Raw genomic sequence first — 60,948 nt, forward strand, 5'->3', positions numbered from 1 at the left:
CGTTCAAGCTCATCAAAAATTCACTTGTAAGTCGAGTTCGTAACTTTTATGGCAGCATTTAATAATTTTTTAATTAATAAGATTCAAAAGTTCACTTGGAAGTTGGATCTGGACGTTCCATTTCATCTAATTTAATAAATAAATTTATAACTAAATGTCCAGATCCACCGTTCAGACTAAAAGTTACAAGCTTGCATCGGAAGAAGAGCATTTTCAAAAAGAAAAAAAACACTGCATAGGAAGAAGAGAAACCAGAAAAAGTACAAAGCGCACAAAATCGGATGGTTTAGCAGCGTTTTTTTATAAAAACCGGTCAATTGAACCGGATTTTATTGGTTTAATTACATAAACGGTCCTTTCAGTGAACCAAACCGGATTGGTAACCGGGTCCGGTTTTTTCCGGTTGAACCATCCGGTCCGGTCCGGTTTTAATAACACTGCCTTTGTGGCTTCTTGACTCAATCAAGATGAAGCTGCTCATGACAAAATCCCAAACAAAAAAAAAAGAATAGATCCACGGAAAACTATACAATTGAGACATTCAAAATTGAAAATTATTTGCACAAAAAATCACACTAGGAGCTGAGGTGGAAGAGGAGATGCAACCAGACCCAACGAAGAGCTTGCCACTGTGCCCCTACTACGTAAAAATCCCGCGATCTCATCATAGTTAATGTAAACTGCCATTTGAAGTGGTGTTGCACCTCGTTTTGTCTGTGCATTGACATCTGCTCCCAGGCCGACAAGCAGCTCCACTGCCTCTATGCACCCGCCCTCGACGGCTAGGTGGAGCGGCGTATGTCCCTCTAAGTCCTTGCAATTGATGTGAATGCCGTGCTTGATCAGAACTGCCATGATGTCACATTGCCCCTTGATCGATGCTAAATGCAGAGCTGTTGTGCCATATTGGTCACAGCCTTGGATTGCAGCACGTTTTTTCAGAAGGGATTCTAGACGGCGGAGGTCGCCTTGTCTGGTGGCTGCCATTACGAGTTCCCACCGTTCCAAAATATCAACAACGTCTTGCTGCACAAAAAAAAAAAAAAAAAAAATCCGATTGCTGATCAAAGCAAAACAAGAGGCCCCAAATATATATTTTTTTCAATCAAGGATAGTGCATGAAAGTACAATATAATTGATGATTAAAACCAGTTAAAATGTTTACAATTTTCTTGACAGTTAACCCTTAAATAATGCCTTTTCTTAATAGGCTGTGCTTCTCAAGTTGTAAGAATAAACTGAACTCGTTTTAATTATTCTGAATTTTTTTTTATTGCTAATTATTCTGAATTAGGGAGGGGAGAAAGGAGTAGTGTGTTTAGGTACCAATGCATGGCTTCTTGCATTGATGCCAAAACACCAAGACTAAATTGTTATTGCATATATATTTTATTTTGCTTCTAAGCCCTTTAGCAAACACTGCTTTATTAATCCAATATCTGCATGTTAGCAAAGCAATAGCACCATGCTGTTGGACAGAATATCAGTTTGTCGGGACCATTAATATTCTTTGACGGTCCCCAGTGGAACAATTCTCATAATTTTGTCGCTGTCAGGAGTCAGGACATGGACGATTTCTATTTGATATTATTCATTCGGAAGTAAATTTACTTTACCGAGGTATATAATTGAGAGCAACTAATTTTTTTTTTTTTTTTTTTTTTGCTTTGACAGCAACGTAATAACACAAATTCCAATAAAATAACCACAAATTAATCACACACAAATTAAAAAGAAAATCCAAACTTACATATCCCTTATCCCTGGCCGCATCGACTGGCATCATCCCCCGGTCAGTTACCACCGTTGGATCAGCCCCCATCTCAACTAGCAAAGCCACCATCTCGGCATCGCCATTCGCAGCTGCAAGGTGCAATGCAGTACGTCCGTCGTGACTTCTCACATCCTTCTCAGCACCTCTCTCCACCAGCGCCTTCACACACCTAACGTGCCCTCTTGATACCGCCACGTGCAGTGCTGTACGACCATCCCTGTCCCTGGCTTGTAATCCCTTGCCCATTTCATCCATTTCAATCAACTGGACCAATTTGTTGTAATCTCCAGCCGCTGCCGATGCATGAATGGGCAGCCATGATTGCTCTAGTGGGGGATTATCGTTTTCATTAGATGGATCGAGAAGCGGTATAAGGTAGGGCTGGCGGTGAAGGATAAGGCGTGCTGAGGCAGAGTCACCAGATGACGTGGCTAGCTGTAATAGGTAGGGACCAACATAAGAAACACGGAGCCGTATTGAAGGGAAGGACGAGATGACGATCGAACGATCGAAATCGGCTGGGGAAAGTGCAGAGCGAATGAGAAACCGGTCAGTGGATGATCGGGGGAAGGTTGATGGAGGCAGCGGTTGCGGCCGAAGAATGACTTGGAGTGTTATTGCAGAGAGAGGCGGGAGGGATCCGCTCGGGGGGTTGACATGGAATTTGTCAGGAGAGGAGGTTTGGATTTTGAAGAAAATGGGGAGAGAGGGGTGGAGGGAGCGCAGGTGGAGGTCAGAACGGCACTTGGCATTCAGCTTGAAGTCGATTGAAACTTCTTGCTCGATCACTTCTAGAAGCTCTTCAATGGTGTTGGTGGTGGTTTCCATGGATTCGTACAAAGGGGACGATGAACGGAGATATTTTCTTTTGCGGCGTGGTCGGAGGGATTGAGATGCTCGGTCTATGACAAAATGAGGGACAGCACAGAACGGGAGTGAAGCGTAATAATTTTAAACGAGTTCAGAGTAGGTCCGATGCCCATCGGACCTACTTTGGTTGGATGGGTGTAGTGACCATTAGATTGCATTAAGATTCGTGCGCTCCGTATTAAAATCCGTACGAGTCTATATCAATTTCCGTGCGTACTTATCTTAATACTAATCATACGATGTTAGAGCTAATTAAATCTAAAAATAGATGCAGTGCCCATCATACCTACTCCTATCTCATTCCTATCTCATTGTAAACAAACCCAAATTGGGAATGATAGTGGTCAGCGGAGAGCGGCAACTGGAAATGGAATCTGGTAGGTGGGGTCAGGTTGGTACTATATTGGTACAGAGTACAGACTTGTGCATTGTCATCATTCTCTTGTCATCATTTTTTAGGTCCTGTTCGGCGTGTTACTGTTTATGTGAAAAAAAAAAAATTCACTCAAACTGAATTTTTTTTTCTCACCTAAATATTAATTTTCAGTTTCTATTTCTATTTCTAACAAGACGCGGAACAAGTCCTTGTAAAGCTATCAATGAGCTTAATACAAGCTTTCAAATTTTCAATGCTAATTGTAATTATGTTTCATGGTCTCATGGAAGCTTGTAATTATATTCTTAAAGGCTTATTCATTAGTGAATTTACAAAAACAAAAACAAGACGCTCAACATATTTTTAATTCTAAATACAAATAAAATAACTGCAGATGACCATAAATACATATACATTAACCATGACATCTAATGAAATACAAATCAATTGAACATACTCAAATTTTACGAAATTACCCTTTAACTAAAATACATAATTTAATTTGAGTGAGGCTGGCTGTTTTGTTAATGCTTTATATGCTTTTGTGAGACAACGCAACCAGAGAGTTGGTACTCTAGTTGCAAACTGGTACCTGTAATTAACTGTTTCAGAAATAAAATGCGTTTTCAGCGTCTTTTAAAAAAAAATATTTGAGTGAGACTATAGTAATATCAATATGTATAATATGTATATTACAAATCGACATGTGATATATATTCATATCATTTTTTCAAAGTTTAAATAAACAATTCGAAACTTTAAAAATGATATCTGAGAATGTACTTGAGTCTTGGAGACCAAATTTTATATATTTTATAATTTTTTTTCTTAGATTAGTAGAAAACCACTTAATTTAGAAATTCTGGACCCATCCGAAGCTGGTGATTTTTACCTATTTAAAAAATAATAAAAAATTTACTACATATGATTTTTTTTTTTTTAAGAAATGAGGGTCATGTCCACATTAATTTTAATTGAAGATAGATTTCATTACACACGAGTGGTAACCATCAAATAAAATGGAAAACATTGTTCAAAATAGTTGAGCTTAAATTTTGACAAAAATTGGAAAATAGAATAGAAGTCAAACGAAAAATAAAGAAAGAAAATGAAAGGAAAGAAATAGCAAAATCTGAGCATAATCCAAGTAGGAATCCTACTGGTACCATGCTGGTACGCATTCCAGTATGTTGCCTTCTCACTATTGGTGCACTGGTACCGAGCATGTCCTTGCTTCATAAAATTGTATTTGCCAAAGCACTTCATTCTTAAGTTTCTGGATGCTCTTGATGTTGTCTGTGAATGTTCTTGCACAACGCTCGTGCCATATTATGAATTGTGTGATTAATATCGTCATCTTATGTTGCGCTGGGGTTCTTGCGCTTATCAAGAGTTGTATTCTTGATGCACCAGCAGTCGCTAAAGTCATCCTCTCTGGTATCACTCTTACTATCTCTACATGCAAAGTTGTAACAATTAAAGGTGCAATGGTTGAATATATGATGCCTTGTTTCCTGATCCGACTTGCATAAGACACATCTACTAACTAATTGAAAACCTCTCTTCTTGATGTTATCAATTGTCAGCAATCTATTCCTAATTAGTAGTAACCATCTAAATACCTTCATTCGTGGTGGTGCTCTTAATTTCCAAATTCGATGTATCGAGCTTAATTTGTATTCTAGGTCCGTCTTTCAGCCTTTGATATGCGCTTCTCATCATGTATATTAATTCTTGTATCTGACCATTGCCATTCTATTTCATAATCTTGCGCTTGCATTAATGTGACATGTGCAAGCTTCTGTTTCTAATTCCTCACTTGCCTTCTCTGATAGCCGATGTGTGAAGAGTTCCATTATTGTGTTGGTTCTTGAAGCTTCTGCCGGTGTGATATTGGTTCGTATTTACTGTTGGTACATCAAATATACCCCAACTACATATATGTTCTTCAAATATACATTTTTATATATATGGAGATTATATTTAATGGTTCGTATTTACTGTTTGAACTATGAAAATAAAAATATAAAATTATAACTCAGATCAATCTCTAATATGCACATTAATTAGCCCGAATTTTTTTATTTATACCATAATCACAAAAATAAATAAATAAATCATCTCATATTCTACAAAATTTGAGAAATAACTAGGTCGTCAAATCTTTCTGCGGCTCCAAAAATTGGGGACCATCAATTAGCCCTACGGTCCCAGTCAAGAGGCCTCCAAATAAAATAGCGGCTCCAATCAAAGCTTTATGACGCACCATCGTGACAAATTTCCGGTCATTGTAATGTATTTTGAATGCATTAAAAAATGTTCCCAGCAAAATGAAATTCAGTTTTGATTGGTAAAATAATATTTTTATATCTATATGATCCCATCAAAATTATTTGCATGGATTAAACAATTATTTGAATGATTAAAAATATCCTACGCAAAATGTTATGTGCCATTTAAAAGAAAAAATTGGAGCCGCTATTTTATTTGAAAGCCCTAAGCTGGAACTGCAGGACCAATTGACGGCCTTCAGTCTTTGGGATCGCTAATAGTTTGATGGCCTGAATAAAATCTGAATTCTGACTAAATCAGAGTGTTTTGATTTTTTTTTTTTTTTTTTATGCGAACATGATAGAAATAAAATTTCGGCACATTATCATAGCATCCCTCATTTATTTATTTTTTACTTTTACATACTCTCTTTCGTATATTTAAATTGATTTCGCTGAGTAGTTCTCCGACGACGAAAGCTCATACACCGATTTCATGGATCTCTTGTGTGACCAAAAAAAAAAAAAAAAGAAGGAAGAATGCGCATATAATATCCGTCAGACCGAGAAATACCCTTCGCATAATCCAAAAAAATAAAAATAAAATAAAAAACCCGAAATCCAAGAGAATGGTTACATCAACAATATGGGGACAGCAACTGGTTAAAAAGAGGCCAAGAATTGTATAACATATTAACATCTCACCAATTTTATGTAATGGTCCAAACAGAGTGTTATTCCCGTGAACTGCAACCCGAAACTATTTGGAAATTTCTCGGATCTATACAACATATGCATTATTGTATTCCTAGGATTCCATCGAGCTCAAGTACTACGGCATAATTCAAATTTTAAGTTTGTATCAGGATAAATTGGCACGAACTCTGATAATTTATCAGAGGTAGGCAAAAAAATATTATTATTAAATTATTATTAATTTTATTATTTAATTTATTATTAATTTTTTTAATAATATTTAAATTGTCAATGCATCTTTTCTTAAAAATGAAGATCATTTTTTTATTTGTAAACAATTTATAGAAATAAGATGTAAAAAGTTAATTTGTATTAAAATAGAAATAAATTGTAGAAAGTTAATTTGTATAAAAAATAATGATAGAACTTATATTACTAAAGTTTACTACATCTACAAGTTAACCATGCATAATATGTATGATATATTTTTAACTTCAAATGTAAATGTATGAAAATATTAAATCTTAATTGAAAAAAATAATTATTAAATTTTTAACTATAATTTGTGATTTAGACAAAAAAAATTAATTTAAAAAGTAAATTGGACTCACTACATGTTAAAAACGTTCAGGTATAATTGTCTTAATTTATTGATGGAGTCCAAATAACTTCTCAATTCTCATGGTCCGAATAACTTCTCACAGTCCTGGTTCACTGTGAACCAATTACTGTTGTAAATTTTAATGCTCAATGGACCAATATACCAATTGTATTTAGAAAAAAATATTCAATTAACTTTCTTTTCCACATAACCTCTTTCTTCTCCACATACTTTTGTTCTTTTAATTTTTTTTCCCAAATCAAGGAAAGTAATAAATTCAAATTGACGCACAAAAAAAAAACTGAATCAAGCCACATTTAAAGAGAATCATAGAAGGAATATGTAATGGACCCAAATAGAGATATGTAATAATCTAATTTTATATATATTTTTTTATATAGATTTACAAGTACTTTTCAAAATCCAGAATAGATAACTGTACTAGCTCCGCCTCTGAACACAAATTTAAAGTTATTCGTTTTAAATTATTCTGCTCGGTAAATTCTTATCAAGTTCGAACTCTTCAGCTAGTCTCCTTTTAAACAAACTCAATAATAAAGATTGTATCCCTAAGAGTTGCCTTAAAAAGAGTGAAAGAAAAGGAATATTTAAAAATAAAATGATTTCTAAACTATTGCAGCAGTGACCATTGAACAAAAACTTTTTCTGTCAGTTCATGTTGTGTATTAATCAATGTTATTAGAACCGGGCCGGATAATAATCCGATAAAGCTTTAGTTCAACGGTTTACTGGTCGGACCAGTAATTCAATCGGTTCAATCGTTGATTTTTTTCAATAATTTTATTTATATTGAGTTGCTATTTTTACTTTAATTAAATATCAATTACAATAACAGCCTATACACAACTTAATTTGAGCATCATTCGTTACATAAATTATTCAAAAATTAATATTTATATATTTATTTTCAATTCAAATTGATGCACACTAATATTTTTTTATAAAAATTAATTACTTGTTCATAATTGATTTTATATTTTTGCATCAGCAATCTATAGTGGTCTCAACGACATTAAAAGAAAAATAATCACTTGAGCTAATAAATCACTGTCTTTTCTCGAGTTCAATTAAAAAAATTTAAATATTAAATGATTAATAAGTTACTGGGCAAATAAAAAGACGGCCTTCTTCGAGCCCAATTGGACCGTAAATATCACAAAGGTTAAAGTGGGTCCTGCCATCATAATCACCTTCTTATCCTTTGCCCTTTTCTCTGTCACGCTTTCGATCTATTCTTCATCCAATTTCATTGAATCTCAAATATATTTTGAACCAAACTTTTTCACGGAATGGTCCGGTGACTTTTTAATTAAAACCGGCCAAATAAACCGGTTTTCACCGGTTCAAAAGCACAAACGATCCTTTGAGTGAACCAAACCGGACAGTTGACCGGATTCGGTTTTTTCTGGTCCACTCGCCCAGTCCAGTTCAGTTCTGATAACACTAGTATTAATTCGTTCTCTATTAATATTTTGACACATCGTTCTCTCTTCTCCAAATAATGAAGTGTGCAATCAATGTGACTTCCATCGGTTTATCTCTAATCACTACTACATAATAAGAGATTGCACACGTACATTAATGAGGAGTTACACGGATTTTCTGCCGTGTATGCTGTGAGGGTGTAGAAATCATTAAATAAATATGCATGGATATTTACCCGTCTGCAATTATAAGAGAGCTACACGGATTATTACATAAACAGCCGTGTACAAACACTTGCCAGTGTCACTCCCAGTAAGACCCAGCTACACGGATTATTACATAAACAGCCGTGTATGATTACTATTTATGCATAGACGTTTATATAAATATCCATGTACGATTACTATTTATACACGGACGTTTATCTAAACAGCCGTGTATAATTCCCTACCGAGCTACACGAATATTTAGCTAAATGTCTGTGTACGATTACTCTTTCTACAAGGACATTTAGCTAAAGTCCGTGTACGATTACTATTTCTACACGGACTTTTAGCTAAAAGTCCGTGTAGCTCTCTTATATTATTATTTTATGTTTAAATATCTTTCTACACAGACTTTAGTTAAATATCTGTGTAGAATTGTCTTATTTTTTTGGCTAGCCTCCAGTTTTGCTAGCCATTTAAAATCATAATTCCAAAACAGATGTTTAATTTAAAATCAAAATTCCAAAACTATACAAATCCACATTTAGCATTACAAAATTCAAATTGAAACCACATTGCCCATGTACATCTGACATTGTCGATCTGCTCCTTGGAGTAAACCTTTTAGTTTGGTCCATACTACAATTATAATTTGGTATTAGTTAGTAACAAGAAAAGGTAGATGCAAGAATCTCGCAAATATCAATTGCTATTAATAAACTAAAAAGTATAAGCAAGCACAATATGAAAATACAATAATAAGTAATAGAAAATTAGAGAAATTAGAGAAATATATATAAGTAACAATAAGTAAGATAGAGAGGAGAAATAAGCAATAATAAGTAACATAAAATTAGAGAAAGAAAAGAGAAATGAGTATGGCTAATATAACATCAGTGTCATTTCAGTCTAGATAACACTAACTTCAAAGTTTATCAAATCGAGTTCAAATGGTGAATCCAAACCGTTCAAACCGATCTACTTCATTAGTTGTGCGTTTACATGTAAAATTTATAAGTTTTTGAGTTTATTTGATATCAAGTCAAGCGGTCAAATGTGTGAGTTTTTAAGTTAATTTTAATACATTCATTTTTCAATTTTTTTGCCACTTGATTTGATACTAAAATAACTCAAAAATATAAAAAAGTTTGCATGTAAATGCATCACTCATAAAGTAAATTGGTTTGAACAGTTTGGATTCACCATTTGAACTCGATTTGATAGATTTTGGAGTTGGTGTTATATAGACTGAAATGACACTGATGTTATATTAGCCATACTCAAGAGAAATATATATATGACTAACCTTAGTAAGATAGAGAGGAGAAATACAAATTCACTTCAAAGATCTCAAATTCGGCCTCCATGTGCGCAAAAATCAGACCAACATTCAATACAGAGAGGGAGAGAGAGTATTAATTGATCAAAACAGTGCTGGAAGAAGGCCTTTTATATAACCAAAACCCTACAATAACCTTTCTACATGGATTTGTAAGTATAAATCACTGTAGCTCTCTCAAGGCTTTCTACACTGTTATTTAAACAATGTGTAGTGTATAATTCCTACCTTTCTACACGGTCCTTTATTAAATGTCCATGTAGCTTTCTGAAGGCTTTCTACACTGTTATTTAAACAAAAATATGTGTACAATTTCTGTTGGGGTTTCGGCGGTGCTGTGACCAAAACCCGTTTAGGCTTAAGGTGCGGAATGACCGTAGAACAAAAATTTCTACAGCCAACTTAAGCTCAGGATTAAACGGGGTATGTCAGGAAACTTTCCAAGGCTGTCCACCTTCAGTATTCCTTTGGCATCAAAACCCAATTTAATCCTTTTACAGATCTACTCCATGATTGATTTCTAAAACTTTAATCTACTTACCAATTAAATAGATTAATATAACATATTTATACCTTGTTTCCAAATCACAGTTGGAATGCAGACCGAGTGAGTAGAGCCTCACCAGGGAAGGAATCGACTCGGAGTATCACACGTGTGATACCTCTATCGGTTATCCACCAGGACTAACCAGAGAGCGGTTTATTTCTTTTGCCAGAAATACTATAAACCGCGAAATTCTGCAAAAACACTATTCACGGGGAAAAAGACGAAAACCCGTAAACACGGATTTTCAGTTACTCAGTTTCATCAAATGAGCAAAACTGACATACCGCTAAATTCGGTAAAACACTATTCATCGATCCCGTAAATATTCTCCACAACAACCCGCAAGATTATACGTCAACTACGTATAACTTTCTTTTCTCAACCGAAACACTATTTGGGAGAGAAACCGAGAAAGAGATAAAATACCGATTCGATTCTGCACGAAACGATACAAGTGAATTAGTTGTTTTTCTCTCTACATGCACCCCTCTATTTATAGGCTTTTGAGGAGGTTCGCAAAAGACCGAAATACCCCTCAACATATGCCTATTTACAAGATATGCCATCGAATGGATAAGGATGATGACATGTGGATAAGATCGATGACGTGTTATCTGGATAGGATCGATGACACGTCATGCGGATAAGCACGAATCTAAAAAGACCCGAATGCCCTCGGCCCGAACACAAATAATGTTCATATAATTATTCTGAACAATTATATATATTTTTCTGCGGTTGTTTGTTTCGGTATCGATGACGTGTCATCTGGATAGGATCGATGACATGTCATGCGGATAAGGACGAATCTGAAAAGACCCGACTGCCCTCGGCCCGAATACAAATAATATTCGTATAATTATTCTGAACAATTATATATATTTTTCTTGCGGTTGTTGTTTCGGTTATTTATACAACGTGTCCTGCACATTTATAAATTAACCGGTTAACTTTTATACAACGTGTCACACACGTTTATAAATTAACCAATGTTTTTGCTTGTTATTTTTACATAACATTTATAATTTAATTATAACACGTATAATTAATTATAACCATCTTACTATTGATCATAACCAATTTATAATCAATCACAATAAGATTCTCCGATTAACTCCTATATGGTGTGACCCAATAGGATCTGTGTTATGTTGGTAAATAGAGTTAAAACTGTTTTAACTTCTATAATCATGAGCGGCATCTGGCAACACATCATGACCATCCAATTACACAGATGATGCTGTACAGTACAATATCACGATCCAGTAAACAATTTACTTGTGTCAGTTCTTTTGTCACATAGCTATCAGATTAGTTTCAAGGTAGGTGTGTGTCATCCTTGTAAACTTAATCTTTTCTTAATCTTGAGCAAATTATCAAATATGATTACTCTTGTAATCATACCGCGCGCTGATAATCTTACTCTATCAAGGGGCCCAGTGATGCTATAGCTCGTATAGAGATACGAGGGACAATAGTACTTTTGGTAAACCATCACTACCTCAGCTAAGCCATGCATACCGAAGAGCTACCGTTATAACTGCATTTTACCGACAGCGTTTGATAACAATCACACATATACATTTCTTAGTAGGAAAGATGAATACCTCATACTTTAGAACTTAACACTGAATGAAAGCATTAATGACACGAACACAATTCCGTATAATGTTTCATCCGGGGTCTGTCAGATATCATGTTCCTGGAACATATATCTATGTGATTAAAATGACAACTCCTTGTCTATGGTCTGTAAAACTTGACCATCATTTAATCCACATACTAACCTTACAGCGGTAATTAGTGTTCCTGCTAATTACCTTGGTCAGTGACCTTTTAAGAGTATATATCATCTATATTATGGAGTTTCACAATTTCAGTCATGAACTCGAAATGATCCATAAATGCAATAATACTCAAGGCAACAAAATGATATTAATCATCCAATTCATGAACAAAGCTTTATGATAAATTATCGTATTATTGACTTCTAGATTATTACACTAACAATTTCTACCTTTCTACACGGCTCTTTATTAAATGTCTGTGTAGCTCTCTCAAGCTTTCTACATTGTTATTTAAACAAACATCCGTGTACAATTCCTATTTTTCTACACGGCTCTTTATTAAATGTCCAGGTAGCTCTCTCAAGCTTTCTACACTGTTATTTAAACCAACATCCGTGTACAATTCCTACCTTTCTACACTGTTCTTTAATAAATATCCCTGTAGCCCTCTCAACGATTTCTACACTGTTATTTAAACAATAATCCGTGTACAATTCCTAATAAATGTCTGTGTAGCTCTCTCAAGGCTTTCTACACTGATTCTTTAATAAATATCTGTGTAGAAATTCCACAGATATTTCGGGCTTCCAAAAAACCTATTTTGTACACTATTTTTATATAAAATTGTCAAATCCGTATACAAATTGCAGTGTACAATGACCCTTTGTTGTCCATGAACTGCTGTATCTTCTAACTTCTCCGTGAGTGATTGAGAACCTGTGGACTGCACATAATGCACCTGTTGGGGAACTCAAAAATAAAGTTACTTCAGAAAATATTTATTTGAATTCCATCCTTCTAATTGGTTGATTTTTTAGGGTCAATGTTTTATTGACGTATTTCTTTAGTTTCAACATATATACGGTGACATTTATGTAAATGTATATGTTTATGTAAGCGTCCGAAGTAAAAAAATAGCTATGGTACTAAAAATTAGAATCGGAATCAGAATCGGTCACTTGATTGTGGAGTCAGAATCAGGATGGAATCGGTTGAATCGGAATTGAATGAATCAGTAGGAATCGGTCAAATTGGATTGAAAACTCGATTTTTTTTTGTTTTGACAAAAGCTTATTTTGTACTTAAAAAAATAAGAAAATTTGGTAAAATAAATAATTTGTTAAAAAAAAAACTATGTTATGAGAAAATATTACATTCAAATAATCCACTAATTATATAATATAATACAAAGATTACAACTAGAAAACTTATTTTATCACTTCATCATTGTTGTATGGACCCAAATAATAAAGATATTATTGTAGTGTCAAATGAAAAAATATATATAATAAAGGGACTTATGACTATTTTCGCTCCATTTCGTGGCTGTACATTAACAACTGCTAACTATCAAGTATTAACGGGTGTTAAATAAAAACATAAAATCAGCGAAGAAATCGATCTGACTCGGATCAAAAATCGACTAACTCAGCCAAATCAAACATGATACAACCGAGTGTTAATGAAAAAAAATCACTTAGAAACAATACTAAGGTGAAACTCAGATCAGACCCATCTTTAAGCAAAAGTTAAGAAAAGTATATAAACAAGAATTAGACTATGTAACAACATTTGTATTTATATCAACATATAATTAGTCTAGATTATATTAGTTTGTTTCATGAGATCTGGTGGATTTAAACTACTCAATATTCTACATATTAAATTTTTACAGGAAAGATAGACCAAAACAAAAACAAATGTTGCATGTATATCTAATAGGATCATTTTTTTTAAATAATCTGAAAAAATAGTATAAGATAGTAAAATTTTATTTCCAAAATTATTTTAAATTATACTTACATTGAATGTCTTACCGACCATTCAGATATAAATTGTATAATTTAATATATTTATATTACAATCGAAATTGTTGTACAAATAGTTTTTAATTGCCAATGTCAGGTTTGAATGCTTTTTTTTTTTAGCTCCATGGCCTTAAATGAAGACCCGGTGACTCGAGGCTGCAAATCATGGTGCTTTCCTCTATATCTAGTAAGAAAAAAAAAATTTGGATTAATAAAAACAGAGACGGAAAAAAAAAAAAAAAGCTGCAGGAGGCGGATGCAACGGAACAATATAATATACAAAAATATAAAAGAAATGCGTCTGCCGGGAGTCGAACCCGGGTCTATTGCTTGGAAGGCAATTATCCTAACCGTTGGACTACAGACGCTTCGATTAAAATTTTATAAATTTGATTCAAATACTAAACTTTACCAAGATTATATCCGCTTATCTATATAAACGCAATATTGCTCATTCCTTGTCAAACTCTCTACAAAGACCACTCTGTATTGATGAGAAAATCTAGTTTTTTTTTTTTTTAATTTATTATTGTCAGCGGGAAAGACTGCCCAATTGGCTATTGCTTCATGCTTCAATCATAGATTAATATCTTTATTTTCGATTTTAAAGTCCAAACAAAAGATCTCAATCGCTCAACATGATATTCACGTTAAAATATGTTTAGAGATCAAATTTTATATTTCTTGAAAAAAAAAAATTACTATTTCTTAAAGTTAGGTATCAAATCAATATTTTTTTTTAAATTGTCAACCATCTAAAAACAGTTATTTGATAGTAAAAAAATTCAAAAAATATAAAATTTGATCTCTAAGCACAATTTAAAGTGGATATCTTGTTGAGTTGTTTAGATCTTTTGTTTGAACTTTGAAAATGAATATAAAGATATTAGGGTATGATTGGAGCATTAAGCAATAGGGATCCCCCAAAGTAACCCAATTTTTTTCATTTTGAATCGGAACCGTCTGATTCGAATTCGTCGCTCGAGATCACCTCGGGATTCGAATCCGTCGATCGGAATGTGTGCACTCCACTTCAAGATAGATTGTCGCATATTCGAATCAGACGGTCTCGATCTAAAACCCAAAAATTGAGTAATTACTTTATTAATTGAATCTAAATTATGAAGCAATAAGACATTTGAGCCCTCAATGATGCCTTACCGTTTCACCCAGGGCTCTCCTACCCTTCCACCATATATCACAAATTGAGTCTAGGGCATAGTGAAGCTGTTGGTCTGTTGTGTAGGCATAGAGAAACAGACAGAGAGGTTAATACAAACATAGCTACACAGTCTTTAATTTTATTTGATTGTGTTTGTTTAGTGAAGCTGTTGGTCTGTTGTGTAGGTTTTTCTCTCTACCAAGTAGAGTATAGGTAGGTTAGTGAGCGGATTATGGATCTGTAATAATTGCTAAAGGCTGTGTACTCTTCTTTCATTTTCTTAATGCAAAACCGGGCAACCACTGCTTGGTATTAAAAAAAAAAGAGTCTAGGGTATAGTGACAAATTAAAAGTTCGAATTCGGTTCGGCGAGTTCAAAAATTTGTGATTTGGATATAATTCAAAAATGATTCGGTACAATAAGTAAGCAAAAGAAAAATTCCCAATAAAACCACAACAAAAAAAAAACAATTTTTTTTTCCAAAAAATAAATAAATTTGGCATTTTTTTCGCGTTTTTCTTGCGAATAATACGTGACTCGCGTTTTATTCATGAATAAAACGTATTATACGTTTTTTTTGCGTTTTAAACAGAGCTCAGTATGGAAACATCAAAAAAATAAATTAAACGCAAATAATTCGCGAATTGTTGTTACTCTGGGATTCTGACAGGTAGTCTGACATTTACAATGGTTAGTAGGCCCATCCAAAAACGAGCATACGAGCAAAGCCAGATTATTAGATGCCTGGATGTCTCGATCTCATTGTTTCCACACAGGGATGTTCCCTGTTGAACTTGGCATCCCCTCCTATGCATGATCTCTTAGGTATGTTTGGATGGTATGAGAATAATGCTATTTTTAAAATAGCAGTGTCATTCTAAATTAGAGTCATCCAAACAATATTAATTGCTATTCAGAACATGCAAAATAACGCTATTATGCGGTTCCAATAAAAAGTAAGAATAGTTTCAAATTCTCTACTTTATTCATTCCCTCCAAACTCTATTTCAAAGAGTGCATTCAAACAATTTTTTCACTATTTCGAATAGCTTTGAGTTAGCTTTATTATCTTACTATCAAAGTTTGAGAATAATAATTATTCTAGTTTATTTTAGAGTGCATCCAAACCACCAAACGTACCTAATATTATGTTAACGTGCAATTATTTTATTTGCTTGATATCTTTCTTGCAAACTCGGCAATACATGAGCTGCCATTTGGCGTTTGCATATACAGGATATATCTTACACAAAAATAGTAAAGTTTCTTGTAAATGAGCTGCCATTTGGCGTTTGCATATGCAGTGACGAACTTTTTTATTATTTTGGTCATGTGGTTTGTACGACTTAATTAAAGATCCATTAAGCACATTTGGCAACAACACAAATTAATGAGGAAATTTGCTCACATTAATTAGGATACAATAACAGATCCTGAATTTCCCAGTTATAGTATATCTCTGTATAATTAGCACTAGATGAAGCATCAGTTTAAATGTTATTTTCTTCTTCAGTTCTTCTTATTTTTTTCATCTGTTCAATCAATCAAGAATAATTTATGATGAAATATATTTTGTATAAAAATATATTTATATAACTTTATACGCTATCGTAACCTAATATTAATTTTTTACAAGCTTATCACCTTGGTAAGTAAAAGCTCATGAAACCGAAAAACACGATTTTATAATTGATAAAATATATATTATTTACCAAAAGGCAGCCACACACAAAAAGTTAAATTTGATGACATGAACTTCAAAAGTTTGATTCACTCCAATTCAGACAGGTTATATAATTCTTCTCTTTACAATAACATATTAGATAATTCTTAATTTGTGCAAAAGTAAAAAGCTGATGTGCATTCGTGGCCCGAAATTTTTAAATATAGCATGGTTCAAAAAAAGATAAACCCAAACACTCTTTTTTTGAAAAATTTTGAATTTTGACACGGCCGCATTCCGAGAGAGTGGCCATCCTGTTTTCAGTTCAAAGTCACATGAGAAAAAAACAAAGCAAAAAAAAAATTGGGCCGTTGCCCCTAGATGCGGCCCGCAGAAAAGTGGCCGCATCTAGGTGATGCGGTCATGTCAAAATTCGAAAATTTTCAAAACCGGGGTGTTTGGGTTTATCTTTTTTGGGATGATGGTATATTTAAAAATTTCGGTTTGTGGCATATATTGAATATTTTGAACTGCACAATAATCTTTACTAGCCATATTTGAACTTATAAAAACATTAAAATAGACAGATCTACTTGATAATATTGTCAAAACATGCACAGTAAACTAAATGATCACGTTCGATTTGTGCTGCATCGTATCCAGCACAGCACTGGATGTACATCAATTAAAACAAACAAACAAACAAATGTGTCAGAAATTCCAAGTAATTTAAATTTAAATTAAAAGTAATGCATATCAGATCAAAATATTTTGCAGAAGTTTTCAAATTGGCTTCACAATATAACCATGTATGCTAATATAAAATTTTCAAAATGTTTGTGCCTTAATAAAAATAAAAAGTGACAAATCCATAGATAAGCTAAAACATTTAAGTTTGTAAAAAACAATGCCTATGCTAATTTGAACGGATCAGATGATATTTAGCACAAATATATCTTTTTAGACAGTTTGCATTCCCCTTCACACATTATGAATAGAGTTTTTAACTACTTTATAGGTTAAAACATCTACAAAAGTAAGAAAAAAAGAACATCACGTGCGTTCATAAATTGTTAATAACTATTAACTAGTAAAAAACTATTCATGTCAAGTTAGATACACTGTAAATATTTCTTGAACTTCATTTTTGTTACATATGTTAGAGTGTATATCTGACATAGAAATTGAATGAGAATCAGGGCCGGTCCTGAAGATTTTGAGGCCCAGGGCGGGAGAAAAATTTGGACCCTTTATATAATTTTTTTTATTAAAACGAAAATGTCTTACAACTTTAGTTGCTATTTGACTTTTAGAATGAACACGTCTTACAACAAAAATGAAACACTTTATTTAAATCTTTTGAGTAAACAAACAATTTTCTATTAATAAGTTCTCCATTTTTTAATTTTTGATTAAAATAATATGTGGAGAACTCCATATTGTAATTATCCTTAGAAAAATTAATATCAGAATCTCTAATAGGACTATTCTCAACAAGTAAATTTCTCAGTTTTGAACCTAAGTCATCCCACACTCTAGGATCATATATATTTATAGATAACGAATAATCTAAGTACTCAGACAAATGATAAATTCCTTCATTATTTTCACTAGTTTATTTTTTAAGCACATTTGTTATTTCTTCATTTACCCCATTTTCATTTTCATACACATCTATTGTTTCTTGATTTAGCTCATTTTTATTTACCTCATTTTGGTTTTCAAATATATTTCTTGTTTCTTCGTGTACCTCACTTTCAAATTGGTTTTTCAAAGACTCATTTTGTGGTTTGATTTTCTTCCAAAGCTTTTGAATAGAACCTTTTTGAAGTTTTATTTTCTCTTCTCCCTCTCTTTTTTTGTTTCTTTTTTGCTATTTGATGCATGTTTTTTAGGAAATATTGTTTTAAATTAAAAATAAAATAAAATAATAGAATGATAAAACCTAGATAATGAGACAGATGCATCGTTGAGCCGTCGACAGTCCAATCCAGAGGCTGCAATTGCCACCATGCCTCACCCAGTCTAGATACTGTGTCGATGTATTGTTGTGTCGACCTTGCTCTAACCAAACCTCGCCTCCGCCTCACTCAGTCAAGACTTTACCTCGCACTCACTGCCGCAGAACGAGATCGTGACTCATGAAAAGAACTAAGTTTTTTAATTTCTCTCAATTCCTCGTTTGTCTTTAAATTGATTTACAAAGAATGAAGAAACGGCGGAATTCCCTGATCTAGGTTTTTTTACTTTTTTTTGTTCTTCTCGTTTGTCATTTCACATAGTTCGGCCGCCTTTTCTGTTTCTTCTAGTTTACCGTGTCACAAAGAATAAAGAAATGTCTTTTTTGTTTGGGCCAAGACAAAAAAAAAATTGTAAAGATCAACCAAGAATAGTTTTTTTGTTTGAATAAAGTTCGGCCCAGACAAATTTAACATGTACAAGCATTTTTTTTGTATTTGAGGGCCCTGTTGTATTTTGGGGCCCAGGGCCATCGCCCTGGGTACCCTGGGTCAGGGCCGGGCCTGATGAGAATATTCAGTTTAGCAGTCAAAACACAATGTATTATGTATGAGAGGTTGTAGGCAATTCTTGAGGTTAAAAATAATGTAATTATACCATTTCAGTAATATGAAATGGGCAATCTTTTAAAAAAATAAAAATAAATAAGAGGTTGTAGGGTCGGATGAGATATCTTTTAAAAATATTTAAAGATGAGAAAATTGTTTTCTATCTTTATTTTAAAAAATTAATTGGAAGACATTATACGAATCTGTCTTAAAAGCACAGGCACTTCCAAGTTCCAACCTTCCTCCAAAAAATAAAAAAAGGAATGAGAATTCTGTTGGATCTGCACATGGGCTGCAATGGGCTAAGAATTATCCTGGGCCCTTTGAACAATTACTAGTATTTGGGCTTTCAACGGGCCCCTCCAAACCCTTGGGACTTACACTTTTCTCTCCTTTTTGGGGCTCATGATAATGCCTATATTTTACCTTACAGCGTTGAGTGCCCATTCAATGGCTCTATAATCTTTGAGTGATGCTTCTGTGCATACAAGGACCTATTTGTAAAATGAACATATTTTTATTTTCAAAGTTCAAACAGTCGATCCTAACCGTTCATCTTGTTCTCCATATTAATATGTGCTTGGAGACCAAATTTTACATTTTTCTGAAATTTTTTACTATTTATTAAGATGAGTACAAAAAATATCAAATTCAGACCATTGAATTTTGTACCCATCTTAATAAATAGTAAAAAAATTCAGAAAAATGTAAAATTTGGTCTCCAAGCACATATTAATATGGAGAACAAGTTGAATGGTTCAGATCGACTGTTTGAACTTTGAAAATAAAAATATGTTCATTTTACAAATAGGTCCTTGTATGCACAGAAGCATTTGCCTCTTTATAAAGATCTCTCTCTTTTATTTTTTTTCCTCAACTATTTAAAGCATCGCTAATCGCTATTTTTGTGTTGTCGCGTGTTTTACCAATTCTGCCGATTTTCGGGCGAGATTGCGATCAATCTCATTTCATGGGCCCAGCATGTGCACCGAAATTTAGAAGTCTCCAGCTAGGAACCAAGCTTGTATTAAAAAAAATAATGTCATCGTCTATGAAAATACCACCTCTTAATTAGAGCGAAGACAATTTCAAACCTTAAAACATAGATCCAATCCAAGTACCACATGTGACATTAATATGACGACTCTGGTGTCTGGTCAGTTTATTATTGTCAATATTTTGAAATTTTGAAAAGAATAATAGACCCAAGAGTCCAAGACACGGCATCCACTTTGGGAAAGAGAGTTTTGAGTTTATATTTTTACCATCAAATGTTTGACAATTCATAAACCTTCCATGAAAATGATACACGTCAGCTTTCCAATACCAAATGCCGCGTGCATGAACTTTTTCTTTTTATTAATTTAATATATTATATTCCCCTTTTGCCCAGTCCCGCCTTTTCTGCTTCTCTTTTGGCGTTCCCACTGTTCCTTCTATTCCCTTACTTTGGTGCATGTCGTGGTTATTGTCGGTTCTTTCCATAAAGGAAGAAAAGGTGGGATTTAAATCGAAGTTATTCTTACATTTTGCTTTCTCAAGCTGGACGTATGGAGAGATGGAGATACCGGTTGATCTTTCCATTGCTATGGTTACTCGTGGTTTATCAGAATACGGAGTTATGCGCATCCGTCAATGGCGAAGGTACGATTTTGAATCTGATATGTAGTTCTTGAGGCTTAGTTACTAGATGATTTGTTTATAATTCGGATTTTTTTTTTCTGTGGCATGTGTAGAGAGTGTACTTCTTAGATTCAAGGAGATGGTAGAACTTGATCCGTCTGATTGGGATGAGGCGAGTAGAGATCCTTGCTCTTGGCCCGGAGTCGAGTGCTCTACAGATGGGAAAGTAGTTGCATTGTAAGTCGTACAAGAGATTTTGCTGTTAGTTCGATGTTTGTTCAATTAGTGCTATTGAATTTAGATTTACTTCATTTCTTCAAAAATGGGAAGTTAGATTTAGTTTCTGGTCTTGTTGATTTCTGTTCTTTCTGCCTCTATTAAGATATTATATAGGAGTATAATTTTGGCCTATATCAAGATGTTTGCGCAAAATTTTCATGCCTATAATAAGAATCTTTTGTCTGTTTATTGTCGGTTCTTTCCATAAAGATGTTTGAAGCAGTGTCCCATGCTTTGCACGCAAGGTGTATGTGAAAATGCCCACAACATTGAAACCAGGATATTGATAATCACATTGTTTTCTAAAAACTTAACATCAAATGGGAAAGGAAAACTTGTGTGAATACTTATCAAAAGATAGTTTATGGGCATGTCCAGGTGTACCACATGCATGATTTAATGCATTCTGATAAATTAAATGATTCTTGCAGAAACTAACGTCTGCTTCCTCAATATTGTGATTCTCTAAATTAGGCACTTGAAGGATCTTGGTCTCAGGGGGACAACTGACTCCGAGCTCGAGACATTTCTAACTAACCTGTAAGCTTGAGACTTTTCTCACTTCAATTTCCTCTAATTCGTAGTATAATGATTCTGTATATCATCTTTCATGAATTAAAGTGCAGCAATCTCCTAGAACACACGTTCTATTGCACTTTAATCATTTCTTACCATATCAATTTTGGTTGTGTAATTTATTTTTTAGTAGATTGAAATTTTTGTTGTCCTTGAAGAAACTTTTACCTATATATGATATTTGATGCATGTAGATAACAAAGAAAGATTTTGTTATTAGTTGTTAGTTTAACAAAATATGATTGATTTCACAAAAACGTGATTCTCTTGTAGCTTGTTCACTGGAAGTTGGCTTTCACAGGGGTTTAATACACCACCGAAAGAGTTTGAGTCTACTAAGGCTACTGTAATGTCTAACAGTGACCACTCGTTTAGGTTACTACTTTCCCTTTTTGCCTGGTTATATTAGCTTTACCATTTCCATGGTACTTTCATAAAATTTTATTTTATGATGGAATTCTTGAATTAAATAATTTCTTTTCAGGAATTCTGCTGATGGTATTATAAGAAGGCGTGTATTGCAAATTAATGAGGATCCACTGTCAGTCTCTCAAGCAAAGAGAACACATCCCAAAATCAAACCATTGCAAACCCCAATTCCATCTCCATCTCCATCTCCATCTCCTTCACAAGGAACCACTAACAATCTTTCACCAGAACTGAAAACACATAGTTCCATTAATAGTCCTACAAAATCTCCCATCTCAAAATTAGGTACATCTAAAACCCAGGGAAGAAAGCACTCACCTTCTTTGCTTCTTTATGTCCTGGTTGGTGTGGCCATTTGTGGTGTGCTTGCAGCCATTTCTGGTGGTGTTTACTTGATTTTTGTGAGATATAGAAAGTTTGGTGTGATAAATCCATGGGCTACGGGGCTTAGTGGACATCTCAAAAATGCCTTTGTGACAGGTTCAAAGTCCTTTCTTTGTTTTTTGTTTTTTTTTATATATATTTTTTTTAATTTAGTTGAAAATATGCTATCTTAACTTCAGTTAGCTATCTGGAAGATTGATATTTATTTTGTATATGCATACACTCTGTGCTTTTTCAGGTGTACCTTTACTTAATCGATCAGAACTCGAAGCTGCTTGTGAAGATTTTAGCAACATTCTTGGTACATTGCCAGGGTGTGTTCTCTACAAGGGAACTCTTTCAAGTGGATCTGAAATTACCGTCGTGTCTACTATGGTGACATCAGCTACTGAGTGGTCAGATCAGTTACAGGCCCATTTCAGGAATAAGGTAAACTGTTAGTTTAAAATAGAAAAATATATTCTATTTACTGGCTAGAATTCGTTTATGATTTTGGTGTCTATTATTTTCAGGTTTCGGTCTTATCTGAATTTAGTCACAAGAATTTCATGAATCTAGTTGGGTACTGTGAAGATGAGGAGCCATTTACCCGCATGATGGTATTTGAATACACTCCAAATGGGACTCTTTTTGAGCACTTGCATAGTAAGTTTGTTTGTATCCTTTTTCTTTTTGTTTTCATACGGAACTATAAAACTAAATGGGTTGTTTGAAGTTAATGCATGTTACATGATAAGTGTCACAAGTTCCTGACAGAAATGGCAATTAATTTGCAATGTTTACTTGTAGCTGTCTTGCACTGCATGCAACACAGTATCGTTAGGTCCTGTACCAATACATGTCAGATGGTACAGAACCAATGCTGGTACCAATTGAATATCAAATTTCCCTTCTTTTTCATTTTCATAGGATTCTTCTTGCTTTTTTTATTGTGTTTAATTAAGATTGTGCAAAATGAAAGACCGATTGTGGCAACCATGGCAAAGTCATAGCATAATTAAAGACTGGTTGTAGGACTGGTTAAAGTTTAATTTCTTGATACAGATTAATGGTACAAATCAATGCCAACATCATGTCATAATTAAAAGAAAACTTAGTTAAATTACAACATCAAAAAGCATTTTTAGAAGTTAGACCTGATACCTTTTTGTTATTTTCATTTGTTTTCATTTCAGTTAAAGAAGCCGAGCAACTGGACTGGACATCTCGTCTGAGAATAGCAGCTGGTGTAATCTATTGCCTGGATTACATGCACTGTTTTAACCCCCCTGTAACCCTAAAAACTCTGAACTCGCTCTCCATTTACCTCACTGAAGATTATGCAGCGAAGGTTGCAGACGCAAAACTTCACCTGGAGGAAAAGGATTGTGATTCTGATTCTGATTTTGATTGCTCTGATGAGGAGAGTGCTGTGTACAAATTTGGAGTTCTCTTGCTTGAGATAATCTCAGGCCGGCTTCCCTTTTCAAAAGATGACGGACTGCTTGTTCTCTGGGCATCAAGTTATCTAAATGGGAAAAGGCCTATTATGACAATGGTGGATCCCACACTGAAGGAGGTGCCTGAGACGCATGTGATGGCGTTGGTTGAGGTGATAAAGTCGTGCATAAAGCCAGAAATGAGAGAGAGGCCAGGCATTGCTGAGGTGGCTGCAAGGATGAGGAATATTACGGGAATTTCACCTGAGGCTGCTGCACCGAGAAAGTCGCCTTTATGGTGGGCTGAGATTGAGGTTAATTCGTTTGAGATTTGATCTGAAAAGAAAACTTAGTTGTCCATTCTTTCATTCTTTCATTGCTTAAAGGAAGGAAATGCTGTACAGTATAGGTATTGTTTTGCTAGTATTTCAATTGATTTTCCAGTAGAATATCTGGATATTCAACTTATCTGGAAAATCGCACAGATTTTTTTTTTTTTTTTTTTTGGCAAATACAGGAAAAGAAAAGTAGAATTTATGGGATTTTTGTGTGTGTTTGCTCCGAGTATCTTCAATATTTTTCTAATAACGCTGCAATGGTACATTGGCACTGCATTCTTTTCAATCATAACACAACCCATACTGCATTAGCAGTAGCCATTATTGACAGTAATTACACTATTCTAAATACTGGGTATAAATTTTCATTACATAGATCAAACTAAACGAGAAAAATATTAAACCAATCATTTTTAAAAATAATACTGTATTTATACAGAGTATTATACACTGCATATATACGTCTAAAATCTTAGCTTCCTTTATTCGCCAAACCCAAGGTATGAGAAAGCCAAGATTCTGCTGGCGGCTTCATCACTGGCAGACTATTGTTTCTTCCATTTTTCTTTTCTATGTTCCTCTTACTATGGTCTTCTTCAACATCTCTTTTCATCAACTTGTTTAATGTTTTCTTGCCTGGCAATCTACTTGTATCGAGAAATGGCAACCCCAAACCCTGTGAGAGGCGTTCTCTATAACTTGGCCTCTTATCAAACAATCGAAGATCGTGAACTTCTCTATGGTTATTTGGAGCCAAGAAACTAATATTTGCATGTGGCATCCGATTTTTGTAGGCTGGGTTTTTAAACCCACAAACTATTGGTTTCATTTTCCATGGGAAGAAAACCATTAAACCACAAGCCCGAGATGACATCTCTTTGTGAATTTCAATGTTTTGAGATATGGGCACCATTTGAACCATGCCGTTGTTTGTTTGCGGGATTGGTGTTTCTCTGTTAGTAATTTGTTCATTCCTTTGAGGTGTGCGTTTCGGCCTTTTAAGAACCGATGAACTGGCTATTGCATTGGCAGCTGGGAGAAACCGGTCCATGATGAAACTAGGAGACTGGTTTCTCATTGCTTCTATATCTTTCAAACCTAAACCACGAAACGAACTCAACCTGCCTGCAATGCCAAGTTGCTCAGACAAAGAAACCCTATCAAATGCATCCGAGGAAGCATCACCGTACTCACTGCTTTCTTCACTAAGATCACGATCACAGTTATTGGTGGCATCCCCGTTGGAAGGATGCCACCTACACGGCGGCGGTTTAGGTGGAAGTTGATCAAGTTCTTTATCAGAGAACATATCTCTTTGGCCCAAATCTTTTGGGACACCTGGTGAACTCTCCCAAGAGAAAGGGACCATCATGCTTAGCTTACTAGAAGAGGTGTCTCGGATCAAGTTGGGTTGGTTTGTGCTGTTGTCTATCGAGGAGCTGACAGAGCGTCTGGCGGATGGAAGCCGGGGAGAGTCTAGTTGGAGCTGGTTATGGCTCCTATCTTTTGATAGATTGTTCTCCATAGTGATGGGTTTGATTTGATGCATATTGTTATGGAGTAATGAACTAGTGGTACCATGGTGAAGTTATAACAGGGCTTCTAGGGGTTGGTTATTAGGTGGTAGAAGCTTAGTTCATGTGAGCTCCCGTGAAGTGATTTAAGAGCGTTGTTGGAAAGGGCTAGCTAAGAAGGAGATATCTGATTTTTTTTTCTTTCTTTTTTGCACTCCCCTCTTGTGTTGAGGATTATTGCCATTAAAGCCGGGAAGTTAGACGTGAAATGACTTGGCAATTCATAAATAAAGTTCAAACGCTTTTTCGTAAAATTTATTCGCAGGATTTAATTTTTAATTTTTATTTTTGCATTGCAATTAAAAAAATATGATAGTAAAAAGTCGAAACTTAGAAATATAAAATTTCAAAATTACAGGCTCTAAATAATAATTATTGACAAGTTATAATTATGCAAGTATAAAAATTGATATTAAATAAGTCATAGAGGGAGGAAAACGAAAATCATTAGTTCGAGTCTTATGAGGACATTTAGTACAGAATTTTTATTTCGTAAAAATTTTCGGCTATTTACTCTTTTTTCTGTTTTAATTTCACTGTGGCGAATGGCTGAAATGCTCATATCCGGCAGTTCTTTTTATTTGAAGCTTGAATTTCTTATATTACAATTGTGTAACAAAGAAACACCTAGTAATTTGAAATGTCCTGAATCTGTTGAGACATTAATGTCTAAGACTCAAAATCTTCTTTTCAGTATGTTCGTCAATCATTTTCATTTCCAGTTTATTAAAAAAAATCAAAGACTATTAGTAGTTAACCTGTGATCTAATTTCTTTTTAATTATTACTCTTTAAGTGTTTATTATGGTGTGGCTGCTCTGTTGCCTATTCTCTCTCACCGTTTCCATTTGTTAGGCTACCACAAAATCTTAATTAATCTCTCTCCCTCGTTATGCTTCATGGGATCCTTTTCATTAAAAGCACAACCTTTTTAGATGACCTTCATTTTTGTTAGAATAGAGTACTCGCAAGAAGGAAAATAAATTCCGCTTATATTGAAAAAACAATTCCTCATTTTTGTCAGTCCCTTCTATAACTATATATTATAAAGCATTAATTTCGAAATATTTCTGTAATAATTTTAATGTTTTGGGCGATCGATTGAGACAGATTACGCTAGTAGTAATGAATCTAATGATCCACAATCTGAATAATGATTTTTCATTTATTTTGTAACTATATGAATATTCAATTTTTTTGCTCAAATAATTTGCGGATTTCTCTAATCGGAATAGTTATTTTATAGATTATCATTATGGTTTTTTTTAATTAAATCTGGTTATCACTAAGTAGATTTAGTGTACAGTTTTTTGTATACTTGGTTGATATTTGAAGGGATACCTAATCCTACATTTACCAGCTTATATAGAAGACTAATATACCCCTTAAAGTTGGAATTTTTCTTTAGTTGGTCAAATAAAACAAAATTCTTACTGAGAATAACCTTGGAAAGAGGGGTTGGCGGAGACCGAAATTGTGTCTCTTTTGTTTCTTACTTGTTCTATGGTAAGACAACTATGGAATTGGATAGCTCAGTACAATAATGATGTGTTTACTTGTATGACTTTAGATGACTTGTGGGACATAGATACACGCATACCTATGAAGGATGAAAATTTGGCAATGATGATTATAGGTGCAGTTTTGTGGACTGTCTAGCTTGAGAGAAATAGGTTAATATTTAAGGGGTTGCTAAAGGTCCCAAAAATTAAGATATACAAATAATTGATGTTGTTAAGTTTTAGTGTACCTCATAAATATGATGCTCTAGAGCAACTAATTTGTATGTTACCTCCTGATGTAAACGATCTATCACGAGATTTACTTAACGACCCATATGGAGGCTTCTCAGGCTATAATCTCTGTGTTTGGGATAGGAAGCATTATGAAGGATGAAGAAGCTGAAGAAATATGATGTTTTGTGAATCTTTTTAGTGCAGGGCTCTTTGTGCATAAATTGTAATAGGTTCAGCTGTGATACCATACCAGTTTACTATTATGTCTTGTTGAGTGATATATGTTTGTTGTTGTGTTGGAATTGTCTTAATGTTCTTGTAATTTTTGTGAGAAAAAGAATATTGAATTTAAATACTCTAATGTAACCTTGAGTATGATCAGATTGTGATATTTCTTTTCTTTGTGATATGGTCGAGTTACTAAATATAATTGAAATTGAATAGTTGGTGTATTTCTCAAACTACACTTATGAAATTGAATTTAAATACTGTAATTTCGGTTTGATGCTGAATAAAAATTAAGTCGATTAAAGAGACAATTTGAAAGGTTGCAGATAGGATACAGATTAATTAAACTAAGTTAATTTAAAAGATCAGGGATAGTTTTCTCATCTTTTAATTGATTCAGTTTCTCAAAACAAATCAAACCGCCAGAGAAAAAAATGTTTTCATGCTGTTCTGATATTTGTACAAGATCTCCTGTAAGTGCACTCTACTAAAATTCGAAATCAATTTTATTATTTTTGGGCAGGGGAAGAACCGAAGGGAACGGAATTAGGGGAAGGTCACGGCAAGAAAGGTTTAGAACTTCACATATATTTCATGTAAGGACAAAACTGTCATTGCAGTATGTAGTTCGATTTAGAAAGAAAGTCATTATCTAAATCAACGGAAAAAAATAAGTTGTAACAGGTGTAACAGGTGTGCATCTCTTCTGGTACCTTCTGTATTAAGTAAAGTGAGTTACCTTATGTTAGATCGATATTATTTTTCTTGTTTCACTAAAAAAAATATTATTTTTCTTGTAAAAAAAATCGATATTAATTTTACAGTGATCTCAAGAATTTTAATCATATCTGAATTTTTTACTGACTCAACTAAGGATTATCTTACGGAATGAGCTATTTGAGGATAATTATTTGGTACTTGAGGAACCTATAGTGAAAAATTTCTTCGTTGTTTATTCGAAATAAAATTTTAGGTGATATACATTTGGATGGAGCAAGAATAACACTACTTTTTTGAGCTATTCGATGTTTGAATGGAGCAAGAATAACACTAATACACTATTCTTTGTTTGTCTTATATGAATTGGCTCACTATTCTACTAACCCAACTAAAAGTTGGGTTAGCTACTATTCTCAAACTTGAGATTAGCTGTATTCTTGTTATATTTCTTGTTTCATCTAAACGTAAATTAATTTAGGGTGTTTTAAGGCCACGAAGTCTTTTAGTTTGCTTAGCTCAAAATCTATTGTATTGATTTCAAATGACAAATTTAAACTGTTCAAATCGTCTACCTCATGAGTTATGCATTTATATGAAACATTTATAAATTAATTTAGTATAAAATTAAATTATAAAATAATTAATGAAAAATGGACATTAAAATTAATTTATAGATCATTTTTGTTTAACTGTTTAACTTTATAATAAATTAATTTAAAAAATTATAAGTCTGATAAATAAATACTTTACTTGTAAAGTATACTGATTTTAACAGTGTACATTCGTCATTTGAGATCAAATTCCCAAAATTTCAAAGTTAACTAATCAAAAAGCTCGATGAACTTCAGAAGAACCTAGTTCTAGTTCTACAGTATACCTGTACACCTAGAGAAGTATTGCTTATCTGTTATCAAAATAAGGCCCATATAGTCCCCGCTGTTCCTTTTACAAACACTTGTAAAGCCCTGAAACCTGGTTTGTTCCAGCCCAAAAAACCCTAGTCCCTTCTCCAGTCTCCTCGACTGCCCCACTTAAGACGCAACCCCTCCCTCTCAATCACCACCGCTTAAACCCTCCTCCTCTTCTCAATTTCTCCGCCTCGAATTCAATGGCTACCCCAACAGATTCTGGCTCCGACTCCGACTCCGACTCCGACGAAATCAATGGTGCGGATGAGATACCAGAAGAAGAAGAAGAAGAAGATACAGAGTACGAAGAAGTAGAAGAGGAAGAAGAGGAAGAACTAGATCCAGCTAAAGAGCGTGAGCGGCTGAAATCGATCTTTCGCCGCTTAAACACCGATCCAGTGTACATACGGGTGCACGATGTTGTGGTCAAAGGCAACTCCAAAACCAAGGATGCAATCATCCAGGCGGAGATTTCTGATCTGTTTAAGAAACCTGGCACTATGCAAGAACTGGTGGCAGCAGCCAGCATTGCAAATGCTAGGCTGAAACAGCTGGATGTTTTTGATTCTGTGTCCATCACACTTGATGCGGGCCCCACCGAGCTTCCGGGGACCACCAATGTGGTAATTGAGGTGGTGGAGGCATCAAATCCACTAACTGGGAATGTTGGTGTTTTCTCTAAACCTGAGGTGAGGCTTTACATTGTTGGCTAGTAATGTTGGTTTTGTATTAAGGGAGAAATGATTGAGCTTATCTTTTCCTATTATTTTTAATAACCTGATTTAAAATGTGAGATATTGCATTACCTTAGTGAGGTCGGGCATCCATTTGAACTGATATGTCGCAGTAGTAGTATGGGTATTTGTTTAATCACACACAAACACACACATTGCTACCTTTCTGTTTTGGAAGGGTTTGCTTCCTTGCTCTGCAATTGCAGAACTGAGGGCAATGCAGTAACAATAGTTGTACTGGCACCTGTTATAAACTGTAACTGGCTGAATTTTGGGCATGCAATAAATCTGGAATTGTTGGTTGTGCATATCATTATTTCCGTTATCGTTACTAGATCATGGTTTGTTAACTAATGCCGCTTTTGATTTCTTTCAGGCGCGGTCTTGGTCCTTGGAAGGATCTCTAAAGCTAAAAAACCTCTTTGGCTTTGCTGACATCTGGGACACCTCAGGTGCGTTCGGGTGGGACCAATCTTTAGAAATAAGCACTGGTGTGTGGGTCCCGAGATTCAGATCAGTACCGACTCCCCTTTCAGCTCGTGTTTTCTTGCTTTCCCAAGACTGGCTCAAATTCTCGTCTTATAAAGAGCGTCTCATGGGCCTTAGTTTTGGGCTTCTGTCGTTGAACAATCATGATCTTTCTTATAACCTGACCTGGCGCACTCTGACCGACCCAACCCAAATGTCATCTCCATCTATTCGGCGGCAGCTAGGACATAATGTTCTCTCAGCATTAAAATATTGTTACAAAATTGATAGGAGAAACTCGCACCTAAGGCCCAGGAGTGGATATGCTTTTTCTTCAAGTTCGCAAGTTAGTGGCCTTTGGGACATTAGGAGCCTCAAATTTTTTAGACAGGTACTTCATATTTCTCTGATCAGTTTTTGTCTTGTCTATGTATTTGAGAAAATTCTTACTTGGTTGGAGTTAAGAAAAAAGAAGGAACTAGATGGAAACTAAAACAGAGAAGGATATGTTATTACAAAAGAAAAAATAACAGTATCAAGGCCGGACAGGTAAACTAAATCTTCTTACAACTCAAAACTGGTTTTGTTGATTAGAAAATTGAATATCTATCAGATTATGAAGGCATATGAGGTTGTAAAATACATTACATTGCGGATGGTTTGCTGCATTAAAGAGAGTGCCTTTTAGATTAAAAGTGTCTTGAGACTGTTTGCTTGGTTTCGTGGTGCATTTGTTCTTTTCGAAAATCCTTAGTGTCATTGTGCTAGAAAAATCCTATTTCTTTTTATTTTTTTGACAGCATTCATACTTTCTGATATGATCCTCAGGAGTTTGATCTTCGTGCTGCTATGCCTCTTGGATTTTGGAATGCAGCTCTTAATGTAGGGCTATCAGCTGGTGCCATCTTGCCTCTGGGGAGGGATTTTACCAAACTATCCACATCTGTGCCCGATAGATTCTTCCTGGGCGGCCACTCCTCCCTGGTCTGCGGCCTAGGCGGCCCGTCCTCTTTGTTGGGGTTCCGGACAAGAGGTCTGGGTCCCACTGACATGAGACGGGTTATAGAGGGCAACCATTGTGACAGTCAGGATTATGTTGGGGGTGATCTGGCGGTCACGGCCTTTGCTGATGTATCCTTTGATCTACCCCTAAGGATTTTCAAGGATGCTGGCATTCATGGCCATGCCTTTGTTTGTGCTGGTAATCTTGCGAAATTGACTGAAGGTGAAATTAAAAATTTCTCCATTCAGAGGTTTATGAATACTTTTAGGAGCTCGGCTGGGGTTGGTGTTATCTTGCCAACCAAATTTTTCCGTGTTGAGGTTCGTCTCTTTAATTAAAAATTTCCTTTTTCTTATCCAAAATACTTCATTTTTGGTGGCATAGCTAATTGAAGTTGCTTTGTTTTGTGCAGATAAATTATTGCCATATTCTGAAGCAGTTTGAGCATGACCATGGGAAAAATGGGATACAGTTCAGCTTTTCCTCGCCACTTTAGAGTTTATTTTGGCTGTCATGAAAAGTTCATATTGCTCTGACATATAGAGATGCATCTAGCACCGATTGGTTGCTGCTTTCTTGCATTTTCTTGTTTGTCAAGGGAGAAACTGCGTGAATAAATGTAACTGTGATCTACAATTTTTGTTCTTTCAACCATTTTTGGATGTTCTCTGTTCTCCGTTTCCAGAAACGTTTGCCTCGTTGGTAGGTATTGTATTACTGTGATCTAATTTTTTTAGTAAAATCTTTCATTGCGTTGGATTTCATGGGCATTAACTGAACATTGCTAGGTATTGTATTACTGCTATGGACAGTTATTAGCACGGTTGGCTTTCATAATGGAAGACGTAGAGGAATGTCATATCACATGGAATCTATGGGGTTCTTCGTGATATTCTTGTGTTCAAGATAATGCTATTTCTGATAAGATCCTAGTAGATAACGTACATTAGAACGGATTTAGAAGCCTAAACTTTGCAGGGGCAAGAGTAAAAAAAAGTGTCAAGACCAAGCAGAGCCGAGACTTGAACTTCTGGTATTTGATTATCTCAACGCAAACAATAAGTCAATAACTATGCCTTGAGGCTTACTGATTGGGGTTTTGGGGCTGTATAAGAGCCTGCTTTTCATGGGTTTAGCCCATATTGAATTTCAGCCTAATTCAAGTCCATCCTGGAGATCCGAGCCCAAAACGACTTTATTTTTCTTTATTAAAAAAGGCTGGTATTATCTGATGAATTAACATCCTCTTCATTAACGCACCGTTTGAGTTGATCAGGACCGTACAATTAGAATCCGCACAAATATTAAAGGGTCTTGTGCATTACAACCTGCCGGATTGGTTCCGATTCTGATCGGACAGTCAAGAGCTAAAATCAAACAGTACATTACTGCAGAGGATGCAGACTCTTTTCAAATACCAGTGTTCGTTTTTCTAAGGAAATGGAAAAAAGGTTTCTTCGCCCTTTTTTTTTTTTTGCTTTTATTTGTGGTATCTGATGCGACAAGCTAGAATCACACTAGTTTCCCTTGACCTGGATGTTCAAATGGTTTAGTTTGTTTGGTTTAATTAAACTAATTTGTTTTGAATAAACGGTTTAGCTGTTCAGTTTCATTGGTTTCGTTCGGTTTAAAAATTATGATAATTCAGTATTCAATTTAAGATATATCTTAATAATAAAAATCAAATAAACAGAACAAACCAAATGAATCAAAATATTAATGAATATTGTGTTGGTGTTGTAATATCATACATATAAATATAAAAAATTATTAACTTAATACTTGTATCTAAACCCTAAACCCTAAAATCTTCATAATAATTTGAGTTGAATTAATAATTAATTATCATTACCAGTAACAATGGTGGAGCCACATGTGCCTGCCCTTGGTCCAAGGAATTTTCAAAATATACTTTATTGTCATTTTATTTCAGGAAAAAAAAATTACAAATTTTTCTCATGTTTAAAATAATTATATAATTATGTTCTATTCCTAATTTTTTGTTCCATACTATTTTAATTTCTAGCTCCTCTCCTGACTACTAGGAGGTGCTAAATCAAGGTTAATAGAATTGAGGCTTTCCATCTTATATACTTTCAAACATAACATCATCAAATATACTGTCTCATCACACTATATAAGACGCCTTGATTCCTTTTAAAAAAATGGAATGAAATATTAGTCAGAAAGTTAAAATTGAATCAGGAGAAAACACGACCCTTTATTTCACTTTTTTTATTCCTTTTCTGAACAAAATAGTGGGATTTTTCTGTACTATAGAAAAATTGAATCTTCACACGCGTGAATGAAGAAGATGATTCATTTGATGATCTGACTAAAAGCATTTACATAGAAAACTTTATTGATATTATAAAAGAGGCAGTGGACATTATTTTGAAAATGTAAGGATGTATTTATTACAATTTTTATTGTAGATTATTTTGATTACTCGACAAATGTAAGGAACTATTTATGTCTTTTCGAGTGAGGTTGTGGCAATATGCATATTACAGATCGATTCGTGTTATGAAACTATATTTCTATATAGTTAATCAATCAATTAATCAGAGCATTAGATATTATGTTGATATAAAAATATATCTGAAAAACAAATTTTACATTTTTTTTTAATATTATTTTAGATAGGTAAAAAAATTATTTGATCTAAAAATTTAGGACCATTCTTCCCACTCATCTTCAAAAGTAGCTTTTTTTTTAAATGTAAAATTTGATCTCAAAAATATTTTTATACGAAGATCATGTTTAACTGTTTGAGTTAGCAGTATAAACTTAAAAAATAGAAATATAAATTCATAGCATAGATCAATTCCTAATATGTATATTACCATGGTCTTAGTCTACTTTTTTTTATATATTATATTGATATTCAAGAGACATTACACACTCTGCACATTTTTTTGTAGTACAGCTTATCGATAATCCATTAATCCTATATTCTTAATTCTGTTAGTATATCATGAGCTTCTTAGGGCATCTACATTCCTGGTACTATGAGAGTTTCTAATATAATGTGATAGTTTCTAATTCAGTTTCAGAGATGTATGAGAGTTTGTTATTTAGAAACTATGCAGGAAAATTTCTGATTAAGACACTGTTTATAAACTCTATGCTGTTCAAATTAATGGCTGAAATTATTTCTCTTTTTAATTTTATTGCTGACGTGACTTAATAAAAACTCTACAACTAATTTTAAGGTTGTGAGAGTCAAAAAATTTAGAGACCTTAATTTATAAAAAATAATTAACAGTTATTTAAAAACTCATTTGAGTTGCTGGAATGTAGAAGCTCTTAGCAAAGTTCAAATATTTTATACTTAGCCGTTAATTCTCATTGCTGTGTGGCAACTGGCCCCACTAAGCTTAAAGCTTGACTGCTACCTGCTACGGTTTTTGAACCTTACGGCGAAAATATTTTAACGCAAAAGGAGATATTTATTATGCTTTAATATTTTGGAGCCTGATAATTGTACTCCAAACAAAATCACCGAACAAGTCCTCAAGTATTTAATGTCTAACTTATATTTTCAGCACTCATATTCAAACGTTTAAAGCTTTGTTTATAAACATTTACAATGCTACTCGCAAGTATTTAAAACTCTATCTACAAGCTTTTAAAACTCTATCTGCAAACATTTAAATTCTAAATTTGGATAATTTTTAACTCTCAATTACTTGTCTTCAAGACAAAAAACGAAAGATTCATTTCACCCACTCTTTTTTTTTCCCTCTGATTATTCTCGTCAATTTTTCCGACGATATATGATAAATTTTGCAAATTTAAAAATACGAACGTTTTATACTCAATTTTTTTTCTTTCAAATTAGATCCATAAAGAAATATTTTTGAATTATTTTATAAGTCGTCATTTTTTTAATGTAAAGCCCATGAACACTTTCAATTCTTAATCATTTAAACCTATAATTTTTACCATTTAATATACTATGTTGAAACATTTAAACCTCAAATATAAGTTATTTTCTTATTTTTTACATATGACAATACAAGCTATTTTTTTTTCATTGTTTATAGCTGACAGTTTTGACCATGACGACTTCGTAGAAGGTTGGTACCTCTTGAAACGCAGCTTCTCAACCATTTAAACCTCTAATGTCTACCATTTAAACTACAACGTTCAAGCGTTTAAAACTTAAATCGTAGCTTCTTTTTTTTTTACAATTGACACTTTTGACGACATCGACCTTTTGAAATGTCAATACACCTCTTGGAATGCGGCTTCTCAACCATTTAAGCATACAATTCCAAATATGAAATAAAATACTACATATAAATCTCACATATGAAATAAAACACTACATATAAATCAAAGTTATTATTTTTTCGAAACATATAAATCTCAAATAAGCATACAATTCCACTACATTACTGAAATAAAACATTGTACTGAAACAAAACTAAGTTTTATTCATCCTCATGCCTTAAATATATGTTCTAGAGGTTGTGTAGTCAGATGAAGTTTATAAAATTGAGTTGTGCAAACATTACGGTCTGCGCTATCACAAAATCGAACAGCCGCATCAGTCAAGTATTCAAAAAAAAAAAAAAAATCGAACAGCCCTTCTGCCATCTGGCACCAAAAAAAAGAAAAGAAAAAAGGAAAAAAATAATTAGAGGTCTGATAACAGTTGATGACTAAAAAAAATGTAACAACAACTCCGAATAATTTGTTATTGGATGCAACAGATGTGTAAACATAAGATATAAAGGGTGTATTTTTTTTTATGCTTAGGTCAGCACATTCAATTGTAACAGATCAAACACACTTAATCTAATTAAAACAGCCTCTCCACTTTGGAAAATTTGCACATTTGACCTTTAAAGTTGCAACTATTATTTTTATCTAGGGGAAACTCAATTCAAATGCTATCTAAATTAAATAGAAAGAGCAACTACATGGTGCATTATTTTGTCTGAAGAGGTCTTATAAAAGTCTCAAAGTTGAAGGATTCATCAGTCATCGCACATAAGTGGATGTATAGAAGCCCATAGCATGATTTCTTGATAAAATTAAAATGAACTAGAGCACAAAATTAGTAGAAAAACAGTCTCTAAAGCAAGTAAACAAAAATTAAAATGAAATAATTTGAGCGTCTTTTGCCTCTTTCATTATGATCAAGCAGGGTCCGCAGTTGCCCCATTTCTCTGCCATGGGGTCTTCGCCAAGGGAGCGGGGGTGAGGCTACGCGGGGTGAGTCTGAGCGGAGGCACGACCGAGATTGTCTGACAAGAGATTTGACAAAGGCAGGAGGGTTGAGAAGAGAGACAGCGTGCAGGGAGAGGCCGCTAAGGAGGCGGTTCGGGTGGCGGACGCTGCTGAGCAGGAAGTCGCCATTGTTACGAGCTAAGATCTCTCTCGTTCTCTCTCAAATTCTCCTCTCTCTTTTTTTAGATTCGTAGCAACTACTAATCGGTGCCTCTCTAATTCTCTCTATCAAGTGGATTGATCTCTCTAATTCTCTCTCTATCGGAATGTGGACTGAGTTACTATAAATGGAAAACTGATAAAATAACGGTCCGACAAAATTAGAATTATTTTCGGTTGAACTAGTTTGGGGAGTTTGATGGCTCGGGTACAATAATATTTTTCTAATATTTTTTAACCATATTTTTTTATTTTTACTCGTTTTAATATTTTAAAATATAAGCTAAAATAATGAATCCGAATTGTTAATTTTTTTTTCTTCCACATTTCGATCATAAAGGAGTTGCTATTTTTAAAATTGATTTGATACAAGAGTGAGGGACTGGAAAATATATAAATTCAATAAAATTTACAATTACAAACAGCTTGCTCATTTATAGATTGATAATTTTAATCTTAATATAAAGGGCCATAATTGATGGATCATTACATTCATCTTTAGAATCCTTTTTTTCTTTTCGACGAAAGAAATATATTAACACCAATATAATACAACAAAGAACAGGGAGTGCGTGTCCCCTCAGGTACTAGGAGTGTGTATGCTCTGAGATATCTCAACTTTTGCATGACCGACATGTACGGTGCCTATTCAGGAGAATTCGTATCCTCTGAGATATCTCAAACTTTGCGTGACTTTATGGAAAATCCCAACCGTTTAAATACGTACTGCACGAATCTCAAAGCACACATAATACTGGCCCCCTACATCACCCCGAATAGGCACCGGACACGTCGGTCACGCAAAAGTTGAGATATCTCAGAGGATACGCACTCTATTCAGGAACATACGGGGCATTATTATTTATGCTTTGAGACTTGTGCATGACGTATTTGAACGGTTGAGAATTTTCAGAATAACACTCAAAGTTTGAGATATCTCAGAGGATGTGAATTCAGGTATTGGAGGTGTGCAATAAATAAATGAACGGTCCAGATTAATTTCAGCAAGTTAAATTTAATCGGGTGTCTATAAAAACTACAGAGATCTGTTTTGAGATACGTGCAATGTTGGAAGAACAGTCTGAATCTGTTTATTGCACCCCATTATTCAATGGCGGATCCAAAGTGAAAGTGTCTACTCCTAGATTTGAATTTTTTAGATCCACTGATATTTATTATTTGTGTTTACTTCCAAATGAGAATAAGACCTACCCTTCGATTTAATTCATGGTCCAATAAAAGAAAAACATGCAGAAAAGAAAGAAAAAAAAAGTCCACTACTCCACTCAAAAGAATCCTTGATTCGCCGGGAGAAAAAAAAAGAGGTATTCTACTCTGCTCTGATTCGCCAAGAGAAATGTTCTAAATAGCGCACTATAGCTATACAATATCACTGCTATAGTGTTTTCGAACCTCAAACGCTAAGTTATTTGATAAAAATGCCCTAATTCAGCTAAGACTGTTATCGCGGTAATAACAATAACGCATATAGTGTGTAGCGCAAATAGCGCTATGCTACATAGGTTTTTATTTAAATGTTCAAACCTAAAATTTCTTCCAAAGACCAAAATTTTTTAAAGACTCAGATTGCTTTTACTTTTAAATAGAAAAATATAGATAGATTATTCCATGATACTTAAATTATTTTGAATAAAAAAAAAATAGTTTATGCTATGATACTTAGATTATTTTTTAATAGAAAAAGATAAATAGTTTATAATATTATCACGAATATTTTAAATGAGCAAGCTGTTTGTAATTGTAAATTTTATTGAATTTATATATTTTCCAGTCCCTCACTCTTGTATCAAATCAATTTTAAAAATAGCAACTCCTTTATGATCGAAATGTGGAAGAAAAAAAAATTAACAATTCGGATTCATTATTTTAGCTTATATTTTAAAATATTAAAATGAGTAAAAATAAAAAAATATAGTTAAAAAATATTAGAAAAATATTATTGTACCCGAGCCATCAAACTCCCCAAACTAGTTCAACCGAAAATAATTCTAATTTTGTCGGACCGTTATTTTATCAGTTTTCCATTTATAGTAACTCAGTCCACATTCCGATAGAGAGAGAATTAGAGAGATCAATCCACTTGATAGAGAGAATTAGAGAGGCACCGATTAGTAGTTGCTACGAATCTAAAAAAAGAGAGAGGAGAATTTGAGAGAGAACGAGAGAGATCTTAGCTCGTAACAATGGCGACTTCCTGCTCAGCAGCGTCCGCCACCCGAACCGCCTCCTTAGCGGCCTCTCCCTGCACGCTGTCTCTCTTCTCAACCCTCCTGCCTTTGTCAAATCTCTTGTCAAACGATCTCGGTCGTGCCTCCGCTCAGACTCACCCCGCGTAGCCTCACCCCCGCTCCCTTGGCGAAGACCCCATGGCAGAGAAATGGGGCAACTGCGGACCCTGCTTGATCATAATGAAAGAGGCAAAAGACGCTCAAATTATTTCATTTTAATTTTTGTTTACTTGCTTTAGAGACTGTTTTTCTACTAATTTTGTGCTCTAGTTCATTTTAATTTTATCAAGAAATCATGCTATGGGCTTCTATACATCCACTTATGTGCGATGACTGATGAATCCTTCAACTTTGAGACTTTTATAAGACCTCTTGAGACAAAATAATGCACCATGTAGTTGCTCTTTCTATTTAATTTAGATAGCATTTGAATTGAGTTTCCCCTAGATAAAAATAATAGTTGCAACTTTAAAGGTCAAATGTGCAAATTTTCCAAAGTGGAGAGGCTGTTTTAATTAGATTAAGTGTGTTTGATCTGTTACAATTGAATGTGCTGACCTAAGCATAAAAAAAAATACACCCTTTATATCTTATGTTTACACATCTGTTGTATCCAATAACAAATTATTCGGAGTTGTTGTTACATTTTTTTTAGTCATCAACTGTTATCAGACCTCTAATTATTTTTTTCCTTTTTTCTTTTCTTTTTTTTGGTGCCAGATGGCAGAAGGGCTGTTCGATTTTTTTTTTTTTTTTTTTGAATACTTGACTGATGTGGCTGTTCGATTTTGTGATAGCACAGACCGTAATGTTTGCACAACTCAATTTTATAAACTTCATCTGACTACACAACTTCTAGAACATATATTTAAGGCATGAGGATGAATAAAACTTAGTTTTGTTTCAGTACAATGTTTTATTTCAGTAATGTAGTGGAATTGTATGCTTATTTGAGATTTATATGTTTCGAAAAAATAATAACTTTGATTTATATGTAGTGTTTTATTTCATATGTGAGATTTATATGTAGTATTTTATTTCATATTTGGAATTGTATGCTTAAATGGTTGAGAAGCCGCATTCCAAGAGGTGTATTGACATTTCAGAAGGTCGATGTCGTCAAAAGTGTCAATTGTAAAAAAAAAAGAAGCTAAGATTTAAGTTTTAAACGCTTGAACGTTGTAGTTTAAATGGTAGACATTAGAGGTTTAAATGGTTGAGAAGCTGCGTTTCAAGAGGTACCAACCTTCTACGAAGTCGTCATGGTCAAAACTGTCAGCTATAAACAATGAAAAAAGAATAGCTTGTATTGTCATATGTAAAAAATAAGAAAATAACTTATATTTGAGGTTTAAATGTTTCAACATAGTATATTAAATGGTAAAAATTATAGGTTTAAATGATTAAGAATTGAAAGTGTTCACTGGGCTTTACATTAAAAAAATGACGACTTATAAAATAATTCAAAAATATTTCTTTATGGATCTAATTTGAAAGAAAAAAAATTGAATATAAAACGTTCGTATTTTTAAATTTGCAAAATTTATCATATATCGTTGGAAAAATTGACGAGAATAATCAGAGGGAAAAAAAAAGAGTGGGTGAAATGAATCTTTCGTTTTTTGTCTTGAAGACAAGTAATTGAGAGTTAAAAATTATCCAAATTTAGAATTTAAATGTTTGCAGATAGAGTTTTAAAAGCTTGTAGATAGAGTTTTAAATACTTGTGAGTAGCATTGTAAATGGTTATAAACAAAGCTTTAAACGTTTGAATATGAGTGCTGAAAATATAAGTTAGACATTAAATACTTGAGGACTTGTTCGGTGATTTTGTTTGGAGTACAATTATCAGGCTCTAAAATATTAAAGCATAATAAATATCTCCTTTTGCGTTAAAATATTTTCGCCGTAAGGTTCAAAAACCGTAGCAGGTAGCAGTCAAGCTTTAAGCTTAGTGGGGCCAGTTGCCGGACTATATCTCCTTTTTTTAGAAAAACTCTGATATTATCACGAATATTTTAAATAGTTTATGCGATAATCTTTATTTAGTCCTTGGTCAAAATATAGATGGAATAGATGGGACGGTTCAAACCTGAACTCAAAATTTGAGTTGCGAATTCCTCATAACAGTCGGCGGGGGATCCGGGGTGCAAGACCTCAAAGAGAATCCCCGCGCGGCATATGCCCGGATGCGCACACACGAGACACCACTAGTCCCTGGCTCCCTGCATGCTGACGTGGACTCGAAACGAAATCAAAACCCATTCTTACCGTTGGATTCAGATCAAACAGTCACTATGAGAGTGCTTATCCAAGCAATCCTACAGAGTACTCTCTCTCCTCCCTCTGACTCAATTATAAACCGTTTTCCTTTTGTATCTTCTCCAAGTCCCTTGGGGAAGGGACTTGGTACTCTATCCCTCTCTAAAATTCTCAAGTTCCCATTTCCCAAGCGCCTAAAAATGGCGACAGCTCCTCCTGCTGCAAATCTCCGAGGGTCTTTCTTCTCGTCCCGTTCTCTCTCCTCTCATTCTCTACCCTTTTTCTCCATCTCTTCTCTTCCACACACATCCCCTTTTAAAAATCTCAATTCTTCTCTCTTCTTTGTTTCCCATTCTCCCTTGTTTCCATCACAAACACATCGGGTCTCCACTGCACCAGTAGAACAAGCGCCGGCGCCAGACTTCGGTTTTGACGAAGAAATTACCAGGTTGAAGGACATTCTATCCCAACTTCGCGGGGCAAAAAGCTTGGAAAAGAAGATCAGGGTTCTGGATTCTGATTCTAAGGTTAGAGAATTCTTCGGTGATGGTAATGGCCGTATGATGTCAGAACTGGAACCTTTTGAGGCTTTCTTGCTTAAATGTTTGGTTGTAGCTGGTCAAGAGCATGTTTTGGGTTTTGAGTTTGATTGGGGGAGGAGAGTTGAAGCTAAAGATGATTTAAGAAAAGCATTCTATGCTTTAGGGAATATGATAGAAAAATGGAGCTTACATAATGGCAGTGAGGATCAAACTGAGGTTGTAGATATGGCTGAAATGGAGATGCTAAATAAGCTGCTCAAATTACTTGGTGAAATGGAGAAATTCTACAATTGCATTGGTGGAATTATCGGGTGAGTTAGCACCTATAATTCTTGATTATTTAGTAAATTTTCAACTTATTTTGAACTGTGATTTGTTTGATGAAATTGGAAGTAATTCTTATAATTTGTTTCTCTTCTGATACTAGGTATCAAATTATTGCACTAGAGCTTCTTTCACCTCCTAAAAGTAAATCCCATAATTCAACTAGTGATATTGTTGAACTTCATGTACCAAGTGGATTCAATCTGTTAGAAAACCCTGATCAAGCATCTCAAGCAGCTCTGTGGGGAATTGAGGTTAGCTGACATAACTTTGCAATTTCCTGTATAAAATGATGATGTGATTTGAATATCGATGAAACAACATATCAATGAGAGATTAGTTAAATAAGTTCAGTAAATTCTTCTTCTTTTATATGAAAAGGAGTCAAAACATATTTATATTTACAGGAAAAGAATCCTCAGTAAAAAAAAATTGTTAAAAAGAAGAAAAAAATAAGCTAGAATCAACACAATGATTTTTTTTTTTTTTTGAGCTGTATGCATCCAAAGGTGCACGGTGCGGTTCCTAGGGATATAATTTTGTCCCAACTCCTTTTAATCCTTCCAAAGCACAAACAAATGTAGAGGTAAAAATATGACAAATCTCGCTAAAATGCTCGTTTTTATCATAAGTTGTGATTTACTTTTTGCTGCAGCAAGTAAAAGAAATAACAATTTAATTGTTGGTATTAAAATTACCAGAAAAATCGTGGATTCAGTAGCGTTGGCTGGGATAAGGGCTCGGTGTCATTGTGTTAATAAGAAATGGTATCGTGGTATGTTAACAAATTGGTCTATTATGCGAAGGAGACTTCTTAATATTTTGTGGATTATTAATATGCAATTCCACAGTTGTTTTAACATTGTGTCACACTAACTTCTTTATATACTTATTCATTTATTAGTTAATAAACATTTCACCCAATAGTGGTGTAGATTGTAGCTTTGGATCAAATTTTTCAGTAATTAGCCACTTTGAACTCAAAATTTAGTCGTGACATTGTCCAATACGCTGATTAGTTTTTTTTAAAATAGCCACACTGAACGGCGTTGCAAAACTAATTTGGTTTTTTAAATGCTCAACCCGTTGGACAATGTCCAGTAGGCAGATTAGTGGTTTTTATTAGCTAGAATGAGCTCATTTTGTAATGGTACTAAAATTCTTTGGTTAGATATTGGAATGAGAATATTCTTTACCAGCAAAAAGCCTAGGCTTGTGAAATATATATGTAAACAGGACAAGTTGCAACTAAATATAATTATTCTAGTTTCTAGGGTTTGCCAGAACTGGGTGAGATCTATCCGATTGGCGGGGCTGGTGACCGCCTTGGTCTGGTCAATCCAGACACCGGTGAATGCCTTCCTGCAGCATTACTACCTTACTGTGGAAGAACTTTGTTAGAGGGCCTAATTAGAGATCTTCAGGTAAACTTCCCCTTGTGGTCTTTTGCTGTTATACATATCTTGTATAAAAGTGAAGGACTAGAATTTAAGAAATTGGACTGTGTCAGTGCAGTGCTGTCCAAGTTGATCAAAAGCCTCTCTTTGTTCTTCTTCTTAGTTGAAGGGGAAGTAAATGAAGGCTAACTTGGTTCGAGGTCAGGGAAAATTAATCTTAATTGAGGCTTTTTTTTTTCCAACTGGGAGTTAACTGAGGCTTATAGTTGCTTAGTTTAGGAGAACTGGCACCGTTATGTTCTAATCAGTTAACAGCTCTTGAATTCCTTATATAATCTTCAGCAGCATCTTGATTCTTTTCCCAGTTACATTAATCATTACTGTTGTTCCTTGAGGAATAAAAATGTATAATTTTGCAGGCTAGAGAGTTTCTCTACTATAAAATATTCGGAAAACAGTGCATGACTCCAGTAGCAATAATGACTAGTTCGGTAAAGAACAATCATAAGCATATACTTGCATTGTGTGAGCGACTTGCCTGGTTTGGTAGAGGTCGTAAGAATTTTCAGCTTTTTGAACAGGTATTATATATTGTTCAATAATTTACTTAACAACAAAGAGTAGCAGATATACCTTTTTTTTGTCTGTATACTGTTTGCAAATTTACTTCAACAAATTCTTTTAAATTGCTGTTAGTCTCAAGGAATTAAAATAGAGAAGAAGTACTTCCTGATATAAAATAGAAAAGGACCAGCAATACTCAGGCAATAAAAATGGGATAAAAAAATAGGGAAAAAGTACTTCCTAATATAAATAGAGATCCTCTGATAGCACAGCCAACTACCATGCATTAAAGAGTCGGAACAAGAAAAGTCATTTCTGGTACACTGCTGATACAATCCTGTATTCGCCTGGTGCCACTGGCCTATGTTATGAAATCCTTGGCCTTTTGAACCAATATTATTGAAAATTAAGCCATCTTTCTTAAAAGAATGGTAATGATTTCACACCAGCCTTTTCTCTTGGCTTTTAAATTACCATTTATTTTCCATAGCCTTTGGTGCCAGTTGTGGTGGCCGAAGATGGAAAGTGGTTGGTGTCAAGATCTCTTTTCCCGGTGTGCAAGCCCGGTGGTCATGGTGCTATTTGGAAACTCGCACATGATAAAGGTGTCTTCAAATGGTTCTATCAGCATGGCAGAAAAGGCGCCACAGTGAGACAAGTCAGGTATATTTCATTTTTATTACCATTTTTTCTTTCTTCTTGTTTTTTGTTTTCTGGATAAATTTTTCATCGGGTTCAATTTTTCGATGTCGAATGTAACTGAATTGAATTCAATCAACATGCTTATTTTTATTGTTTACTGTTTGGTTGAAAAGCTATAGTAGTATGTATTTGTCCAGTTTTGATAACAAAATTAAATAAGAAGAACCAATCACATAGGCCAAACCATCACCAAGTGGTTCAGTTGCAGCGGTATAAATGACGATACTAAAAAAGTGTTTTATATTTTATTGAACCATATTTTTGTAACTCAATTCAGCGAAATTTGAGATACCAAATTTTAGCTGGCATATTCTGTTTGTTTTAGTTCTACTCAGTTTGGCTCAGATTGCATTTTGCTGAAGAGAAATTTATGCTTGTTTGTGAACTGGAACTGACTGAATGATACTCCTATTTGCTTTGTTGAATTGCATATTGATGTTAAATAAACACCAAATAAATGCTAAACATCAAATTTAGTCAGAAAAATTTGGAAATTAAAATTGTTTGGTGTCCTTGAAATTTGCAGTAATGTTGTTGCAGCTACTGATTTGACGCTTTTGGCCTTGGCTGGATTAGGTCTGCGCCATAAGAAGGTACTACTTTGTCCTCTCTCTCTCTCTCTCTCTCTGTTTGTCTTCCCTCCTTCCAATTTTCTGAACTTAAAATTTTTTTTTATTTTTTTTTCTGTCTATCCCACCAATTATTCAGTTGTTGACAAAACTATCACTTGTTGAGTTATTGTTGTCTATTTATACCATGCATCAGAAATTAGGTTTCGCATCATGTGCTAGGAGCAGTGGAGCAACGGAAGGCATAAATGTTCTTATTGAAAAGAAAAGCTCTAATGGGCACTGGGAGTATGGAATATCATGTATTGAGTATACTGAATTCGAGAAATATGGCATCATTGACTCTTCCATTTCTCACAGGAGGTAGTTTTATTGTAAAATCAAACATTGTGCTTGTTATAGAAAAAAATTCTCAATAATAAAAAGGTTCCAGTCTTGTTGCTTTGAATATCTCTGAATCATATCTTATAGCTTGCAAGTGAACTACCCGGCAAATACAAACATCCTCTATGTTGACTTGCGAGCAGCTGAGGGAGTGGGGTCGAGCTGTAATGCATCTTGCTTGCCAGGAATGGTGTTAAATTTGAAAAAGAAAATATCTTATGCGGATCATCTTGGGTTCGAGTGTAGGTATATACATTCCGATTGTTAGTCCAATTCTCAAAAGCTGATCCCAATTCGTAAGGAATGTCTGTAATACAACTTATATTTGTTTCTATGTTTTTTTCAAACTTTGTAGTGCTTCAGGAGGGAGGTTAGAGTGCACAATGCAAAACATTGCTGACCACTTTATAAATAAGTATAGCTCTCGCTGCAATGCTGGAATTGAAAGTATGTTAGTTGTATCTTTTGTTAGAAGCTTGTTGTGTACTAAAAAGAGTGTGAAAACGAAAACTGAACTTTTCTAACAAATCTAATCTCCTGACTCTCTCTAAAAGGTGGACTTGATACATTTATGGTGTACAATGAAAGGAAACGGGTCACCTCATCTGCCAAGAAAAAAAGAAAACCAGAGGATAAATCCCTGCACCAGGTTAGCACTTTTAGGTTTCATTCACTAAGAACGGTTTCAGGTACTAAATTAATCCTCTTTCGTGGTTACTTCTCATAAAGTATAATCAAATTTTCTCGAGCTGCAGACACCAGAGGGTTCTCTTTTAGATGTTATGCGCAATGCCTACGACATTTTGTCTGGTTCTAATGTAAACCTTCCCAAGGTAAGAAAAAAATTATTATTACTTTAATGTCTTTTTATATCATATTTTCCTCATGGTGTTTGACTTGTGTTTTTATTTTCAGGTCAAAGAAAACAGCCACTACTTAAAATTTCGACCTCCTTTTCTTATATTTCTTCATCCTGCTTTAGGTCCGTTATGGGAAATTATTAGGCAAAAGGTGTTGTTTATTGTTTCTGTTCCCAAAAGTTGTGCATTAACTAATGTAATTATTAACAATAGGTGCATAATTTTCATATTTCTTAAATTTCAAATTGACTGTAGTTTGTGGGCGGCTCTATTACTGAGGGGTCAGAATTACAGTTGGAGATTGCAGAATTTTTCTGGAGTGATGTCGAGGTAGCTAAATAATGATTCTTATTGAATACGTATCCTCTTAAATTTTAAAATTCATCATAGGCCAGGAGCTTTTAATAACTGGTTATCGTGTAAGTCATATTATAGCAGTCTCAAATATTTCCTGAAATATAGTTGGAGGGGAGCCTGCTTGTTCATTCTGACAATGTCATGGGTTCAATTGCAAAGAGCAACAATGATGAACAAATTCTTCATTATGGCACAAGGTACTAGCTATCTTTTTATTTATCAAGAACCAAATTTATACTTCAAAATTTCTATCTTTTCAATGATGCATCATCGTTTTTCTTCTGTTTTTTTTTTGCCCAAAGATGCAGCAAATGTAAGCTGCAAAAGGTGAAGGTCAGGAACAAAGGATTGAACTGGAATTCTCCTAAAAATGTTTACTGGAAGAATGAAGTCGAGAGATTTGAATCATTAAAAATCATTCTTCATGGGAATGCTGAATTTGAAGCTTCAGACATCACATTAGAGGTCTGAATGGCTATTTCAAATTAAATTAAATATTTTTATTTAGAAATCTCTTCATTTTTATATATATTTGTATTTTATCTTTTTTTTAGGGTGACCATGTATTTGAAGTTCCAGATGGTTATAGAATGTGCCTATACAGGGATAACAAAGAATCCGGTATGCTTGATAATTAATTTCCATGCAGTTTGCAAAGAACATCTATATTATCATGAAATTTAAATCTTTTTTAATTTTTATTTCTTTTTTCCTTAGGTTTTTCCATTAGTTTGGAACCGATTCCTACTAAATTGGTGGATAGCGGGTCCTGGTACTGGAAATACAATGTGGAGGGATCACACATCAAGTTGGAAATGGTATATTTGTAGTTACATCTTGCTAATCATTAGATTCTTTATTCAATTTTGGTGCTTTATTAGCGGCTGCAAGATTGATATTTAGAGGTCCATCTTCACAACATCAACCATTTAGATTATTGTAAATTAATGTACAAACTTTATACTTATTTGCTATGCTCGACTTTATTTACTTGCGAAGAATCTGCACAAGGAAATGTTAATTCTTATGTACTATAATTAGGCTGTTATTTCTTGTTCAGTTGTACATTTCACATGCTCATCAGAGACACTTTCTTGATATATGTATTGTAATTATTTGATATTACCACTTGACCTAAAATTTTCCACATAGTAATGAACAACTAATTCCCGTGTACATTGTTACCGTAAAAATATTTAAATAAACGAGATAATACCGAGACAACACTAAAAAAAGGTTGATCTTTAAACACACTAGTATAACCTGGTTCAATGCCATAACAATTTTTTTTAAAAAAAAAAAAAAAAAAAAAAAAACAGTGTGCGCAATAACAATTTTAGAAAGGGAGTGGCTTGTCTGCTATGAGAATGCGTATGAGTTAATGAATTTCAATCGTCAGATTTTAAATGGAGTTAATCTGGTTTTTGCTTATGATATAGTGACTCTTTAATATTAGTACGGATTTAGTATGCACGAATCTTAAAACAAATCGGATGGTCATGATTTATAAACTCAAAAAAATTCTTTTTTGAGTTAATTCAGAGGATACAAATTCCTGCTATTGTGCATATGACAATATGCGCTATCGTCTCGAAAACATGGACGAACCCAGTAGTAAGGGCCAAGCTCTCATTGGATTTTGAAACTTTATGGAAATCTATAGGTTTGGAAATTGAGTTTGGGTTCTTTTTTTAAAATGGGTTTAGTTTTGAATTGCTTCCATAACTCTCTTCTACCTCTGCTCAAGCTACCTACCGAATTGCTTCACTGTCTATTAAATCAGTTGTAATTTCTATATTGCTAAAACAATTGGTATATCAATTAACAAACTAAATTGCAGATCTGCAATATAAAAAAAAAAATAGGGTTATTATATAAATAGAGCCGCAGATGCGAAGGGGAATTGGGCACATGGACACAACAGACGGAATTAAATCTGCTACGATCCTAAATGAGATTGTAGGGTCATACAACTTCTATGGAGATTCGTATAACTCAGAAAATAAAATGTTGGATTTAGAATCGTAGCAGATTTATTTCCCACAACACACACATAGATGAGAGATCTCTTTTTTTTTCTTCTGCACAGTGTATCAGCGATCAAAATCTCCTCTCCCTGATTCTCCGTTAGTGTTTTTGTTTTTTCTGGAGCGAACGTGAGCGCCAGGATAGTGTGAGATTAATTATTAACAAGTAGCAGAAAAGAAAATTGGAATTGGTTATTGGGTTTGAGCTACCTCAACAAGTTAATTTAATACAGACTGAGATTTGAATTATGCTGTTCAGGTTCAGTAGTATGTTGAATTGTGCTATAATTTACTTGTTTGTTTGATTAAATTTGTAAAATATATATTAATTGAATTTTATATTTTTTTGTCTTGAGATATTGTGCAAATTCATGACTACAGAGAATACAATACACACATCAAAGATGAATGAACAATTATTATGCTAATTCAGTACTTGCAGTCTTTATGACAATTCTTTTAGAAAATAACAATAACTGTTTCCAGTGTTTCCAGTTTTATTTGCAGTAGGTTAATTTGTAATCAGCTTCTTGAAGAATGCAGAATGCTAATAAATTAGTGTTTTCTATTTACTTTAATTTTTTATTTTTTAGACTTTTTTTTGCATAGTGCATAATGTTACTATTTTATCTTTCCTTTTTATTTTGATATAATCTAGATTTTCTTTAAGAGTATTGGATTAATTAATAAATTTGAATTCAATTAATTATTTAAATCGAATTAATACTCACTTTTACATAAATTCTGAATCCGCCCGTTGGTGATTTGTTCTCGGGTTTATGCCTTTCAAAGAGAAATATTACATTTTTATATATTGTTTCTCTATTTTGACTCCGGGACCAAAGAAAATTAGCGCGAGTCATGTGGAAATGGTTACTCATCTCGTTTACTCCTCTCTTCACCTCTCTCCTCTACGCTCCTTTCCTTTCTCCTCCCTTTCTCGCACCTCTCCCCTTCCCTCTTCCCGGTTCGCCCGAGCTGGAGTCCGCCTCCGTCTGAGACCCATCATGGCAGCCGTTTTGCCGGAGAGCACACTCTTACACGATATAGGCGTGTCGGCGCTCGCTTCAGGGGTTGCTCTTGGCCTTCTTCGTTTCTGGGAGGAGCTCGCTAAGAGAGGTGTCTTTGAACAGGTAAATAAGCGATTTTGATCCATTAGTTTGATTTATTTGAACTTTGAAGTTTAGTCCTGTGCTGAATTGGGAGATTTATTTGGAGTTATCTTTGGTAAAGAGTTGTTTCTGAACTGTTTGACCGCTTTTGTATGTGTAGAGTTTATCATGGCAAGGTTCCACTGGAGAATAAAACAAGTAATTCGCATTAATGCAAAATGTCTTTGAGTTGGTTAGATATGTTTCTTTTGAGGGATACTGTTATACTAGATCTATACAAGTAAAACAGTAATACGCAGGAGGTTTTAATGGAGAACAAAATATAATTAATATTTCCTAAATTGAGAAGTTTATCCTTCTGGGACCTTAGTGCTCAGCTGATATAAAAAATGATAGATCTAGTTGTCATTGCTACCTCACTTTCTAAATCTGGGGGCAAAGAAATCTAATTACTAAATACAAAATGGTTAAGTTGGGGACTTGTAGGAGCTCAGCTCATAATTGATACTCACTGTTTGTTAGAGTTTTGCCAGAGTTTCATAATCATACTCTTACTAAATGACAGAGAAAAGGGTGGGCCGGGCACCCAGGCCTGATGGTTGGAATTTGCTTTAAAAGTTCCACTTGGCCCTCCTGTTAGTTCAAAATAATTTAATTTTTTTATTACTTTAGCATCTAAAGTTGACAAAAATAACATCAATAACATATAACTCATTACACTGGATAGTGAAAAAGGAATTTTCTTTACAAACCATAATTAAAAAAAATGAAATTTAGGGAACCAACTTGATTTTTTTTTTTTTTTACAAAAACCACAAGTACCGAAGGCTATTCGGTATCTCCCATTTACGTCCAAAGGTATTCAGTACCTCTTAGTTCACAATTTTTTCGCAGTTAACCGTGTGGCCTTTGGTGGAAGAGCCCTGTACCGTACAGGGTTTTTTTTATTTTTTTATGTTTTCGGCTGCCACTTTTAACATCTGTGGAAGAGCCTATTTTTTGTGGCTAATTCTGATTGGGACTGAATAGCCTATTCGGTACATGTACATGGGGGATATGGATCTGTGGCCACTATCAAATAAAAAGGTAAAATTGGGTGGTACGGAATAGCATATTCAGTATCTCTTGGATGTAAATGGAAGGTACTGAATTGCCTATTCAGTACTTATGGTTTTTGTAAAAAAAAAAAGTTAATTCCCTAAAATTCGTTTTTTTAATTATAATTTATAAAACTTTTGTGAAAAAGTACATTTTTAATGATTTCCTGCAAACTGTTTGTTGATAAATTCTGCATGCACCCTATGTAAGGTTAATAGATCTTAACTCAAGCACACAACATACACACATAAATTCACCTACCATCCACTGCAAGAAAAGAAAAATAATAAATTTCCTTGAAATTTTTTGTCATATTGGAAAGGCAGTACTTATCTACTTATCATGCGCTGGTTAATACCAACTTGCTCCCATAAGAGATCATTCATTTGTCTGCTGTTTGGTTTGCATCATGTAGGTAGGGTCTTTATCTGATTATAATTATTTAAGGGTTCTAACTTACAGAACTTCATCGGAAAATTTAGCGATATATGTTAAAAAATAGTATGTCACACAGATAAGTTAATACAATTTCATAGGAATACAACAACAACAACAAAGTCTTTAGTCCCAAACAAGTTGGGGTAGGCTAGAAATGAAACCCAACCGGAGTCACAGAAAAAATGAAACCCTCACAATTTCATAGGAATAAATAAATAAAAATTATCGACAACAACAACATGATAAATTTAAACAAGAAAAAAAAAAATCATATAACATGTGAATGTCCATTCCTTTTTCTGGGTTGCAGAGTTAGTATGACTTTAACTACCTCCATTTGTGGATTTTGCAGAAACTAAATAGGAAGCTTGTGCACATAAGCGTTGGGTTGGTGTTCTTACTTTTCTGGCCTTTTTTTAGGTACATGTCTAAAATAAATTATTTGTAAAATTGCTTCTCATCTGAATTATGTCCTTATTGGATAACTTGTGTCTAATAAAAACACAGCCCATGGAGATATGCCCCATTTCTGGCTGCCTTAGCACCTGGCATAAACGCAGTACGTATGCTTCTTCTGGGCCTTGGTCTATGCAAAAATGATGCTATGGTCAAATCCATGAGTCGATTCGGCAACTATAGGTTTTTACTTTGAGCTTACCTTTCATTCGAAATTATGTTTTCTAATATCATGACCTTAGTTTTTCTTTTTTCTTTTTTTGAGATAAATCATGACCCTTAGTTTTAAATGTCAACGATAGTTGTAATCAATACTCAAGCTTGCTGCCAAGAAGATTCTTTTGCAAAATCATTTAAATAATTTCTCTATTCAGTGAAAAAGGGAAAGAAATATTGCATAATTGGCCTCTTTCAGTAAGCTCAAGGTTAACGTGGCCATAAAAATGGTGTTCTGTCATGTGATTTAAATAAAGTATTATATTTCTGTTTGTAAATTAGGGAGCTACTGAAGGGTCCCTTGTACTATGCATGCACTATAACTCTGGCAACGAGCCTACTATGGCGTACTTCTCCTATTGCCATAGCCTTAATCTGCAATCTCTGTGCTGGAGATGGTTAGCTTCCTTATATTTTATATTATTTTATTTTATTTTTTGAGTGAGGCTATGATAGTATGCATAGTGTGGATTGGTTTGTGCTATGGATCAATATCTTTGTTTTCAAAGTTCAAATAGTTTATTAAGTGATTTCCTACCTATCTAAAAAGAGGAGGGTTCCAATGTCTCATGCTTTTCATACCTCATCATACCTCACATTTAATATTTTAATTTTGAAAGTCTAAATTGTCGATCGGAACGTTCAACATGATATCCATACTAAAATATGCTTGAGGATGAAATTTTATATTTTTCGGAAATTTTTTACTATTTTTTAAGTTGGGTAGAAAATCACCGTTTTTTTAATAGTCCAAAAACAGTGATTTTGTACATATCTTAAAAAATAGTAAAAAAAATTTCATCCCCAGGTACATTTTAGTATAAATATCATATTAAGCGGTTCGGATCAACAATTTGAACTTTGAAAATGAAGATATAAAATATGAGGTGTGATGAGGTATTGGATCCCTCATCTAAAATATAGTAAAAAAAAAATGTAAAATTTGATCTACAATTAAATTTTTATATGGAGTTTATGTTAAATGATTTACATTGACTGTTTGGACTTTAAAAATGGAGATATGGAGCCATAGTACTGACCAATCTGCATTATGCATAGTGCCATAGCCTCACTTTATTTTATTTTTTTATTATACTGTGCCTCTTTATGGTAGACTTTTTTTTGGGCTTTCTCTGGGTGTCCTCATTTGAGGCCTTCTTCTCTTTCTCTTCTGGCACCATCTGTTTATTTATGAGATATTTTGCAAAGGGTTGTTTTATTATCTTATATTTTTAAATATGCATGACTGCATGATATGGGTCCAATCAGGCTTGAACAACATCTTCTTGCAAAACATTTACTTTTAGATTGTTGCTGATAAAGCTGGTATCATACTAGTTGGATCTGATGCCATGGGTTTGTGACGTTAGGTGTAACGGCTCCATGAAGTTCTTGTGGTCTCGTTTGCTTTCTGTTTAGTTTTAATTGAACTTCAGAATACATATAGCATATGGTGATTATAGTAATGCAGAAACTAGAATTCTGATAAATTATGCCCTGAACAAAAAGTTCTTCATGTGCATGTCATCAGGAGTGGCTGATATAGTGGGGAGGCGATTTGGAAACAAGAAACTGCCTTATAATTCCAGCAAGTCGTATGCCGGTACTACATCTATGGTGCTAGCAGGCTTCATTGCATCTATAGGGTAAGTCTTAGTATACTGTATGTTTAAAGTACTTTGGTTTTTGCCCATACTGACGCGTCGTGTGCTCATTAGTGTTTAAGATAGCTTTAGAGACAGAAAACTCTTATTGAAGTGAGGTGCAGCAGAAAGACATTCTCCAACAAACCATATGCTTAATTTTTTGTATCAAAATAGGTCCTAGTTGAAACTACGTAACCCTTTTTATATATTATGTTTGTCAAGAAATGCTAGAACATAGTGAAATATGACAAAAATGATTGGATCGAGCTGCAACAGATGTTTCGCTTAATTCTTAGGGTTAAAGAATGCTTCTGGTTGTCAAGCATATTTCTGCCGTTTAATGAAAACCTTGGACCAAGTATATTTTTAATTACTGTTGCACCTGTAGCATATGTTGTATTTAGTTTTTGCAAAACAAAAGATGATCCAAAACTTAAGGAACAAGTTCATGATGAACAAAAGATTGCTCATATGCTCGTTTCTTCCTTTTTTGCTATTTTTGGTGAGCAGTTATCCAAATCTGCCATGAAACTACTCTCATTTGAACCTTTAGATTTTTCTAAATGATATCAATTATATCCAGGTACTTGCACTACTTCCACTTGTTTGGTCTTATGCAAGAGAATCGGAACACTATTTTGGGCTTCTTTTTGACATCTCTTGCAGCTGCTATTGTTGAGTCATTGCCCATTAGCACGGATCTGGATGATAATCTAACAGTTCCCTTGACCTCCTTCTTTGTTGGTAGCTTTGTTTTTTAATCCATTTGAGGGCCAAGTTCACCTGTAAATTGTACTTGTAGTTGCTTTAGTGTACACTTTTTACTTATTGTGATTTCTTAAAGTTTTGGTGCACTCAGCATTTCGGTTTTGATTGTCAAATCCAAATTTGCTCTCCATAAATAAAAATTAGCACCCAAATACCCAATAACGTGCTATCACGTTGTTAGGATCCATAAAAATCTCGTATTGATTGCCTTGTACAGAATATATTTTTTTTGTTCTACCTTAAATATTACACTGATATTCTATGCCTCGAATGTATATATATTCGTTCTAAAAGTCGCACCTTTCTACACCATAGAAAAAAAATTGTTCTCTTCTTTCAAGATAAGGGAATTAGTCCATGATTTGCAAACTTTATTTAATTTAAAAATTTGTGTGAAGATCTGCAATGACAGCTTTGATTTTAGCACATTAGATTGGTATAAATGCGAAGCGGTTAGGGCATAATAAAAAGTCAGAAGTGAACATTTGCAGTTGTCGTATATTAAGGAAAGTTTGAATTGTTTTCCTGTTTCGGTTCAGTTGCATTGATATAAAAAATATTCAAGTACAGATGCCAGCTGAGTTGAGTATGAAACATTGTGAAAAAGAAAATAAATTAATGCCAAGTTGTATCATCTCAAACAGATGATTCAACTTGCATGACCTCCACTAAGGAATATGATCTTAATAAGGTAGATGTGAAGCTAAGAGGAAAAAAAATTCTATTTAATTACTTTCGTAATGATTGATAGTATAAGATTTTGACTGCTACAATTAATTATTTATTTTGGCGCAAAATTTTCCTTCAATTTAATCATTTCCAATTATTCCCTGTTTGTCACCTTACATATTCTTCTTGGACTCTAATTGGCTAATGTAACCAAGGTACGTTGCCAAAGAAACTACGGTAACTTCTTTAAATTGGACAATTTATGCATTTATGTATAGAAAAAAATAAATTAACTCTGAAAACCGCCTGAAAAATGAAAAATTGAAACGCATTGCAATAAATACAACAGTTCAGACTCTCTATGAATTAGTTTGACAATTAAACAATCATCAATAACTTGTTTGCAATTCGATATTTTAAATGTGATATATATTGTGAATATCATACCCATAAAAAAATTGAAATTGAAATTTAAGCTTTATTGTTGATCAAACCACTTAAAATTTATAATGGTCCATATTTAAATTTTATGACTTTTAGATTTCTGATATACAAAAAACCTATATGGTAAATATACATCTACAACTACTTTCTAACATCTATGACTTCTTTCTGATACACAAAATATATATTTTTTAATGCTTTAGCTTCCAAAGAAATACAATTGGATTTGTACACCTCTAAAAGATTGTCGCGATATACTATATTCTTTTCTTTTTGCATTGACCAAGAGAAGGTCAATAGCGGATTTCTACGCCTCCACTCTGAGCAATTAATCTACAGGCAATAAATTGGATTCCTATTTTCTTAACATGTGACAACTAATTGTTTATACAGAATCACGAAGTTGCACAATATCAGTCTGTACGTGGGCAGCCTACTCTATATCTTTTTTTATTTTCAATATTAAACAAGTTGACCAACAGTTTTAATTAATGAACTGCATGATCGCACAAATCACTTCAATTCTTGCATTTGTTAAAATGTAATGTTGTCAAATCGGCAAATGGTAATTGATTATTCATGTTAAAGATATCATATATATATAGATGAGCTACGGTGAGCCATGGAGTAAAACGTGTTTGTATGTACTCCACGCCGTATTTTCATTTTGAAAATTCCAAACGACCGATCTGAACCGTTAGATGTGATCTCCATATTGAAATATGCTTGGAGACCAAATTTTATATTTTTTGGAATTTATTTACTATTTATTAAGCAATTTTGGAAATTGCTGTTTTGCTATGAATAGTAAAAACAGTAAAAATTTCTGGAACATCAGATCAGCGATTTTCAAAATTACTTAATAAATAGTAAATAAATTCCAAAAAAATGTAAAATTTGGTCTCCAAGCACATTTCAATATGGAGATCATGTTGAGCGGTTCGGATTGGTCGTTTGGATTTTCAAAATAGAAATAGTGTCATGGAGCACCAACTCATTTTACTCCATGGCTCACCGTAGCCCATCTCATATATATATATATATAGAGAGAGAGAGAGAGAGAGAGAGTAGAACTAGGGTGCTCTTAAGCTCACCAAAGTTTTGGTGAGCTTAACTCTAAAACTCATCAAATCGATTTCAAATGACGAATCTGAACTGTTGAAACCCGCCTACCTTATGTGTGATGCATCTACATGTGAAATTTTTAAATATTCGAATTAATTTAGTATAAAATCAAGCGGTCAAAATTAAAAGGTTAATAAATTAATTTTAGTGCATTCAATTTTTGAACTTTTTTGACCGCTTGACTTTATACTAAATTAATTTGAATGTTTAAAAATTTCACATGTAGATGCATCACATGTAAGGTAGGCGTCTTTCAACGGTTCAGATTCATCATTTGAAATCGATTTGATGAGTTTTAGAGTTAAGCTCACCAAAACTTTGGTGAGCTTAAGAGCACCCTAGTTCTACTCATATATATATATAGAGAGAGAGAGAGAGAGAGTTAGGCTGGGGTGCTATGGATAGCATAGTGGCCTCTATGCTACGGCTCAATATTTGAGTTTTCAAAATCCAAACGGTCGATCCGAACCGTTCATCTTATTCTCCATATTAATATCTGCTTGGAGACCAAATTTTATAATTTTCTGAATTTTTTTACTATTTATTAAGCCACTTTGAAAATCGCTAATCCAACGGTTTTACTGTTTTGTGCAGCCACCGTTGGATCAACAATTTTGTAAAATACTTAATAAATAGTAAAAAATTTCAGAAAAATGTAAAATTTGGTCTCCAAGCAGATATTAATATCGAGAATAAGATGAACGGTTCGGATCGACCGTTTGGATTTTGAAAACTCAAATATTGAGCCGTAGCATAGAGGCCACTATGCTATCCATAGCACCCCAGCCTAACTCTATATATATATATTTAATTTTCAAAGGTTTTTTCCGTAGCCTTACATATAAATACCCTGTTCACACCCCCAAGTTGCCGCATCACATCTTAATTCATGCACCAATAATCACCAACAACTCCAAACTCCAATTCTTTCTTAGAACAAGTGAACAACCATGTCGACAGACCTTGCCATGCCAGACTGGTTAAACAATGGCGATAACGCATGGCAGATGATCGCCTCAACCCTGATCGGCCTCCAGTCGATGCCTGGTCTTGTGGTTCTTTACGGCAGCATTGTGAAAAAAAAATGGGCTGTCAACTCTGCTTTCATGGCTCTGTACTCTTTTGCCTCATCTCTGATAGTATGGGTGCTGCTTGGTTTCCAGATGGCATTTGGCGAGCGCCTCCTGCCCTTCTGGGGCAAGGCTGGACCGGCACTAAGCCAAGACTACCTTGTCAACCGTGCCAGAATTCCTGCCACAATGCAATTTTACAATAATGGCACTGTTGAGACTCCAATGGTGGAGCCGTTCTATCCACAAGCGACACTTGTTCTTTTCCATTTCATGTATGCTGCTATCACGCTGATCCTGCTTGCAGGTTCAGTTCTCGGCCGGATGAACATCAAGGCTTGGATGGTCTTCTCGCCTTTGTGGCTGCTCTTTTCATACACTGTAGGAGCATTTAGCTTGTGGGGTGGAGGGTTTCTTTATCACTGGGGAGTCATTGATTATTCTGGTGGTTATGTTATTCATCTCTCTTCTGGCATTGCCGGGTTCACTGCTGCCTATTGGGTAAGACTTTGAAGCTTCTATTTCTTAATCTGATTTCATTTTGATGATGTCATTAATTAGTGCAAACTTAGTAGTAACTACAATTGGTATGAAATGATGCTTTTAGGTTGGTCCAAGAATAAAAAGTGATAGAGAGCGTTTCTCACCGAATAATGTTCTGCTCATGATTGTCGGTGCGGGGCTACTATGGTTGGGTTGGTCGGGGTTCAATGGTGGCGCTCCTTATGCGGCTAACATTACTGCTCCTATAGCTGTTCTCAATACACACATTTGTGCGGCAACCAGCCTTCTCATGTGGACTGGTCTTGATGTTGCTTTCTTTGGGAAGCCGTCCGTCATCGGGGCTATTCAGGGTATGATGACTGGCCTTGTGTGTATCACCCCTGCAGCAGGTACATTACCAAAATCTAAATAATTTCAAAGTTTGGGCTGCTCTACTTAGTTAAGTCAACACGTACCTAGCCATGTTCATTATGGTTTGTGCATGTCAATTATATGTTCAACAAATCAGTTATCATGGATAATTTACATCTGATAGCCGCATATTTTAAAAAAGTGTATATATTATTTAATTAGCTGGCATTAGTGCAGCCCATGTCTCTACAATGCTCTTAATAAGGTCTTCTATAGGATTAATTTGCATGCATTTAAAAAAAAATGCTAACAGAAGAAATAATAAACTAAAGTACGTTCTTAAATAAACTTCGGTTACCATGCATTAAAAATATTATGTACAACATAATTAATCTAGGTATCAATGCTCATACCTTTTTAATCCAAAGCTCGTACGTCCCTTTTTATATTGATTATTCTTTGTGAAGATATATTTTGGTAGAATAGGTTTCAATTACCTTGTGTCTTTCATGCCTCACATTCTAATCTCTATTTTTAAACTTTTAAAGTTCAAAAAGTCAATTCAAACTGCTTAACATAATGTCCACAATTAAATGTGCTTGGAGACCAAAATTATATATATTTTTTTTTGGAAATTTTTACTATTTTTATAAATAGATACAAAATCATGTTGAGAGTTTTGAATTGACTGTTTGGATTTTGAAAACGAAAATAAAAATATGAGACATGAGCCATTTGAACTCTCCTCATTTTGGTATGTCCTTTCACGGTATGACCCACAGGAAATAACTTTCTCCGGTCACAATTTGGCATCTTAACAATGCTTGAACCACAGGTCTCGTGCATGCATGGGCAGCAGTAGTAATGGGCCTACTCTCCGGAAGCATTCCATGGTTTACCATGATGATACTCCACAAGAAATCCTCTCTCCTACAAAAGGTCGATGATACTCTTGCAGTGTTCCACACTCATGCTATCGCTGGCTTACTTGGCGGCATCTTGACCGGCATTCTAGCTGTTCCCGAGCTGGCCAGCATTGAACTCCCTGTTCCCGGTACTAAGGGCTTTGCATATGGCGGAAGCTTTACACAAGTTTTAAAACAAATCGTCGGTGCACTTTTTGTTATTGTATGGAATATTTTTGTCACCACGGCTATATTGATTGCAATCGGGTGGTTCATTCCACTAAGGATGCCAGATGATCAGCTGATGATTGGTGATGATGCAGCACATGGGGAGGAGGCTTATGCTTTGTGGGGTGATGGAGAAAAGTTTGATGTTCTGAGACATGAAACAATCCCGCATGCCAGTCGTGGTAATGACGATGTACAACAACAACTTAACAACATTGCTGCCCGTGGGGTTACCATCCAGTTGTAGATTTTCTAAAGGGAAGCAAAATGGTGTAATATCATTGGTGCAGAGATTTTTCTCTCGTTTTTGTTGTGATATTTTGAAACAACTGTATAAATATTGTTATTTTTTTTCTCACACGTGCTTCTAAGTTCTAACCCACAATTCCTTTTGTTATGGCTACCCAAATTTTCTTCCAACTTTAGGAAATTTACTGACTTTTTTATAAAATAGTAAGGAGTCACTATGTTTCAGATATGTATTCTTCATTTTGAACTTAATTAAAATTGGTATGATTTAGCAATGTCCTTCTCAGATTAAAATAAAAATATGTTTTTCGTGGCGAGCCAACTCACGTTTTGGTTTGCGGCTTACCATTGCTGATATTGATCTGTCCAATTAGTTTATATGGCTGGTACAGTAGCAGGTCATAGACGAGAAACTGATCTGTTTTTATCAGACCATACTAATATTAAGTTGATACTGGTACGGTACCGTAGTGGCATTCTCAATTTCATGCATATTCCAAAT

At 34.3% G+C, this 60,948-nt stretch overlaps 7 protein-coding genes and 1 non-coding gene across 13 annotated transcripts; 5 read left to right on the forward strand and 3 right to left on the reverse strand.

The window, feature by feature from the left end:
- Positions 1-445: 445 nt before the first annotated feature.
- Positions 446-2,681, reverse strand: LOC144550113 (protein VAPYRIN-LIKE-like). The gene is made up of 2 exons (XM_078298520.1): positions 1,751-2,681; positions 446-1,026 (listed from the first exon to the last, which is right to left on the reverse strand). Exons 1-2 carry the CDS (start codon positions 2,600-2,602, stop codon positions 571-573), a joined length of 1,308 nt encoding a protein of 435 aa, XP_078154646.1. The 5' UTR covers positions 2,603-2,681; the 3' UTR covers positions 446-570.
- Positions 2,682-14,016: 11,335 nt separating this feature from the next.
- On the reverse strand, positions 14,017-14,088 carry TRNAG-UCC (transfer RNA glycine (anticodon UCC)). The gene has a single exon. It is a non-coding gene; the product is annotated as a tRNA-Gly (tRNA).
- Positions 14,089-20,507: 6,419 nt separating this feature from the next.
- Positions 20,508-24,364, forward strand: LOC144575264 (protein MALE DISCOVERER 2-like). Of its 4 annotated transcripts, none has more exons than XM_078325362.1 (8): positions 20,508-20,757; positions 20,850-20,973; positions 21,490-21,555; positions 21,865-21,966; positions 22,076-22,500; positions 22,643-22,833; positions 22,917-23,049; positions 23,580-24,364. In XM_078325362.1, the coding sequence occupies exons 1-8, from the start codon at positions 20,664-20,666 to the stop codon at positions 24,155-24,157; spliced, it is 1,713 nt and encodes a 570-aa protein (XP_078181488.1). In that variant the 5' UTR covers positions 20,508-20,663; the 3' UTR covers positions 24,158-24,364. The 4 variants fall into 4 exon arrangements, with proteins under 4 accessions (XP_078181488.1, XP_078181491.1, XP_078181500.1 ...); XM_078325365.1 differs by having other exon boundaries at positions 20,539-20,757; positions 20,876-20,973; XM_078325374.1 differs by having other exon boundaries at positions 20,736-20,757; positions 20,876-21,008.
- A 134-nt stretch (positions 24,365-24,498) lies between these two features.
- On the reverse strand, positions 24,499-25,941 carry LOC144575284 (uncharacterized). The gene has a single exon (XM_078325380.1). It carries the CDS (start codon positions 25,707-25,709, stop codon positions 24,633-24,635), a length of 1,077 nt encoding a protein of 358 aa, XP_078181506.1. The 5' UTR covers positions 25,710-25,941; the 3' UTR covers positions 24,499-24,632.
- A 3,423-nt stretch (positions 25,942-29,364) lies between these two features.
- Positions 29,365-32,285, forward strand: LOC144575293 (uncharacterized). The gene is made up of 4 exons (XM_078325386.1): positions 29,365-30,014; positions 30,436-30,918; positions 31,356-31,850; positions 31,943-32,285. The coding sequence occupies exons 1-4, from the start codon at positions 29,526-29,528 to the stop codon at positions 32,024-32,026; spliced, it is 1,551 nt and encodes a 516-aa protein (XP_078181512.1). The 5' UTR covers positions 29,365-29,525; the 3' UTR covers positions 32,027-32,285.
- A 9,279-nt stretch (positions 32,286-41,564) lies between these two features.
- Positions 41,565-48,280, forward strand: UGP3 (UDP-glucose pyrophosphorylase 3). 2 transcript variants are annotated; one of them, XM_078325434.1, is made up of 17 exons: positions 41,565-42,294; positions 42,411-42,561; positions 43,582-43,731; positions 44,124-44,285; positions 44,759-44,931; positions 45,497-45,563; positions 45,736-45,902; positions 46,011-46,169; positions 46,279-46,370; positions 46,478-46,572; positions 46,679-46,756; positions 46,839-46,934; positions 47,039-47,113; positions 47,246-47,337; positions 47,443-47,605; positions 47,695-47,761; positions 47,858-48,280. In XM_078325434.1, exons 1-17 carry the CDS (start codon positions 41,642-41,644, stop codon positions 47,968-47,970), a joined length of 2,553 nt encoding a protein of 850 aa, XP_078181560.1. In that variant the 5' UTR covers positions 41,565-41,641; the 3' UTR covers positions 47,971-48,280. The 2 variants fall into 2 exon arrangements, with proteins under 2 accessions (XP_078181560.1, XP_078181562.1); XM_078325436.1 differs by lacking the exons at positions 43,582-43,731; positions 44,124-44,285 and having other exon boundaries at positions 41,568-42,294.
- A 1,706-nt stretch (positions 48,281-49,986) lies between these two features.
- On the forward strand, positions 49,987-54,998 carry FOLK (Phosphatidate cytidylyltransferase family protein). Of its 2 annotated transcripts, none has more exons than XM_078325464.1 (6): positions 49,987-50,300; positions 52,168-52,235; positions 52,323-52,454; positions 52,770-52,885; positions 54,019-54,133; positions 54,206-54,603. In XM_078325464.1, exons 1-6 carry the CDS (start codon positions 50,037-50,039, stop codon positions 54,210-54,212), a joined length of 702 nt encoding a protein of 233 aa, XP_078181590.1. In that variant the 5' UTR covers positions 49,987-50,036; the 3' UTR covers positions 54,213-54,603. The 2 variants fall into 2 exon arrangements, with proteins under 2 accessions (XP_078181590.1, XP_078181583.1); XM_078325457.1 differs by lacking the exon at positions 54,206-54,603 and adding an exon at positions 54,717-54,998 and having other exon boundaries at positions 49,988-50,300.
- A 2,953-nt stretch (positions 54,999-57,951) lies between these two features.
- On the forward strand, positions 57,952-60,570 carry LOC144575348 (ammonium transporter 2 member 1-like). Its single transcript, XM_078325446.1, has 3 exons — positions 57,952-58,710; positions 58,817-59,102; positions 59,900-60,570. The coding sequence occupies exons 1-3, from the start codon at positions 58,090-58,092 to the stop codon at positions 60,442-60,444; spliced, it is 1,452 nt and encodes a 483-aa protein (XP_078181572.1). The 5' UTR covers positions 57,952-58,089; the 3' UTR covers positions 60,445-60,570.
- The last annotated feature ends 378 nt before the right edge of the window (positions 60,571-60,948 follow it).

Source organism: Carex rostrata, chromosome 2 (genome assembly GCF_964058835.1).
Source record: "Carex rostrata chromosome 2, lpCarRost1.2, whole genome shotgun sequence".
In the NCBI taxonomy this organism is placed as follows: Eukaryota; Viridiplantae; Streptophyta; class Magnoliopsida; order Poales; family Cyperaceae; genus Carex; species Carex rostrata.

Excerpts from the sequence above, each read along its gene's own strand:
- LOC144575348 (XM_078325446.1), top strand. The coding sequence starts at position 58,090 with ATGTCGACAGACCTTGCCATGCCAGACTGGTTAAACAATGGCGATAAC. Across the intron at positions 58,711-58,816 it reads GGTTCACTGCTGCCTATTGG|GTTGGTCCAAGAATAAAAAG; the intron begins GTAAGACTTTGA and ends TGATGCTTTTAG. Across the intron at positions 59,103-59,899 it reads GTGTATCACCCCTGCAGCAG|GTCTCGTGCATGCATGGGCA; the intron begins GTACATTACCAA and ends CTTGAACCACAG.
- LOC144575293 (XM_078325386.1), top strand. The coding sequence starts at position 29,526 with ATGGCTACCCCAACAGATTCTGGCTCCGACTCCGACTCCGACTCCGAC. Across the intron at positions 30,015-30,435 it reads GTGTTTTCTCTAAACCTGAG|GCGCGGTCTTGGTCCTTGGA; the intron begins GTGAGGCTTTAC and ends GATTTCTTTCAG. Across the intron at positions 30,919-31,355 it reads GCCTCAAATTTTTTAGACAG|GAGTTTGATCTTCGTGCTGC; the intron begins GTACTTCATATT and ends TATGATCCTCAG.
- LOC144550113 (XM_078298520.1), bottom strand. The coding sequence starts at position 2,602 with ATGGAAACCACCACCAACACCATTGAAGAGCTTCTAGAAGTGATCGAG. Across the intron at positions 1,027-1,750 it reads CGGCCAGGGATAAGGGATAT|CAAGACGTTGTTGATATTTT; the intron begins GTAAGTTTGGAT and ends TTTTTTGTGCAG.
- LOC144575284 (XM_078325380.1), bottom strand. The coding sequence starts at position 25,709 with ATGCATCAAATCAAACCCATCACTATGGAGAACAATCTATCAAAAGAT.
- LOC144575264 (XM_078325362.1), top strand. The coding sequence starts at position 20,664 with ATGGAGAGATGGAGATACCGGTTGATCTTTCCATTGCTATGGTTACTC. Across the intron at positions 21,967-22,075 it reads AACAGTGACCACTCGTTTAG|GAATTCTGCTGATGGTATTA; the intron begins GTTACTACTTTC and ends ATTTCTTTTCAG. Across the intron at positions 23,050-23,579 it reads TCTTTTTGAGCACTTGCATA|TTAAAGAAGCCGAGCAACTG; the intron begins GTAAGTTTGTTT and ends TTTTCATTTCAG.
- FOLK (XM_078325457.1), top strand. The coding sequence starts at position 50,037 with ATGGTTACTCATCTCGTTTACTCCTCTCTTCACCTCTCTCCTCTACGC. Across the intron at positions 50,301-52,167 it reads AGAGAGGTGTCTTTGAACAG|AAACTAAATAGGAAGCTTGT; the intron begins GTAAATAAGCGA and ends TGGATTTTGCAG. Across the intron at positions 52,455-52,769 it reads AGTCGATTCGGCAACTATAG|GGAGCTACTGAAGGGTCCCT; the intron begins GTTTTTACTTTG and ends TTTGTAAATTAG.
- UGP3 (XM_078325434.1), top strand. The coding sequence starts at position 41,642 with ATGGCGACAGCTCCTCCTGCTGCAAATCTCCGAGGGTCTTTCTTCTCG. Across the intron at positions 47,114-47,245 it reads TTTTCTGGAGTGATGTCGAG|TTGGAGGGGAGCCTGCTTGT; the intron begins GTAGCTAAATAA and ends CCTGAAATATAG. Across the intron at positions 47,606-47,694 it reads CTTCAGACATCACATTAGAG|GGTGACCATGTATTTGAAGT; the intron begins GTCTGAATGGCT and ends TCTTTTTTTTAG.